The following is a 72,089-nucleotide window of genomic DNA, read 5'->3' on the forward strand; positions in this document are numbered from 1 at the left end:
TCACATATATCGTTAGAAAAAATTGTATTTCATTTGGACGGCTTAAAGCAAAAACACTACGTGCTTCTGATATAATATAAAAACTAAAGCTGCACACATTGAGCAAACTTCATACGAATCGTATAATAAATATCGTACATTTGGAGTTATTCACATTACGCCGTGAACAACGTACACTCGATTTACGTAGTGGTTAAGTTATTCTTTTTTTACGATAATCACACTAAGCACACAAATGGTCATGTGTGATTTGTGGTCGATTATTTATTTCCTTATACAATAAAATTGAGATTTTTGCCTTTCGAAAGTATAATACATTTACGTTGTGATGTGTACGGTTTCTGGTAACTTATTAATATTAGGAGGGCTTTATAATTAAGTTTATTGATCTATTTATCTTCATTTTAGGCCACAGACGGCCCTTGCTGGTATTAGCCCTCCCCCAAGCCTCGCCACAACGATCGATCCTGCACTGCTTGCTCTATCTAAGGCAATAAAAATTATGCAGTTCTCTATCAATTAACAAGAAGTTGCGTTATCAGATTAGTTTAAAACCACACAATGTGATTTAAAAAAAATCACAAATTGAATCAAATATATTTTTTTAATTTCTTTTGTTTAATTACCTTTACAAACGAGCAAGAGAAACGCCATTTAATCTATTTTTATCCAAAAATAACTGTGTCCTCTTCGCGTCATTGTGTCCTGCAAAAATCATTACGAACACAGATACAGAATTTTTATCAGCTATCGTGCTTATGTTTATGTTGCAATTATATGCAATCTACCGCAGTACGGTCGGATTTTATTAGCATGTAAATTTGATCATCAATTAAGTGAACGTATTCCCCGTGTTTCGCGTACATTTCATACGTATTTGCATAATGAAATTGGGCTCATGGCTGTGGTACGCCACGATGTGATCATGCGTTTCGGAATTATGTGACGTATAAGTGGTTAGTCGAGGATTCGCTTTGGTACTCGGTTGACTTTTATTACGTCGCTTTAACGAAAACAAGACTAGACTAGTACGAACCTGATTAGTATGTTTCTTCATGATCAATGATAGTTATTGTTATCTGAAAAATTGATCTGAAGCGACCGTGGTAGTTTTGTTTGATATTTTCGATTCTAAGCCAAACATATTTTTATTGCTTAAATCGTTGGAGGAGTTCATGGCCTACTTGATTTTAAGTGGTTATCGGAGCCCATAGACATACCTATATGACATAAATGCCACCGTCTTTCTTGAAACATTCTAAAGTCTCAATTTTATATTTTAACGGATAACCTTTATAATAACCTTTATTAACCCTTAATCTTAACATCTTAACCTTTCAAATCGAAACGCATTGCTGCTTCCTGACAGAAATAGGCAGGGCGGTGTTACCTACCCGTGCGGGCTCACAAGACTTCTTATCACTTGTAAAACATTGTGTATTTTATCTACATGTAGCAGTTAAAATAGTTAACTATACAGTAGAACGAATAAAATTTAATAAATTTGCACACAACACCGCCGCTACCCGGCCGCCTGTTTTAAATTCACTCGAATTTATAGCTTACTGGCATAGCTTTTTATATAAGTATCTACACGCTTTCATAAAGGAAACAAAGATAAACGCCCGGGATTAAAATTAAATGCAGCTACGGAAATAAAAGGGGTGTTATAAAATAGAGCTTAAACCTTCCGATGGCCGGCAGGGGAGTAACTAAGGGGATCTTTAGAGCCATTGATGGTGAATCCTCAAGGGGAGAACTCAGATTTTAGAGGCATTTACCCCCCTTTGAGTGCGAAGTAGTAAGCGGATTGGCCATTGTTGGGGAGGTACTTTGTGTAACTGAAAAGAAATTCCAAGGTTGTGGAATCCTCGAAATCTTTGTGATTTTCATAGGATTTTTTCATTTATTATATAATCCAATTATTCGAAGTTTTTAATTAGATTTTATAGAATACGCAGGAAGCTCTAACTTTGCTTCGAGGTATGGTATTACAAACTGTTTAACTTCCACTTCATGTTTGAAGACGAAGGCGGGGCGGCATCAAAGTTCCGAGCTGTGTGAGCTTCGCATCTCTAGTAATAAAAATAGGTACGCACAATTTAATAGGAAGGGTTTAAGAACTACATAAGTTAGTGTAGTGATATTAATAATTCTATATTTATTTTATTCGAATTAAAATTAATAGTAGTATACTATCAGATCGAAATTGCCCCCGTTGAGAAGATCTGGCGTGAAACTCAGTAGGTTGATGCTATGGGCTAGGTTTCACGAGTACAGTTTCCAGGATTCCTATGGCTGATCCTAGTATTAGAGATGCAAACCTCTAACAAGTTACTAAATTGGATGGATGGTAAGATTCAGGAGGAAAAGGAAGTTTTTCTGTTGTTGATGTCTATGGGCTCCAGTAACCTTTTGACATCAGTGAACATCATCATCACATAAAACATGTTAATGCCAATGCGACAGTGGATACTCTTATTGTAATGCTTATTCAAGTAGAATGTATTTATTACCTGAAGCTTGTTTAAAGTTAGCGTTTGTATTATGTATTTTATGATTAACTAAAATTCAATAATGATAATGATTACGATCCAAGTCGTTTAACCTTTTTTTCAGCAGTCTAAAAATCCTTTCAATTTCAGTAAAAAAATACTGAGTAAATTTTTGAAATAAGAGCGTCCGTAAGGGAATCCGACCTTTTTAATAGCTGAAATGAAAATTTTCATTTGAGGCAATAAATTCGTATCATTTCGATATAGTTCCATTTCCCATATTTCTTACGAAATTAATTACATTTGAATAAATTTGGTATCGGCTATATTATCGACGATATGTTTGGATTGTAGTCCTATTTAATTTTAAGATTATTAAATATTCATTTGGAGTGTTGCGATAAGTTTCGGTTTGAAGGGTGGGGCAGCCGTTGTAACTATACTTGAGACCTTATATCTCAAGGTGGGTGGCGCATTTACGTTGTGGATGTCTATGGGCTCCAGTAACCACTTAACACCAGGTGGGCTGTGAGATCGTCCACCCACCTAAGTAATAAAAAAAAATTGAGATAGACTTATCGGCTATCTGATTCAAAACCTGTCTTAGCAATCTAAGGCTCACCGTCCCTAAAAAGTGAAAAAAAAATCACGGATTCCGTGACTCCAAGCTCCAAGGTCTTTTTAGTGTGCTTATGACCCCCGGAAACACATGGACGAGACTAGAAGAATTACACTCAAATAAATTCTGTAGCATTTCTGTGTCAAGAAACTGTAACACAACTGAGTCAAAAAATTGTAACTGTAAAGCAGACACTGACTCCGACTACTAAGCTGCAGTAGAATAAAAGTTAAATCAAACAACATCCATATTATGCAATACAAATCCCAACTAGTGGGAGACAGTCGTCAAGAACAGAATGTTGTATTATCTTATCAGCAGCTGTAAGACATTATATTCTGAGTGTAACGCCTATTGTTACGTGCTGGGGTTCGGGATAAATAAAATTCCGCCGAATTACAAGTTCACACTGTATTAGCACTCGGAACACTTAAAACACTTCACAAACACTTTAATATTTTCAATTCTCCTCTTCCGCTTCGCTTCAGGTGATCCGTTCGCCGTTTCGCTTCGAGTAGTTCCGATTACTAACTGACTGCGTGCGATCTCTTCAACGCTTCTATAGTCAAGACGAAATCCCTAGATTCATCGAGAATATTCCACAAAAGTCTAGTATTGTGTGTTTCCGCTAACTGACAATAGATGGCGTTGTACTTCTCGAGCGTTCTAGATGCTACTAGCTCTTTCGTTATTCGTTCGACTATTTGGCGATAGATAGCGTTACTCTTACCGGCGTAACAATATATTAAATTAAATGCTCGATGTCCCCCACCCCCGATCGCACTTTTTGGCCAACCAATGCTCTAGGCCGCGAAGATCAAATACCTAGGAGTCACTTGATAGACGCATGACATGCCGTCCCCACATAGCATCAGTCCGCTTCCGAGTCGATAGACCCTAAATTGATGATCTGCAAGTGAAGTAAATTGTTCTTTCGTTATAAAGAGACACTCTTGGACTTATGAATGGAATACTTGGAATATTGGACGCGTACGGCCATGACTCATGCAAGTGTAGTGTTCGTTCATGCGGTTCGCACCCATATTAACGACTCACAAGTTTTACAATCCTGTCTTTACAGGATAGCCATCGGAGCGCCATGGTATGTAAGGAACGTAGATCTTTATCCCCGACCCAGACGATGGAATAACGAACAACCACGATCGCCCGGGACATTTCCTTTCCGATCCTTTAAGTATAGCTTAGAAATGTTTTAATGTAATATTATAATTTAGGGGAGGGTGTCGTTTAGCTCTACAAGGCTAATAAATTAAATAACGGAACAGCATGTACACATACATATAGCAAAGCAGTATTATTTTCAAATCCCTCCAATTTTTGTTAGGAAATAAAGAACATTTTCGTGGGAACAGGCCTAACGAACAAAAAAGTTCTGAGGATTTTCATGAAAAGGAATTGTATACTTTTTTTCAAACCCTTAATTTACATCGTTATTTTGTTTAAGGGTACGACAATCGACCTTCCCTTTTATTCCGCGATATTATTTCAAAACCCCAAAGTCACAAATTAACGTATAATATTTAATAAATTGCATAATAAATTCAACGGTACTTGTGTGTGAAGGTTTTTGTAATCCTGTAATTGTTATAAAATTATTATCAAGTTCATGTACCTTCGTTGAATTTCATGATTTTACAACGATATACTTAGATTGTCGTGAATTATTTTTTTTGCCAGCAGGACAGCTGGGCAAGGAAGGGCTCAGCCAGGAGGGGTGGGATTTGCAAACAGTTACCCGAGCGCCTTTAAAGGAGACCTAACAACTCAAGAGTAGCTGCTTTGCGAATGAATCTACTACCGGATCGGAATCGCGACCCGCTGAGAAGATCCGGCGAGAAATTCAGCGGGCTGATGTTAGGTTGCACGTCGAACTCTAAGTCGGGTACGACGAATACGGTTTCCCAAATTTATTGACATATTTCATTGAACAACTCCAACACCGTTTACGGATTAAGTTGAGAAATACTTCTTGTCGTTGACACTTTAAGAGACGACTTTTGTCAGAGCTCTACCAACGAACAATGGGTGGTACTCAAGTTATTTTATACAATACGTCTATACATATTCGTATATTAAGCGATAACTGCAGAGAACTTTGATTGGTATTGATTGGCAAATATAAATTTGATACCCATTTTGGTCTCAGGTTAAGTTTTCTATTGGAAAGAAAACTACAGTTACTTTGATACTTGAGTAATGTCGTTGTTTGAAACCAATCTGTGGGTATTTCAGTTTTTACCACGGCAACGCGGGTCGCGATTTGTCGGTGCCTTCGCGACTTGACATCTGTCACTTCGGCTTGCTTCTCGAATGGGACGGTACCCTCATGTGTGACGGTCTACGCTTCGGTTTTCCATTATCACTTTTTCCTTATCCATTCCCGACCTAAAGCCTTCTCCCTGAGTAATACGGCGTGGGTCGACCAGGTCATCGGCTCCGGTGATTAGACAATATTTTGTTAAAAAAGTGCATAAGGCGCCACGGATCGCGGTACGTGTTCGACGGGCAAGTCGTGCTGGTCTCTGGAGCCCTAGGCTGCCACGAGGGCGTTGGGTTCGGATCGAACAGTCGTTATCTGAATGCTCTGAAATTTTTGGTCAGATTTTTAAATGTTATCCGTTGTTCTCGAATACTTCGAAATAATAATTGATAACACTTACGTATAAGCCTCGCTCAGAGTTGTTAGATACTAATATGAACGAATAAATTACTTTTTGATAAGTACCAAATGTGATGCTCAAACAAAAATTCCGGCCATGTAAAACAATCTCATTTTCCCGTCTTGTTACAAATAAGGATAATGAAAATGGCCTGACGCACGAAAATACCCCAATGCGACCTCTGTTTGTGGGATGTTGTTTACTCTTCCATCCTTTCATTCTTTACTGTTAACGTTTTTTTTCCACCTCGTCTAACCGCAACTGTCGTGCAATTTTACTAAGCGAAAACACGCAGTTGCAGCGAGAAATCTGCCGTAATTTAATGTAATAAGGGTTATTGTGGATCGCGCGACGGCGCCTTAGACTCGCATTTAATTGAATTGATCAGTAACTCGCTATTGCGTAACGATAAGATAGAAATATTAAAAAAATATGTCTTTACGTCACTTCCTTGCGACCGTTCTAGATTTATCCACTCATTTAGGTTTTCCAACTAAAAAAAGGATGCTTTCATTTTTATGTACTCTTTCAATTACAGGAAAACAGTTTTTCATAGAAATAAAACCATGCTAATAAATCTATGATATTCATAATAAACAGCTCTATGTAATATTATATACTGTACGTAAATCAGTTTTCATTTAAATTTAACATCACTTTAGACTATGAAGAGCGAAAATTGATATTAATTAGAGAAAGTTAAAACAAAACCCTGACAATTCTGGATGCTTTTGAACCTTTACCATTCATTCTTGTCTTCATCTTCGTAATCAATAAAATAAAAAAAAGCTTTGCCCGACACAATCATTTTAATTCATTCTTGTAAACTCCATGCTATTTGTACTTATGATTCACAAATTTAAAGTTGATTTTCGGTCATATAATAAACGTTCTCCAATGAGTAAGTTATGATACGATTTTTTTATTTTTTTTTATTGCCTAGACGTGTCGACGAGCTCACAGCCCACCTGGTGTTAAGTGGTTACTGGAACCCATAGACATCTACAACGTAAATGCGCCACACACCTTGAGATATAAGTTCTAAGGTCTCAGTATAGTTACAACGGCTGCCCCACCCTTCAAGCCGAAACGCATTACTGCTTCACGACAGAAATAGGCGGGGCGGTGGTACCTACCCGTGCGGACTCACAAGAGGTCCTACCACCAGTAATTACGCAAATTATAATTTTGCGGGTTTCATTTTTATTACACGATGTTATTCCTTCACCGTGGAAGTCAATCGTGAACAATTGATAAGTACGTATTTCATTACAAAAATTTGTACCCGCCTGCGGGATTCGAACACCGTTGCATCGCATATATACGAATGCACCGGACGTCTTATCCTCTAGGCCACGACGACTTCATATACGACGACGACCCAATATAAAAGTAATATAATTGTAGGTATTATTAGATCAGTATAGTGTTAATTCGATCATTTTCAAAGGTAACATTAATTTGAAAATAATAATAATTGTAAAAGTGAAGATTTGAATAGAAGATACTAAAAAACATATTTCTTCGTTTGGATTCCCATGAGTTGAAGATAAAGATGAAAGGAAAAAATGGATAATTTTAGATAAACACAGCAATTACGAAATTCACGTTGTGAGTTCCGATAATCGCTTAAAGGCAGTTAAGCCGTGAGCTAGAGATAAAATTATGCTGATCAAAAAAGTATGCGGTTGTAATTAAATCTATACTATTTCAGTTTAATTATTTAGTACTATTCTTGGAGATCGGTAAAGAATAGACTGATTTATTCGAAGATTGCTAATCAAATAACGCCTTCAGCTTTCACTACGTTTGAATACATCCTATCTGATTTTCTAGTGAGCTACAAAACGATCGAACTACACAGTTTCTGGAGATGGACAGAATGTTGTCTTTTCATCAGTGCATTGCCATTCAAACGTCCTAAGTAAACCATGATGGTCAGCCGATGTTGACTCTATAAGTCTTCTCAATTGACAGTGTGTTTTAACTTTATTATATTACATAATTGGTTTCTCGAAAGAGTTTATATTGGGTACCTCGTCTATCTTTAGATAATAATATAACTAACTATTAATTTTAGACTCAAAATTATAAGGCTTAAAGCCACGTAAAGCTCCTAATTCTAAGATTAAGTTTTTAGCCTCGACGTTTATTTATGTAGTGGCAAGGCTCTTTCCAACTTTGACCGTTGGTTTTTGGGCGCTGAGACTTCTGGCGACCTTTGTATAAATCTGTAGCCAAAAACTTTACAGTTCTCTCTTAATAATTAAATTTTCTCAGTAACAAGTTACCAATCAACAAATATTAGACTACTGTTGAATTTCGAAAGGAGATCTGAACTTTGATTGGTTCTTAATTAAAAGTTTTTCGATCAATTTCGTTGATTGGAAAATACCAATGAACTCTGTTTTAGCAATGAAGTTCTCTCGGTAACCCATAAAACAACGCGTTGGAGATGAGATGCACAGATAATCCTAGTAGTAAAATTCTAGCAATTTTATGAAGAACTCATTCATGTCTTTTGAACAACATTGTTTGATTTAGTATGGTTAAATTTGTTATGAAAATGTCAAATCTGAAATGAAATCTACAGTGAGATACAGCCGGGTATGTAAAAAATATAACTTCAGATAATAAGGGTTCACCGAACTTCATGTTTGTAAAAACATGTATTGTTTAAATCATATTTTGCAAATGTTGATATAAGTAACGTTGCCGTCTAATTGTTAGAATGTTTTGATTAATGTTTGTAATTTAATGTGGTATATAGATGACGGAGAACATTAATATGTGCCTTAAGTTTTGTTTGCTTTAAATAATGCCTTGAACGAATCGCAGAAGATAGTTTTAAAATTTGTGATGCGGCTGTATGAGATTTTTAAGATATTGCATAGCTTCTATCGCAGGCCTTGAGCGCGGCAACCGAATCATGAAATTACGTAACGAAAAAAACCTAACACTCCTCACTCCGCCTACCATGTAGCTCGCGTTCAACACATTCACACGTTGCGCTTTTGTGTGTAGTGTTTGTGAATAAGCGCGTGGCGTGACGTCACACTGCATGCGCATCATGAAAAGTCTGCCCATCTCTCTCTCGCGCGGTCTAGCTTATGAGTGTGAAGGGGACAGTTAATGTTTTGCTTTTATTAATGTTTAATATAGCGTGGTCTTGTTTTATTATCGTTTTAATATTAAATTATCATTGTCTAATTATAATTGCATAAGTTGATAAAAAATGCTATGCAATAGCTTTACCGCGGCAGTTCCCGAGTGCCACACGTGTTTTTTTTAAGTAATAGAATCCTATTATTTACTAATTATTTAATGAATGAAGTGGGTAATTGGTCCTTAGAACATAACTACCGGTCCTTAAGCATAGTTTTTAAAGGGGATGGCCCATTTTAGGCCCAAAGCGGACAATAGATTATAGAAAAAATACTTAGTGCATTAAATTTGTCATAAATAAATATGCATTTACTTTCTTGCAAATAAGCGCCACTACAGTTTACAATAAGTAGTTTAAAAAAAGTAACTCTATTGAAAAAACAAGGATTTTTATTTTTGCGGGAAAAATATTGCCAGCTTCAAATCCTTCTACGTATGAAGTAAATATTTTGAGTATATAAATAAAACATATAAATAAATCACTTTAAGTATTATCATTAATCAATTGATTTTAATGGATTTTATGCACATAAAATAACATCGAAGACATACCCATTGGACTTTAACTTGTAACTTGTATACTTGAGACCTTAGAACTTATATCTCAAGGTGGGTGGCGCATTTACGACGTTGTAGATGTATGTGGGCTCGAGTAACCACTTAGCAACACCAGGGTGGCTGTGAGCTCGTCCACCCATCTAAGCAATAAAAAAAACTTTACTAGTATTGTTATTTAAATATGTACAACTAAAACAAAAACATAAAAAATAATGTGTACTCGTAAAAAAAACATTAAGATATAAATCAATTACCGGTTATTTAAAAAAATAATCGATATATGAATTTCATGTAATTATTTTTCTTTATACTGACAACACTGAATTTAATCTGACTGACTGACACTTCGCTTGCTGCTTGTGGTGTTGTGCTTGTGTACAAAATGGATGTGTTTTGATTTTTCTTCGATTTATTTTACTTTTATCAATAACGTTTCATACTACGACTAAAAAACATTGTCTGAATTGTGGTTTTACCCTGACCGAGATTTAAAACCGTGTATATGCTCTCCTTTGCTATTTTTAGATGATACTAATTGTGTATGAAGATGAAGAAAATATAGATATTTAAAGAATTAAGTGTGTGTTTTTATACCCTATTGGATAAAAATACATTAGGAACATCTTAAACACTAAGAAAAGAAAAGTTCTTGAAGTATCTCACAATCCGACACTTATTTATATAGAAAATTAACCTCAAAACGAGTTTTTATTTTTATTATATTTTTTATAATAGTGGCGTCAATTTCAATATTATTTTTAGATATCCAATACATTTAAGAATTTGAATCAGTACATTTTTATAGTAATATTTGATGTCCATCTTGGGCCTAGCACACTATGGAGAGTGGGCAATCCCCTTTCGTTGGGAGCATAATATTGGAGTTGCGATCTCTTGTATATATAAATGAGATCTTTGTTCTGACCATACTTAGATACAAACATAATGTTGCAAAACTATATTCATTTCCAGTAAACGATAGCACCTCATATATTAGCGTTGATGGATGTAATTCTTTTAGCGCGTATGACATTCCGTGAGACCGATACGGGCGTTTATCATTTGCATAAAACTCACATCAATTCTCCGCGGGCTCTGAGAAAAACTGCCACCGACTTCCGTTAATAAATCATTTTATCTCACCCAAAGAATGACTAATGAAGACGGAAAGAATTCTGAAAATAAAAGATTAAAAGTTGAATTCGTTTGAAGAGAAATTAATGCGACCAAATGAGATTCCTGCAGATAATTACATTTAGTTTCGACTGTTTCGTTATAATTTTTACGCTGTGTTTTTGATGATAGCTAATTATGAATTTTTTTCATTATATTGTAGAACTGGGCTAATTAATTAAAAACCTGCTTTCTAATTTGCACGCATTGTTTGAGGAAATTATTATTGTGGATTAGTGGCATATTATTTTATGTCCAGATTTTTTGTATGGCAGAAAATTAGATTCCTCATAATATAGTGTTTTAGTTGTGAAGAGTACCTAAGTAAAACAAAAATGGCCGGTAAGGCGATATGTAAGTTTTGTAGGAAGGAAGAAGGGGAATTTGTGGATCACGTTATTTGTGTATCCGATGGCTTACTAAAAACTGGATAAAAGGGTTTTTATTTTTTATTGCTTAGGTGTGTGGACAAGCTCACAGCCCACCTGGTGTTAAGTAGTTACTGGACATCTACAACGTAAATACGCCACACACCTTGAGATATAAGTTCTAAGGTCTCAGTATAGTTGCAACGGCTGCCCCACCCTTCAAACCGATACGCATTACTGCTTCACGGCAGAAATAGGCGGGGCGGTGGTACCTACCCGTGCGGACACACAAGAGGTCCTACCACCAGTAAAAAATCATCACGGGCTGTTATCTCCAAAACCAATGTGAAAGATAATTCGAGTAGTGTTTGAAGTTGAAGAGTAGACTGCTGTTCTATACACTTAAATGACACAAAATATGTTCCAAAGATCGCCATGTCTTGCGCAAATATCTTTTTAGTTCGTCAAACAATAAGATAAAGATCTTTAATCTCCGATACTTATTTTTTTTCGTAGAAATAGGTATTGTCTTGTATATAATTATGTCTACAATAGAGCTTAATGCTTACCACTGTTTACCACAAATTCGTTGAAAGAATTTGTATTTCGCACTTGAATGATTATTTTAATTTCATGTACAAAAAACAAACGTGTTTGTATGGATACAAATACGTTTTACTAGAAATTTCTAGTTCAAAATAGTTAACCAACAACTTGTTTGTACACTTTGGAATTGAATAAACTAGGTCATAAAAAACATTTTTAATAAATGAAAAGAAGATGATATTCTGAGATTCTACTTATATATATGTCGTGGATAACGACTTTTAGTAAAAGACGGTGGTTTTGATTATTATTTTAAATGATGAGATGTTGTTTTGATAAATATCACAAAATGAAGGGTAGACTACGTAACGCCACAGTATAAAATGGCGGTACGTGGACAGAGTCGTGGCATTCCGTGTTAGACAGTTATTCTGTCCGTCTCAGTCAGTGAGTCTCAGTCAGTCAGTCAGTCGGTCAGTCGGTCTGTCGGTATGTGCAACGAAACTGTCGGTTTATCCTGTCATTCTGAAAGTTGTGTGTGTTGAGTTTCAATAATTATTATTCGAAAGGTTTTATTGACTTTTTATAAACTGAGTTCAACCAAATACGAGTGATGACGGAACCTACCGCTCAGCCATCCCTGGCGTGCTGACATCAGAAGTGAGATCAGGACTCTACTCTCACTGGCGTGACGTGTTTGAACATGTTCGAAGTACAGCAAAAAAAAACATGATGCAGACCAGAATATTAGTAGTGGTACGCCACAAGAGCGTGAATGCAGCATACGTAAGTCGTGTAATAACGTCTCTGTTACCTCGATGGAAGATCTGAGCCACGAAGAAATCGTCACATCTTACGTTCTGGCTCATGTTGCCCAGTTTGACTGTCGACTTCATCATATGGCATTTACTAGCGGAAATACAACACGTAACAAGCTATTGCAAGAAATTAAGGCAAGTGCAAATCTCAAGTGAAACTTCGATCGCAATAATGGATCTGTCATGACGAGTGGGTAGTTCCGACAAGAATTATTTTAAGCGGCTGACTTCTGCTAGAGTTACATGGCACTAGTGCAGTAAAACCAGGACATGAGACTGTGAATTGTCGCTGAAATTTTAGAATCTACTAGATTCAATACCAATAACATTACACGTTCGATGACTTCGGGCTCCAGCAAGCAAGCAAACAAGAAAGCAAGCAAGTTTCCGTGGGGAAGAAAAATTGACACATCTGAAGTCGTTGTGACCTGTAAGATAAGACGTCCGGTGCGTTCGTGTCTGGCGATGCGGCGGTGTTCGGGTTCCGCTGGCGGATGCAGGTTTTTCCGGTGAAGTGCGTGCTTGTGCGTGCTTGACAAGTGTTCGCGGTTGGCTTCCTCAGTGTGGGAGTAACATCGTGTAGGAGAGGTGGAACCCGTAAAATTGTAGTTTGCGTGGTGGCTGGTAAGATTTGTTGCGGTAAGAAGTTTGCATGGTAGTAAAATGTCTTGTGAGTCTGCACAGGTAGCCGGAGGTGAGACTTCCGCAGTCGCGGCCCACCCAGTCCGCGAGAACCGGGCAGATCGCCTCGACGGTACGGAGGCCGGCCGACGGGTCCGCCAAACGACGAGACCACGCCTCCAGCACGGACTGCCGAGATTGGAGCCCCCGCGCTCCGGCTGCACTTGCGCTAGGGCGCGCCGCCTCGTAGGAGACTGTGAGGTATCCTTGAATAACTATGACTGCGATCGCGCGCTGCCGGCGTCACAGCGCGGCGACGTTCTCGTGGGTAAGGACGTGGCACCAGACGGGTGCTCCGTATAGTGCCTGCGACCGCACGGGTACTATCACCCTGCCTGTTTCTGCCGTGAAGCAGTGGTGTATTTCGGTTTGAAGGGTGGGGCAGCGGTTGTAACTATACTGAGACCTTACAAGTTCTATCTCAAGGTGTGGTGCGTTTACGCTGTGGATGTCTATGGGTTCCAGTAACCACTTAACACAAGGTGGGCTGTGAGCTCGTCCACACATTAAAACGAAAAGCGTAATCAAACGAAATTAGATCCGAAGTTTAAAGGGCCGTTTAAAGTAGTTGAAGTATTGGATGGTGACCGTTACACATGGAAAGCTTTAAATTCAAAACTTACTTACAAATACCCACACGATAGGCTAAGAAAAATGCCAGCAGGTCACATACCAGTCGAGGTTGATGTAAATGATGATGATGAAGAAAGAGCAAGCTTAAATTGTGGTGAAAACTCGAGTAAGGATAGTCTATCGGCCGTATTGTGTTCGACCGTACCAGTAGCTATTACGTAGTCGTAGCCCGGTAGAAATCGGTGTCTCTTGAGGCAACTCAAGTAGTCCGTGGGTGCGCGGTGCGCGTTTGGCTCTGGCGGAGGTCGGGGTCTGTAAAGACCATCGTGTGTAGTCAGCGGGTGATGCACACGGGCGATCCACGCGGTGGATGCGCATCATGAGGGCAATTGCGATTGCTGGTCGGCTGGAGAGCCGTGGCGTTAGATAATTTTACTCGGAAGTTTTGTTTGATCTGAGTTCCTGTAAGCTATGCCTGATTTGTACAGAGTAAATTTGAAGTTTGATGAACGACTGTGGTACGTGCTCTGGCTGCTGAATAGTGAGCTTTGTATACCCTATTGTTTGATTTGGTTAAAATGGTATTAAAACAGTTTAAAGCTTTGATGACTTTAAAGTTTCCGATAAGTCGTAAAGTGTAGTCAGGAGTGATCGAGCGGAACAAGTGTTCTCGTGGATGTTTTTGATTGTAGGTTAACCATCACACGAGGACATGTACAATCAGGAAGACCATGTCGCAATCAACACGTGATTGCTGCAGCCAATACGAGATATGGGACGCAAGCACAGTCTGTCGGCGCTCGATGGGTCAACTATTCACCGGCCGAGCGGAGCAACGTGCCGGTAGCTGCGTAACATCGGGCAATTTTGGTAAATAAGAACAATCTGGTGAGTCGTATTATTTTTATTTGGATTCGGGTGCCAAATGCTCTCTTGTCAAGAAATCTATTAGTAGTAGCTTCATAACTCATCAATTTTATACGATGGTTCTCATAAAAGGTTTCAGTTGTTTTGACTCAAAACTGTACGGAACAAATCCTATGCGATGGTTTATTGCTTACCTATTGTATGTCATGTACTACCTGATAGTTGTTTTAATCGGTTCCGTGAGATTGAGCATTCAGCGAAATGGAACACTTAAATCTAGTGTCCTTATTCGAAGCCCAGACTTGCGTTATTGATGACCAAGCTCGCGGTGAGCTCATGGAATTGTTCTTGACAAGAAGTGCTAGAAGCCGTACATCTATTTTAAATTGTTCTACCATAAGAATAACAAAAGTGAGCCCCTTCAAATTCTTAATAGTTCGCGTGCCATATCCCTAAAGGTTTTTACTTAAAATGATACTGAAAGTAAGAGATTAACTTTGACGAGCCCAGAACATTGGAAAGTTAGTAAAATTTGATGTTGAATTTTGTGGCTTTAACTGGTAATAGAACCTATGATTACATAAGGTTGCCTCTAAGTAGTGCTACTGACGAGACTGATCAGTGAGGTGAGAGCATCTCCATCGTTTGGTACAGCGGAGACCTGGGTCTCAATGGAGACTATTGTTGTGTTGGTCTACTAATGACCTTGACTCTATATTGTGAAGTGATGTGTATTGGTTTTATCATTTGTTTTAATGATAATGTGGGTGGCAATGTCACTAGCTGCGCCGGCAGCCAGGCCAGGAGCGTTCTATACGATTTTGTTGAAACTAGTGATGTAGAAGATGTAGGATCAAATGACCACGATACAACTGACTGATTAAAGTAAGGATTTTGTTGTCCTATTTTATCTGGTAATTGAACACATCGCTCGATTTAGGTGATGTGTTCGTTTTATTGCCGGATGGAGGCATTGTGATGTGTTTTATGGTTGAAGTGGGTACTGGATGGAAGTTCCACTTGCGTGCCGGATGGAGGCATTAGTGTTTTGTGTTGAAGTTGGGTACCGGATGGAGGTCCCACTTATTTGCCGGATGGAGGCAATAAGTAGTCAAGAGCTACTTGATGGAGGTGGCACTTGAATTGGTTTATCGTCACTCGATATAGGTGGCATGAGTTACTCTCACTAGATGGAAGTAATTGTAACGATAGTTTGTGGTTGATACAGAATACTGATGAAATACTGCTCAGATTGAGTTGTTTTGTAATAACTCGGGTTTCTAATGCTTATTGAGCATTAATGAAATTTTTCAGTTGTATAGTGTATCACTAATAATTGGGTAATTAAGTTATCTACTCACACAGGTTAACATGGTCTGTTAAAGATCTTGTTGAGAGCTAACGTTATGGTTTGTAATGAAAGGAATCCCAATCCTCAATCGTGAATGTATCAGGATTGGCCGAGACGAAACCTGTTTGATATTGCAAAAGGTTGTTTTTCTTGCAGGAGCGTCACACAGGGACGTGTGACATGTGAGAATGGCCGTGTCGTGGATAACGACTTTTAGTAAAAGACGGTGGTTTTGATTATTATTTTAAATGATGAGATGTTGTTTTGATAAATATCACAAAATGAAGGGTAGACTACGTAACGCCACAGTATAAAATGGCGGTACGTGGACAGAGTCGTGGCATTCCGTGTTAGACAGTTATTCTGTCCGTCTCAGTCAGTGAGTCTCAGTCAGTCAGTCAGTCGGTCAGTCGGTCTGTCGGTATGTGCAACGAAACAATCGGTTTATCCTGTCATTGTGAAAGTTGTGTGTGTTGAGTTTCAATAATTATTATTCGAAAGGTTTTATTGACTTTTTATAAACTGAGTTCAACCAAATACGAGTGATGACGGAACCTACCGCTCAGCCATCCCTGGCGTGCTGACATATATATTAAAATAACGCGCACAAAGGCGTCATGAATATTCTTCTAGCTAAACACAACTAGACCGAAATACTCCACTGACACTGACATCTTGTTCGTTTCTGTGGCAGAACAATCATGCGGTCCGCTTTGAAGGATACAATATCGAATGCAATCAAGTCTCGATCTCTGAAGGTAGGTAGAATTCATTATTCAAGTATTCATGCGTCGTTGTCGAAAAATTAATTTGGTTAACTTACTACTTAACTGCTCATTTACTTTTATTATATAACTAGCGGTACCCGTCCGCTTCGCTGGCCATTTCAAATTAACATTATTATTCTTCACCCAGATAAAGATTTTCATCATTAACGCCCCCGCAACTGGCGTAGGGAGTCCAACACTCATATAAATATTAGCCTATCCATTAAGTACATGTATTTTCTATATGGATACCAAGTTTCAAGTCAATCGGATGCATGGTTCAGTAGTTATAACGGAACATCCATAAAAACCACTGTAGGTTTATATATTAGTATAGATTCGAAGGATATACGAGTATCAGCGCTTGAAGTGTAGCCGGTAGCTATCATAGAACACAAGATTTTTGACAGATGTCTGAATTTCGCTTATGACTAGCGAAGCTATAAATAAAACTTAATTGTATTATTAGTAGCTAGACCATGCCTCCGTATCATTCTGCTTTAAATTTGATGGAAAAAATTTTTTTTGCAGAGTAACCTAACTAACATAACCTTGATTTGTTTCTCTGATTAGTAACGAATGTATGTCTATGACGAAAATACATCGGTTATTTATTATTAAATCGGCAACCTTAAAAATATCCACTGAAAATACCTAAATTTTTTCTACCTATGCTGAAAGCCTTGAGAGGCTATTTCAGCTTCTCCTTGACGTATAGGTGAGCTCACGGGGCTCAACCGGAGTGTTGCTAATACTGGTCCTAGCAAGGGCAGTGCTTCGCAGAATCTACCACCGGATCGGAAACGCGACGCACTGAGAAGATCCGGCGAGAAATTCAGTGGGCTGTGTCTATGAGTTAATTTACTCGTCGAGCCCTTCGTCGTAAGCGACGGGTTCGGCGAGGACGGTGACCGGTTATAATACCACATAGTCCTTTTAACAGCGTGAATTGCGTATTGTCTAATTTGTTGTGTTTTATATGATATTTGAATTACATTACGAACTCACAATGTAATGCAAAGGTGGGTGACATACTCTTCGCGCGTTCTTTCAAGGCCATATATTCCGCGCTTCAGCTGAATTGTAACTGCTTTTCATTGCGTGCAAGAAATCTGTGAAATGCAAATTTCGAATTTCGAGTTAGAAATTATAAGATCTACTTTCTGTTTGTTTTTAAGATAGTTTACAGACCATTCTTTATTATCATTTAAAACGTGGACTTATTGACAATGATGAACAGGAATTTTTGACCTTTCCAAATTATTCAATGTCATTTCTTAGTGATTAGCAGATTCTCAACGACCGATAAAAATACTACTGATCTAAAAAAATTAAGGTCATAATCAATCATATTTCTTAAAACCATATTATTTATAATAAATGTATTGAATAGTTGTTTTACTATATTTGTATCGAGGTGCCTACTAAGCTTATTTAATTGTATTTAGTTCACGAATCCCGATTCTAATTTGAATTACTACATCATAAGGATTAGACCACGTTGCGCCCGCATAAAGCAGCAAATATTCATAAGTCTATTCAAAATATTACGGGTAGTTTCCAAGGTTTCGCGATGAGGGCTTAGCCGGCAAAGTTTTATGGCATTTATTCGGTTAGAACGACCGCCAGATGGCGCCCGGAGCAACGTCGCCACTGCACGGCCAAGTAATAACAGAGAACTGTAACCATGAACAAAAACTTTAGAGATTTGATTCGAATGGCTTTCAGATAGAGGAACTATTGTCTTATTGCAGCGGCGCGGCGGTCGTGATATTTCCCGTGATTAAAGTTCGTTTTATGGATGAAGGGGATTTATTTAAGTATAAGCGTTTTGATTTAGACGAAGACAACTATTATTTATTTATTTATTTATAACTTTATATACTTTTTTTATTACTTAGATCGGTGGACGAGCTCACAGCTCACCTGGTTTTAAGTGGTTACTTGAGCCTATGGACGTCCACAACGCAAATGCGCCACCCACCTTGAGATATAAGTTCTAAGGTCTCAAGTATAGTTACAACGGCTGCCCCACCCTTCAAACCGAAACGCATTATTGCTTCACGGCAGAAATAGGCAGGGTGGTGGTACCCACCGGCGCGGACTTACAAGAGGTTCTACCACCAGTAAAGACAGCATAAAGGCGGACTTAATGCCATAGGCATTCTCTGACAGTCTACCTTAGGGGGGTGCAGAGATTAACCTTGGTAGGTTTAGTATGAAGGTGATATTACTTAAACATATCTGTATATATAACATAAAAATACTCGTATTTAAATAAATACATATACATAAATATATACATATAAAAATATATATTAATAAATGTTATCAATTATTACTTTTTTAAGAAGGAATAACCTGATTTATAAATGGAAAATCGGAATGAAGGAAATGTTTTCACCATAAAAAAATCACCTACGTAAATCTTCTAACGGGGAACTTAATCTTCTGTTACGTCTTGTAGCAGAAAAATCGAGGTCTCTGAAGTCACGTGTGTGCCATTAATTTGGCGACAGATGCAAGAGGTCCATTACAAGCGGGCCACTACATACATCATGGAGTATGTAAATACAGGACACGACCTCATTATGTATGGGCGTTGTGTATGAGTTATTATCTATGCTAGCTTTGTGCTTAACCGCAGGACCCCGGGAGGGAATATCTGTTTTTGTTGTGGAGTTTAATAGTTTTGTTGTAGGATAAATGTTGCGTATGTTTTTGTTGTTTGGGTTTTTGTTTTAGAATTTACAACATAAATTTTGTATCTAGTATAAATAATACATTAATTTAGTATGGTAGACATGATTCATTAACAGATATAAATAATGAAATTGAAATATATTTTGTTATTTTGAAATAAGGTATATTTTAGTTTAAATTAGCATAATAACAAATCCAAACATATCGTTTTTTGTCTGTTCTGTGCTAATCTCAAACTCGGACGAATCGGCTTTTGGTGCTAGTTTTGGTTATTATCTATATATTAATACGTGAAGCAAAAACTTTGTATCCCTTTTTACGAAAATTGCGCGGACGGAGGATTATGAAATTTTCCACACTTATAGAGAATATAGAGAAGAAGTGCACAATGCTAATATGTTTTTAAAATAATGCATAAAAGATACATTAAATCAATAAAGAAAACATTACACATACTACATACCATGTGTTTGACGCACACACGTATGCATACTATTTATTGTCAAACTTTTATTCTTGACGTCTGTTGTCAAATTGAGAATAGATTAAATATTGTTTGTCTTTGTTAATATTTTTTATAGTGTAGTCTTGGCGAAATTTGTGATTATAGAAGTATAAAATACAATCATAATAGTGTACAAACTTACAATTCCAATTAATTATAGTCGAATTTCGACTACTGCGGTACCTCTAGTAAGGTATAATAAGGCGTAAGTCTTAAAAAAGCTATTCAATATACTTATAGAAGGCCTATAGGCTTCGCTTGTAAAATAAAGAATGTTTTATTGTTCATATACGTTAGGTATATTATCAGATTGTAACGAAACTCGGTCATTTATTGTGCGCACGTTCGCAGAGGTTTCTGGAAGATCACAACCATGTAATGTAGGCAGCATGCGAGTCGCCTTTAAAATGTGTACATAATTTATGACAGTGTTCCTCTTCGTTGTCACCACATTCATGGCAGAGCGATTGTGGCAGTCATGTTTTCAGTAAAAAGATTCAGTAAGCGAACGAGGCCACGTAGGTTCCCTACCCAATCACGATAAACAGTTAAATAAAGATGATGTTGTATTTATATTAACTTTAAAGTAAGCTTTACTGGTGGTAGGACCTCTCGTGAGTCCACACGGGTAGGTACCACCACCTCGCCTATTTCTGCCGTGAAGCAGTAATGCGTTTCGGTTTGAAGGGTGGGGCAGCCGTTGTAACTATACTTGAGACCCTAGAACTTGTATCTCAAGGTGGGTGGCGCATTTACGTCGTAGATGTCTATGGGCTCCAATAATCACATAGCATCAGGTGGACTGTGAGCTCGTCCACTCATCTAAGCAATAGAAAAAGCTAGTTTCTCGTACTTAATCTCCTAAAATGAACTATTTAGGTGTTTAACAGTTTACCTAAGTCACACACCATCTTCCCGCGATTCAACCGGCTTTAATAAATCATTTTCTCCACCATAAAAGAGGAATATTAAATCGAAGGAGGGCTCAGCGAAAATGAGGGCAATGTGAAAAATTGGGTCGTAAAAGGCAATCCCCAATGCGCTGAAACGATGAATGGCTAGATACTTTCAATTACCTCATACGTACTTCTAGAGACCATGTCAGGGAGATTTAGTGTTGTTAATAAATACATGTATATAATGATATTGAGTACTCCAGTTTAAGTAAACAACAAAAGGCTTAATTGCGTTTTCTGATAAATGTATAATGAGAAAACAACATTTAAAGCCCTTAATCTAATAAATTTTATAATTTTTAAACAAACTGAATTTTCTTTTTACTGAATGTCAAACTTCACTGAATGATATCCTTTTTAGAAAACTAAAGAGTTTTAGACTATGAAGGTTTTTCTTTACATGTATTTATAAGTGAACAGGTTACTAGACCTATTTACGTTATGCTTATTTATTAATAGTTACTTTTCAATCGTAAAAGAAAATCTTCGATTTTATTGAGTTAATTATATTGGTGTTCAATGACTATTTTCAATATGACGGTTTCTTTTGGTCGATCTCTCACATGGCTCACACAATCGACGCTGTTGACTTTATGGGTTCAAACATTATTCTGCCACCAGCAAAATTTGTCAAAGTAGTAACATAAAATTTTAATTAACTTTCTCTAGTTGATGGACCATTTATACAGTTGAAACTATGCTAACTATGATTCTAATTAGCCCGGTCCTTTAGAACTTGTCTGAACAACTTTGTAATATTATGAAGAGCAGTAGTACCGAGGATGACTTACAAAGATTTGCGAATAGCTTCATCGAAACGGAGTGAGGAACAGGAATTTTGCTTCGCAATTTCAAAAGATCAGTCTCAAGCTTAAATCCATTTGAGAATAAACTTCTTAGAGAATAAAATCAGGGGAGCGTACATTTAAATTTCTTGTTCCGGTTCCAGTTGGCGTAAGATGTTTTATTTTTGAAATGTGCTCATTCACATTTGGAACATTTGGATTCTCGATTTACAATAATGAAATATATTTACTAGTTAACGTTAGGGTGTGATTGATTCATACAATACGAATGTAAAGGCATGCAAAATGCTTTTTGACGTGACAACGTCTTATAATTCGATGGAGTCGGCTGCACGCACGAAAAAACATGACTCATTGAGGCGTTCCATTTAAGGCTAGAAGTGCAAGCGAGAGCGCGCAACGAGCGACAAAGAGGCACAATCGCCCTCCGCGTTCGGCAGTGTTCGACATCTGTCTCTCTCCTACTTGAGTGAGCGATGCATCCGCATGGACAGCTGCTATACAACAATACATTTATATGTTTTCGTCAAGTATGAAGTTCAGTGAAAAGTGAATGTGATGTCAATTGTCCACACAAAATGTCTATCAAAAAAATAAAATTAAAATTTTCTTTTGAAAAATTAAACCACTTTATCAGTATTTTATGACGTTGTCACGTTCAACTATCGTCAGTAAACCGACTTTACAGACAACCGATTTTTTCTTGACTTGATTGAGCTCTAATAGTTTTGTTTGAATTTTTCTTCTTGACGACAATTCATTGCTTATAGTCAGTCTGTTGATATTTGCTAAATCAGTTTGAAAATACTTTTGAAATTTAGGATATTTTCAGTCTTCGATGCTAGCTAAAACAGAAACCTCATCTCTAAGGCTAAACCGTTCCGGACGCTGCCTCTAATGCTGTTATGAGATTCCAAATTAAGTAAACATTGTTATTAGCCGAAGGAAATTCATTAAGCAAACTGAGTAGATTTTTGCATAATACTTTCGACAAACTCGTTTTCTCCAAGATAACGTCAGATCCGCTGTTAAAACGCTTTTTTGTCAGAGAAAACAATGCTCGTTGCTTTTAAAAAGAATTTCTTTTTTTATGTCGTAATGTAAAAGTTAAACGTTCAGCTTTCTTGATTGTTCATTGTTTTTTCGATTGAAGGCACCCGAAAGTAATTTTGAAGAGTGATTTTCAGTTGGGTGTTGAAGTATACATTTTGTTGAACTTCTTGTAATTTTTTTAAAGGCGAACATTTTTTTTTTATGATATCATTGATCGGTACTCTGATATTGTAAAATTTTTGAATATAAATATAATTTAAAAACTAAAAAGAATCACTTTTTAATAACAAGTCGAAATAAAAATTTAAATAATCATTGCTTATCTTGGGAGTTGCAGGCCACGGTAATAAGGTTATTGTAAACTAGCGACCCGCTCTCGCTTCGCTTCGGAAACTGTAATTTATTATTGATTTCTTCACTATTTAATGGATGTTATTATTCATACAAACCTTCCTCTTTAATCGCTCTATCTATTAAAAAAACCGCATTAAAATCTGTTGCGTAGTTTTAAAGATTTAAGCATACATAGGGATATAGGGACAGAGAAAGCGACTTTCTATTGTCGTTGGTTTTTTATACGTATGTAAATTTTTAAGTTGATTAACTTAAAACTTATGAAACAAGTCCTCGTTTTTCTCGATCCAGACATTGAGCATTCGCTTTGGGGCTACCGAGGTTGTTTGGTTCCTTGAAAATTATCTTTATCGTTGACTTTTGAGAGCTTTAAATCGCTTTTACTTTTTGTATGTTATTATGTACTTGTTTCTAAATTTTTGTCGTAACTTTTCATAATTCAAATGTACACACAGATAATAGAAGAATACTACATTAGAAGCCATTCTTAAAAATACTTAAACTATAGAAGATTACGTAATTTTTGGCTATTTCCTAAAATGCATTTCATATTCCCACACAGTTCGTCCATCAAATTCTTCAATGGATTCCTGTTTGTTATGCGAATTAAAAAACTTTGTATATCAAATTAAAAAAGTATGATAATTGAAAAAAATGAAGCCGTATCTTTGAAGGCTCATTTTAATTCAAGAGAGGCGAGTAACAAGGAAAGTTTCAATGTTTATGAGAGCCTCCAGTAAACAAAGCGGTGATTGCGTGAGATCCGATCTTCAGTTGTTTGCAGAAACACTCGTATACTGATCTCCACTTGTTATCAAGGCACTCGTTATGGGATCGGAATAAGTTCGGAAAAAGAAAAAGTAGCACGTGGAGTGATGTTTATTTTTATGAAGTTTGTAAAGTGATTGGTATTGTAAAAGAATACGAATCCATTTCCTTAATTTTTAGATTCCCTTCATTATTTGTCTAGATATTTTTATTTAATACTAGCTGACCCGGCAGACTTCGTAGTGCCTCAATCGATAAATAAAATAAAATAAACTTAAAACAAACAAAAGGAATCCGTCCGATGGGGGGGGACATCAAAGGAAAAACAAAATTGTTATTTTTATTTAATTCCGAGCATTTTCATATTTATTTTAAACATTTAAACCTTCTCTGGACTTCCACAAATCATTCAAGATCAAAATTAGCCAAATCGGTGCAGCCGTTCTCGAGTTTTAGCGAGACTAACGAACAGCAATTCATTTTTATATAATATAGAGATTATTTATTATACATAGTATATTTTAAGTTGAGATTATAATGTGGCCATAATAGTAGATATGTTCGAAGCTTAAATCTTTGGGAACGTAACATTGTTTCTAAATATTTAATTTAATATCTTTTATATATGTATATATTTTTTATTTTAATTTTATTACTTTAGGCAATGACGACTTCAAAAGGTTCTCAACATGATGGCAGCATTTATATTGAGATTTTTATGTTTATGTTTTATGCCTAAATTTCTTAGCTTGTTAATTTCCTTTACTTTATAATTTGTGATTTGAAAATTTGACGGAAACCAAGAGCATGGTTAGCGAAAATATATTTTAAAAATTTTTGTTTGTTTATTTGTCTGTCTGTCTGTTTGTTCCGGCTAATATCTGGAACGGCTGGACCGATTTTGATGAGATTTTCACTGATAGGTAGCTGATTATATAAGGAGTAGCTTAGGCTACTTTTTTACTTTAGCTTCGCGCTTCGTGGGACTCAGCTATCAATAACAAAATTTAATGTTTCCGAAGCGAAGCGGGGGCGGGTCGCTAGTAATATAATTTATATATGTAATATAATTTGATATAGATGATATCTAAGTTTAGCTTGAAGAGATTGGTTTCCTTTTTTGTTAAAAATTTTGATTGTATTTTAATGCTAAGAAATGTGTTTTTAAAACTTAATGAGTATTTTTGGTTTAATTTTGATCTCAATTCGTTTCGGTTTACATTCAACGTTTAATTAACATTGTATAATTAAGTGAATAAATAGTATCTTACACAGCGAAACCTTTATAAATAAATTGACCCTTTTCGTGTAAGTTATAAAGTAGCTTATTGCTCGAAAGATTTTCGACAGTAAAGAGGGCTAGTGCGATGAAGTGGTCTCCAGAGAAACCACGTAAATTACTGCTTTTCATACACGTTAGTAATAAAGATAGGGCAGCAGTCGGATACAAAGTTAATAAACATGCCCATAGTTAAATTTGATGTATATGTGATTTTGCACAAAAGTGTTTTTACATTTTTATTAACGGAAAGTGAATCTTATTTCGTGGTGGCAAGGAATCTAGTATTCACATTTTCCGGTGGGGCATCGCTGGGGGCGAGGTCGTCACTCAATTTTTATACTATCTTTCGTACCCTGTTTGTTCGGCCAACTAAATGTTTACAAAACAAACGAGTGTTTTATTTGCATGTTAGAAAGCTGAAGGTTCGTAATGGTCGTACTAATAATTTTTTCATTTGTTTGTTTTAGTAACGCTTCCCAAAGTATTTGCTTAAGGTCTTAATTAGTTATACGTTACATTTATTTTAACTGACTGTTAAGTTTTTGTGTTCTGTCGTTGTTCTTGTACGATTTAAGTTGTATCGCATAAAATTAATGACATTACATTTACTCGTAAGTTGTCACTTAGTCAAAATACACCAACATTTACGGAACAAAAATATTTGAGACCAACTGTTTGACTGAGTCGGTGGTGCAGTAGTTATTATCACTGACTGTTGTGCTGAGGGTCATGGGTTCAGTTCCCACATCGTGCAAACATATTGTGTGAAGAGCAGGTTTGTTTACCCTTTGTGTTTGTAATCTACATATGTATATATTTACACATATATGAGCATGTTTATCTGTCTCTGGTACCCATAACCCAGAAAATCTTAAAATGAGGCCGGATGACCGTGCATGATTTGTGTCCAGTTATTAAAGTTACTAGTGATTCTCCGGTAGTCAACCTTCGACTATAATTAATTGAAATTATAAGTTTGCACACTATTACGGTTCTATTGTCAAAGACTTATGATTATACTTCTATAATCACAAATTGCGCTAAGACTATGTACACAACAATGTTTAGACAACTATTATAAAGACAAATAATACGTTTTTTTTTTTTTTTTATTGCTTAGATGAGTGGACGAGCTCACAGCCCACCTGGTGTTAAGTGGTTACTGGAGCCCATAGACATCTACAACGTAAATGCGCCACCCACCTTGAGATATAAGTTCTAAGGTCTCAATTATAGTTACAACGGCTGCCCCACCCTTCAAACCGAAACGCATTACTGCTTCACGGCAGAAATAGGCAGGGTGGTGGTACCTACCCGTGCGGACTCACAAGAGGTCCTACCACCAGTAATTACGCAAATTATAATTTTGCGGGTTTAATTTTTATTACACGATGTTATTCCTTCACCGTGGAGATCAATCGTGAACATTTGTTGAGTACGTATTTCATTAGAAAAATTGGTACCCGCCTGCGGGATTCGAACACCGGTGCATCGCTCAACACGAATGCACCGGACGTCTTATCCGTTAGGCCACGGCGACTTCAAACGTATTTAATCTATGCTCAATTTGATCACAGACTATAAGCAATAACAAAAGATTGACAATAAACAATTAGTATGCTTGCGTGTGTGTGTCAAATACATGATAGTGTGTTTAATGTTTTCTTTGTTGATTTAATGTATTTTTTACGCTGAACTTAAAAATAAAAATAACATTCTGCACTCCTTTTCTATATTGTCTATAAGTGTGGAAAATTTCATAATCCTCCGTCCGCGCAATTTTTGTGAAAAGGGGTAAAAAGTTTTTGCTGCACGTATTAATATATAGATTATAATAATTTGAAGATTCTACATCCTAATATATTTTAGAATCAGGCGCCTTTATGCTTAAATATATTATTTGCACGACAAAATTCTAACACGTATCTATTTAATGTCTCGTTAACCCATTCGAGGCTTTGAGATAACGAAGTTTCGCAAACTAGCAAGTATTTATATGTAGCTGGTACTTACTGAACTTTGTCCGTGTAATCGCCTCGGCCAATGTCACGGAGAGGGTTTCACACATGGTCATTATACCGTAATTAAGAGTATTGTTTATGGATTAAACGTATGCTAGGCCGTTATAATGTGTTGTAACTTTACAAAATGCTTTAGTGAAAATTAAATATTAGTACGTTTTGAAATCGAAAAACTGGAAAATGCGTTCGAAACTGTATTTCGCATTGCTGTTCGCGTGGCAGAAATAGGATAGTGATTAAAAAATAATTGCTGGTTATGTTTTGTATTCGTTTCTTTTGATGTGAAACATCTACAGACGCACGTAAAACCGATTTCTGGCGTGGCGACGCATGCCGTGGCGACGCGTCGCCATGGGCAATCGACTGTGCGATTCTCTGCCACTCGATCCGGCGATAAGCCATCTCTCTCGCTACACTGAGCTCGGATACCTATAGTGTATACTCCGTAGTGTATACAGTGTTGTTTACTACAGTACACATAACCTGTGTTTTGCTTGAAATCAAATTATTTTTTCGTAATATTTTATTTTATCATTATGACATATTTAGTTCCTATCACAATCTGTTCTTTTCTGCATATTATTTTTACAAAATAATGTCGATGTTTCACATCTGCCAGGCGTCCCGTGACGGCTCATTTTTTTTTTTTTTGGACAAAACGATAGTTGTGGGTGTGTAGGCCTTATCCTTGAATCCTGTCCAGGACGGAAGAGCTTGCCAGAGCCTCAACAGACGAAATCTAGCTGCTCAAGGACAGTTGTATCGCGAATGCGTATCTACATAATGGTGTTCCTTTATGTTAGAAGCCGATGTTTTTATTTATTTATTAGGCACACAATACACATCACAAACTAAAAAGACTCCGACATAAAAAATAACACCAAATAAAAAAAAACAAAATCTGGCTTGCAACATAAGCCATGTGTAGCCAAGCCAATATAATGTTGGTAATTTTTATGTAGTTATTGAAAGAAGAAAAATTCGAATTTGAAGAGCTTTGGTTCGGTAAGATTAGTGTGTTATTCGGGTTTACGGGTTAATCTCACGTTTTTTTTCTGTCATTAAATCATTTTTAATTTTTTATTTTTTTTTATTGCTTAGATGGGTGGACGAGCTCACAGCTCATCTGGTGCTAAGTGGTTACTGGAGCCCATAGACATCTACAACGTAAATGCGCCACCCACCCAAATCTGACATTTCGAGTAATTTGCAGCTTTCGTGGCTTTCGACTACGAGTTTATTAATTCGTGTTGTATGCATGCTCACGTCATATATCCGATTGGGTTATAATATAAACAAATAGACAACTTTCAAATACGCAGAATACGTAGATTTCGATCACGCAGACGCCGGACCGCAAACAGTGCTAGCAAGAAACAAAGCGCACAATGCATTCAGTATTTTTAGAAGAATATACGAATTCCGAATGCACAAATAGACACTCAAAAGCACCTGCAATGTATTCTTTCACGGTACATTCTTCGTTTTCAATTTACACGACAGTAGCGTTTGTAAGCGAGAAACAGCTCAGCGAACGCATCAATTCCGAGCGTACAGGTGTCCCAACGAGTTTTGTTGTTCGACTACTGAAGGATATCGCTTTGTCTGCACTTTTCTTTGTAAACGTCTCGTGGGTCTGCACTGATGGCATCTGGTTCTTGGTTGTTTGTTTTGATTATTTTTGAAGTTATACTTCTTTAGGCGCGTTCTGAAAAAATTATGAGAGTGAAATTTTACGATGCGCGCGCACCGTGACACAAAATTAACAGAATGAAGTTGCCCACTAAATCGCTCATTACAATACGACCGACGTAACTTGGCGAGTCTGAATATAGCCGCAGGTGAACTTTCCGAACCGTACCGAGAATTACCGAATTTATACGATGTCAAGAAAAGGGATGTCCAATATGCGTGTTTGAGGATGTTGTTTAATCGATTTTTTTTCAAATTGATTAAAATTTAAATAAAAAAAAAGAAATTAATTTAATAAAAATAAAGTATAACTTTTTACGCGCGTACATAAGTACACGCACCCTTTTTATCAATACCGACAGCATACTGTATATAGATCCCAGGACAACATTGTGTTCAAGAATGTCTTCGATTGGTTTATAGGCGGCTGGTTCAATCGCCTTCCGAATAATCTACTTTGCAAAAGTTTATTTGTAAATGAGATATGTGTATTACAACTCTACATATAATATAAACGAATATTTAACTAGTTACATTAAAACGGTTAAATAAATGTACAGAGCCGTAATTTAATTTAAATCTTATTCAAACTTGGCGGCATGTGCATTGAATGGGTTATTGCTCAAGTAAAATTATACTGGAGTGTAGCTCTGACATCTGTACCGCTCGTAAAATCTGGCTACCCTCAACGGATCACGGCTTGTTCGTACAGTTATATTTTTCTTAATTCACACATTCATCATGAAAATTTAAGGTATCTTAATCTAATCTAAAATCTAAAATCTTATATTCTTAATATATAATTTTTACTGGTGGTAGGACCTCTTGTGAGTCCGCACGGGTAGGTACCACTGCCCTGCCTATTTCTGCCGTGAAGCAGTAATGCGTTTCGGTTTGAAGGGTAGGGCAGCCGTTGTAACTGTACTTAGATCTTAGAACTTATATCTCAAGGTGGGTGGCGCATTTACGTTGTAAATATTTATGGGCTCCAGTAACCACTCAACACCAGGTGGGCTGTGAGCTCGTCCACCTATCTAAGCAATAAAAAAAAAATTCATTATTCATGATTTTATGCCTCAGAAGACATTAGATCACACTTACTAGAGTACCATTATCGCCACCATGGAAACCGTAGGGCACACCGTTTGGCACCACCGTCGAGTTAGTGAATTTATTTTATTAAAATAGGATGTGCGAGACAGAAATCCGCAGAAGAACTGGTTTGGTTGACATAGCCAAAGTGATTGCTTGGAGAAAGTGGAAGTGGGCCGGCCACATATGTGCTTAAACTGACTATCAGTGGAGCAGAAAAATACTGGAGTGGAGATCTCGTACTGGACGTCGTAACGTGGGCTGTCTGCCCACCAATGAGGTCGACGACCTGGTCAAAATAATTGGTAAGAACTGGATGCGAAAGAGACTGAAAAGAATATAATGCATATGAAGATACTTAAACTCAGCATTGGTTGGACAAAGGTTGAGGAGTCATGCGAGACAGGGATGTGAGTACAGAGATGGCGTATGGGGGATGTATGTAAGGATCGAAATAATTATGGGTACATTCAAACAAATTTAGTTAAAATGCCACGAAAATTTATAAAGGCATTTAAAAAGTTAAAAGTTGAAAACCTTGGGCACGTCTTTGGCATCAGAGCGTGCTGAAAGCGCGCTGTAATATGTGAAATATCGTGGACTCAAGATCATCAGAGAGCGACTCGCGAGGTTAGAGCAGATCTTCCGCTTTGCGACGAATAAATATATTTTTTTAAATATTATCAGCCAATCTCCAGGAAAACGTAAGCATTAGAAGAAGATAAAATTACGCTATTGACTTCGAACAATTCGATTCATTCAGAACTGTCACCGCAAAATGTTATGGCAACGTAGTAAAACGAGAACGGTCAAGCAAGATATTCCTGATGAGTATCCGCAAGAACATCTGCACACGACTTTGAATAACAAAGAGGTCTATTAACATATCTTGATTACCGTGCGCAGTACCCACTTTGCTACTATATCTATATAGAGATGTTTTTTTTTTGTTTCAAATCAAAATGCATTTTGTAACTTTGTTTCCAATAATTTCGTGTGTTCTATTTCAAAGATTGATTTGTTTATGGGTCGGCAAACATTGATCGGTGGTCGGAAATATTGCACCGTATCTTGTATCTGGGTTTGAAGGGTGAGATAACAGCGATATGATGTAATTGACACTTTGACGTAATATACTGAGGTAGGTAATTTAATTCACGTTTTGATTTCCTTGGTTACCCCACTTAGTTCTTGGGTACCAGTCAAGATGCTGTATGGTCTCATCATATGCCCTATACGTAAGTAAATGTAGACAGTCCCAAACTTTGATTACTACTTTCCGATTTAGTAATCAGCTTAGTGCGGTGTACTTTTATAGTGTACTAGCGACCCGCCCTCGCTTCGCTTCGGAAACATTAAAACACACATGAAACCAAAAAAAAAAAAAAAAAAGTAGCCTATGTTCATCAGGGACAATGTCGGCTTCTAATGGAAAAAGAATTTTTCAAATCGGTCCAGTAGTTTCGGAGCCTATTCGAAACAAACAAACAAACAAATCTTTCCTCTTTATAATATTAAGTATAGATGTAAAAATTATAACAGCTCTGTATAATATATTATCGAAACTAAACGCATGAGTAGTTAGCATTGCAAACAAACAAGATATAGATTTCAATCTCTTGATTGCTTCGACCGTTATTCCATTAGCGTTTGTTATGTGTTCATATAATGAAAATGATTTCATTTGATAATTAACATGAAATTAGGTAGGTAATTCGGATTGTTGATAGACTTAACTGTATTTAGCGGGTTGCGTACTATTTAGTGTAAATAGTAGTAGTGAATTTAGAAATTACATAGTTGGGCAATTTGTGTGGTCAGTTTTACGTAAATTAAATTTAAATTTCTTTGTTGAAAATTTATCCATGAAATCATAGCCTCAGATTTGTATGCAGGATAATAGAGGTTTTAGTGTAGTGAGACTCATGTTCTCATGCTTCATGAAAAACTAGAATATTGTTAACGTTTTTTTTGTAGGTACTAAAAGTGATATTCGGTACCATTAATCAATGGGAGCGGTTAATACGGGAAAGCTCCATTATGCAAACAATCTCTGCGGTTTTCAGTTTTATTTTGGTGTACGGAAAACTGATACATTAATAAACATAATTACAAAGTTTAAATTTTAATTCAAATTAAAACTTTTCAGCGCAAAATGTTACCGCAAAATTTTGGTATATCACAAACATATTTAACAATACATTTTATTCTCTCTGCACGACCCCTGTAAAAGGATTCGCTGAAATTGCGCCCAATTATATGCTGAAATAAATACAGGTTTATTTTGGACAGGCAACCGAACCTCCTATAAGGTATTGGCGCCTAGGGAGCATACGCGGTATGTGGGACTTGACGGTCTGCAGATGTCAGGAGCAGATCACGGGTCCGAGGATATTTTTAGAGCTCTACTCCACCAAACGACTCCACCTTGCACTCTCATACCCGATGTCCGATCTCCGCCTGGGGTCAGAATACGGTAAAAGTAGGGGGGCTTCCGCTATCAACACTACAATCAGACTTGCGGCGGTGAGGACGCCCGACCGACGAGTCGTTGAGACGATTGTCGACGCGAAACGACGCCGATCTCCGCGGTACAGTGGCCCGTCACGCTGCTCGAGCAATGCCGCTGGTGTTCCGGGATACTCCGCTGGGTCAGAACCAGCCTGTTGGGTCGGAACGCGATGCACTGCCGACCGGGTTGCTTTTCCACAGTATGTTCGGCGACAACAGCTACGCGGGTCGTAGTAGCCGATGAGTCGTCCCATCCTGCTGGTTCCAGCGCGTTAGAGTGGACGGTAGCGTGCGACGCAGCCTCGACCCCCTCAGGTCTCCCCGTGACTATCACTGGGAGGAGACGGCTTCCTCATAGGGGCCGAAGCTGGACGAACACTCTTTCCCAACCAACGGCTCGGCGTTGATGGCACGGCGCCGAGAGTTAAGAAGAGCACTCCTTCTCCCGCTCCGCCGCCTCCATTTGCGAAATGATGGAATCGCAGAATCCGAATATCGGCGTCAGGCGGCGAGACCATGCCTAGATCACGCCACGCCGAGATTGAAGCTTCCGCGCTCGAATTTCCCCCGCGCCGGGATGCGACTCCCTTCTGGAGTGGAGATCGCACTACCACGCGTAATCTGCGGCGAGAAAGAAATACAGCTGTCTTATCTTTATTAAATAAAGACCTATTTACATTGCCTATCTCAAAGTCTGTTCTAGTTTACGGTGCTAGATCCGAAGATTCAGTTCAGTTCGATCCGCTCTTCTGAATCGTTCTTGTAAATCCAACGTCAATTTACCTATTTATTTGTTCTTTATTGTACACAGGCAAAACACATCATAAAAGGAGAGCGACGAGTTTAACTTAAACATGGCTTGTGCAAGTTAAAAATTATTTTTCTATTGACTAGTACTATAATGTGTAGTAATTTTTATTTCCTGTTACCTCGGGTTCCCAAGTATCCGCTGTTTCTCTTTTACTCCATCCAGAAGAGGGTGGTTCAGATTTCGATTTTCGACGGTTTATACTTGGGCTCTGTACTAGGGTGACGACTCTGTTGAGCGCCTTGTGGTGCAGGGCATGATAGAGGGTACAAGATTGCGCGACAGATCACCGTTGCGATGGATCGACCAAATAAAGACAGCTCTAAATGGTCCCGTCAACGAGTGTACAAGAAAGGCCGCGGTACGCGAGGAATGGCAACGTCTTGTGAAGCGCAACACCACCCGAAATCATGACCACGACCATTCTGCCAAGAGTGCAAACGACTAAGAAGAAGAATTAGTTTTAAAAAACATAGTAAGAGTACGTTCAAGACTAAATGTAACGAGCTCTAAATACCTTTCTGCTATTTCTGTACACAATGTATCTCATTTTAAATTTATTTACAATGAAAAGAGACTGTACTTTCCAAAGCATTTTTTAATGTATACCGTAACCCAAGCTTTGAGTTTTCTAAATTTGGGCCGACGACCTTTTGAATAGTGAAGTGTATTTTATCGTTACGTTATAGCGTTAAGGCAAAGGTAAGTTATGCTAAGAAGTGGTAAACGAAGATTGACATTCATGACAAATTTGCCATTTCATCGTGGACAATTAGTATGAACGTCAAAAAAGGTTCGATCGATTTTTTTGTTACTTTTTATGCAGTGACTGCACTTCGAACTCAAGACCTTTTTTGGGGTTATTGGTTTTTGGAGCCCATAAATATCATAATAGACAAATGTTATCGTAAACCTTCGCTGAAATGACGCTAATCTGATAATTTCGGCCATTAAACCACATGCTGTATGGCGTTAAATTTTTTGTACTTTTAATATAATTATAATGGTTATAGTCGCACAAAGACTCTCAGACACCACGCTTTTTAAATATGCTATATACTTAGTCTTGCCATAAATACTGAGACAAAGGAAAAAAAAATCTATTGCAAATAACATTTATTACTTTTACCGTGTGTTAGTTTAATACATAAATATAAAACAATTTAAAATATAAAGTATAGAAAGCTTATCGTACGGATTGTTTTAGAGACTCCAAATTATCATGGCGTTTAGAGCAAGCCGTACTCTCTAAAACTGACCATAAATCATAATAGACCGACCTTTTTGACCTGGCGCCGAGTCTTGCTCGAAGGACCATTCTTGATTATTGAACATGGTGTTGTTAAGGGGCTTCACTACCTTCTCAAGAATGGTATCTTGATACACTTGTGCCGATGTTTTGATACCTTTTTCACAAAAGTATGGCTCAGTCACTCCTTCATAGCTAATACCCCACCAAACCATCACTGAAGTCGGATAGTGCCCACGTTGCACTCTGTCGACTAATTGGGAAGCTTCCTTAGAGCTTTGAGCATAAATACGGTCTTTTTGTTTGTTAAAATGTTGCTCAATTGTAAAAAAATTCTCATCCGTAAACAAAAAATTTCTATGACCTCCCTTTGCGTACCGCTTCAGTAGTTGTTTCGATTTTACCACCCTATTCTCTTTTAAATTATCAGTTAAGAAATGACCAGTACGTCTCTTATAGGCTGCAAGTCCTAAGTCATCTTTTAAAATCTTCATCTCCTGAGATAAAATCTTTTGCTTTCGGACAGGATTTCTTCGAATTCTTTCCCTTACTGCTTTGACCACCTTTTTCGTACGAACACTACGTGGACGGCCAGATCTTTTACTGTCGCAAACAGAGGAGATCTCATTGCACCTATTAATAGCCCGGTACACAAACATTTTACTAATAGCAAGCGTATGGAGAGTTTTAAAAATTGCATTTGGCTCCATACCTACTTTGTGTAATGCAATCACAGCTATTCGGTTCTCTTTATCACCCCACTCCATTTTAATATCGTAAAATATTGTACAATGTATTGACGCCAAAATGAGAAAACTCAATGAGCAATCATATAAAAATGACAGATTCCAAATTCAAGTGTAATATTTTGTTTATTTTTAATTGTAACAGTATTATTATATAGTTATCATGAGCTTATTCAATGTTTACCACAACAACAATTACGTAATTTAACAAGCCAGATATTATTTTACGATTGAGTAGTTTATTGTGAAATTATTAAACGAATACTTCATAAAAACAGAAATAACGTCCAAATGACAAATTAATTATTTTGAGATAATTATAATTGTAGATCTGAGGCTGTTACGTATTTGCGCACATCAATCCGTTATCATCAGTTTCATTCAGGATATCTTTTTCTATATTTAAAAAGTCTATGTATTTTATATGCTTGTTATAGACTCAGAAATGGCTGTACTGATTATGATAACATTTTGAGAAAAATTACCTAGTGAGTGATCCTGTGGCGATGAAGTTTAGTTGCGATTCGATCAAAATCAAATCATAAATCGGCCAGCAAAGCTAGCCGGGACTGACTAGTTTTCAATAAAAGTAATACTTTTAAACGAAATTAAAATCTTGTTAGAACGACAAATCAAGTATAGATTACGACTTCGGATATTTTGTTATAAATTGAATTCAAAACTTTTGACTATTTATTAATCACTTTCAAGAAATGTACAATCGTTTCGGGAAATTACGTGACATTCGGGCATTTTCGTACATAATTTTTTTACAATTCGCTATTTAGAGCTACGAGTTCTTCTTTCAACTATAAAGCATGCCATACTATAAAGTAAGCAAGAGGGAATAGGTCAACCGAAGAAGAAGAGTGAGTCATGGATGAAGAGTGTGAATGACGATAATAAGAGAGAGAGAGAGGAGTGAGCGTTGAGCTTACCGCTGATAGAAGAAAACGGAAGAGAAAAATTAGCTGTGCCGACCACACGATAAGGTGAAGAAAAAGAAGAAGAGACTATAAAGTAATCTAAGGTTTTCAAACTACTAATGAATTGTAAATACTAATGTATTTAACCAATAAAGCGAAAAGAAGTTGTTAATTAAAAAAATCATGTTTTTTTTTAAATTACTAGAAATATTGCTAAACTTCTACCCGGTATTTAAAAACCAACCCGTATGTAATAATAATATTGATTCAATCTCTTAATTTACGCATTTATATAATTTAACAAATATATAATTCGGTGTACATTAAAATGCCATGCTTAGTGATCATTTTGATTACACGCCCGTGAAAAACGATCTTAAAACTACAAAAAGCCATTACCGTCTACGAACAAAATGTAATGTAAGTTCACCATATAACTTCATTTATTAGTGCCCATGGTATAATTGCGATGACATTAGCTTATTAAACCGAAATCGAGGTCAATGACTGATCGTCTTCTCGCGTGTCAACTGAATGATTATATAATTAGGTAATTGCATGAAGGTATATTTACTGAGCTTTACTTTATATTTATATTCAGGTAAAGAAGATAGTCCAAGACGTTTGAATGAACTACATAGAAATAACAGAGAGAAAGCTTTGAAACAATAATGAAAAAGTACTACTATTGACAGCTCTTTTACTACATTGAGGTATCTTTTTCAGGCAATCTTGTGCGTAAGGGGTTTATTACACACAAAAAGAATGTGGGTTTTTGATCGCGAAAAATCTAAAATGGCTACTGATAATGTACAAAAAAAATATTCAAACAAAATCAAAACCTTGGTTAGACCACAAATTTAGATACAGTACATAATACTAACCGTAATCGGAATACTGGTGTATTGTATTGCGTGATGAAAGATAATACTGATAGCAGTTAGTTAGGCATTAGTAAATACACTTTGACTATATTATTACAATTCAACACTTGTTCAATGTTAGGATTAGAGAAGGTCAAGTGTTCAAATTTGAAGAGCGTAGTCAGTTACATTTCTCTGACAATGGGAACTCCAGCCGCGTTCCAATTCACAAATTACATCAAATAACTGCGGTTGATTGACTTTTGACAAAATTAATTTTCCACTGGATAAGCCGGCTGCCAAAACTGTCAGCTCTCCTTTAGCCCTCCTTATTAATTACGGTGGGGAATTAACTGATTATACTTTGATGGTAACAATTATTTGGTTCAGATGTAAGCGGCTCCGAGTTTATGTAAATTGACGTAGCGTTGATTAAGGTCCGAAACCTCTAGTTTAAACGCTGTATGTTCAGTTAATTAGGATTGTGGATATGATAGTTTCTGCCTCTGACGTCGGTTTGTAGCTCAGCGAGGATTTTATTAGATCCCACTAAGCATAGTTTCATTATCGGGTATTGGTTTTAGGTGATTTTGAGGTCAGCTCGAGGTTTCGTCATCATTTCTCTCAATTTAGCCTAGTCTTCGACTTTTCTTATCCATTCCTTGTCACCCACCCTTCGCCAAACTAGTTTTACCCGAGATTAATTGGTTACTGCCTTCAGCTTTCAGAAGTGTTGCAGTAATGTATATAATGCCTAGCCCACTCTTTAAGCCGTAAGGCATGGCTGGTTTGCGGCCAAATGCACAAACGCGGCAGACGACTGACTGACTTCCACGGTGAAGGAATGACATCGTGTAATAAAAATCAAACCTGAATTTTTTTTTTTTTGCGTAATTACTGGTGGTAGGACCTCTTGTGAGTCCGCACGGGCAGGTACCACCATTCCGCCTATTTCTGCCGTTAAACAGTAATGCGTTTCGGTTTGAAGGGTGGGGTGGCCATTGTAACTATACTGAAACCTTAAAACTTATATCTCAAGGTGGGTGGCGCATTTACGTTGTAGATGTCTATGGGCTCCAGTAACCACTTAACACCAGGTGGGCCGTGATGACATGAACGAATGCTTAATCACATTAATCAGTACATAATCCTGTAATATTTCGGTTCGTTTCCTTTGATATTTAATTCACGGCTGCTCTGCGAAAAATTTAGACGAAAATTTATTCATGAAAAAAAAGTTATTATACATTTTAGATAATGATTAATTTTAATATTTTTTTTCCGCCATAACTACGATTCCTGTGCACCGATGTGAAATGACAAAAGCCTCATAGAACACAATATTTAAATCCGCTTCATTTACAGTATCGAGTAAAAACTGCGAACAGATTGACCGTAATGCCGTTTCAAAAGTTATCGTTTCGCAATGTCGGTTCTGTGTACCGGTTTTGCGAAACCGCAGTTGAATCGGAAAAAGCGATTGACAATTTGCCAGCTCTCGGACGAATGTACACGAATACAGTGTAGCTATCATGGAATGGAATAAAAACCGGCACATACCTAAATATTGCAAACGCTATTTAAGTTCCAGTCAGCACCATTAGGGCTGTTGCTTGTCATTCTACCGAATATAACACTCACTGTTTTTATTTGATAACAGTTGCCCGAGCGCCACAGAAGAAAACCTAACAGCTCAAGGGCATCTACTTTTAACTTTTATATCATCTTTTTTAACTTTTGTAGCAGTAGAAGCAATGATTATTATTTAAAACGCAGTTATTCGGAAGAGCATCTGTGTTTTAATCAAAGCGAAAACGGATAAGTAGATACTTTCAACGAGCAGTTAAAGATTATCGTTAATGCAATGCCACGTTTGCCATTCGACCTAATTGCCAATTAACGCCGTAGACCGATTCGATTTTTAGTTCCCCTTTAGCCTTTCGATGTCCACCCGTTAAAGTCTTACTGACAGAGTTCAAACTATTTACTTTTTTTGTAATGCCACGAAGCAAAAAATACATTTCTTGCTCTATCTACACTAAGTTTCCGTGAATTGAATTTGCTAAAACTAATACGCATTTTCCTGTACCCTTACAGTTTAGATCAATACGTAAGTCTTTTGTATTGATTGCTATTGAATTGGGTTTTTTAACTCTAATTTTAACCTCTATAGTTTAATCCCCATAAAGGGGGTAATGTGTTTGCTGTTCACCGTCATAAAGTATATTATGTCCCTACACAAATAGTACCACTATGGCATTCGTTGTTACCTTTTTTGTTGTTATTGTTATTATTATTATGTGTATTAAACACTGCCACGCCTGGGAAGACGGCAGGACACACTCCGGCGAGGTGGGCAACAATCGGCCGGATTATTATTATTATGTTATTTCTGTTGTAAAGCAGCTATGTGTCTGAGCTCGAAAGAACGAAGCAGTCGAAATAGATTAAAATTGGGACTTCGATTTCATGTCTCAGGGTGTGTAACGCATACACGTTGTGGCGTCTATTATATTGGCACCGATAAAAATTTGACACCGTGTCCATTGAAAGTTGTGAAAAATTTAAAGAGATTAATTCGAAGTCTTGGTGTCACTAGATATCGGAGGATCCCATTCATAACATCAGTACATGCGATTGTGCCACTATTCGTGTGTGCTCACGTCATGCCGTCCAAATATTGTAGGTGTAACTCAGGTGGAGAAGTAAAATTAGATAAGGTAAACGGGCGAAAACGAATGGAGAGATTGAGGAAGCTGTAGCAGAAGAAGAAGAAGTAGGTGTGGCTCGAGATCTTTTATGATAATATCTATACTAATATTATAAAGAGGAAAGATTTGTTTGTTTGTTTGTTTCGAATAGGCTCCGAAACTACTGGACCGATTTGAAAAATTCTTTTTCCATTAGAAGCCGACATTGTCCCTGATGAACATAGGCTACTTTTTTAAAATTTTTTTTTTTTTTTTTGGTTTCATGTGTGTTTTAATGTTTCCGAAGCGGAGCGAGGGCGGGTCGCTAGTATATAATAGTTAGCAATCCGTGAATTTATAATTTAAAGGCCATTATATTTATGCATTAACAGTACATAGATTACAAACAATAGTTAGTTTCGGTTTGAATGAGCCAATCGGTCTACCATAAAAACTATGACTTAGAACTCAAGGTGGATGGCGGCATCAACGTGGTCTTTGTCTATAGGCTCCGGTGACTGCTTAGCACCAGGTGGGCCGTGAGCTTTTTTATTTTTATTTTGGTGGTGGTGGTGGAGCCCGTAGACAACTACAACGTAAATGCCGTCACTTGCCTTGAGACAAGAGTTCTAAAGGTCTCAGTTCTACCAATACAACGGCTGCCCCACTCTTAAAACCGAAACGTATTACTGCTTCATGGCAGAAATAGACAGGGCGGTGGAATCAACTAAGATGTCCTACAACCATTAATTGGAGGTGCAGCGCCGTGTCCTTGTCGCAAAGATAGGACCAGACTTGTCGCTGCCTGGCGTCGTGGCGTCGATGCTTGGCGGCGACGAGTCTTGGAAGGCTATGCTCGACTTCTGCGAGTGCACCATCTCGCAGAAGGAGGCGGCGGGGCGAGTGAGGCAAAGCTCTCCTCACTACGCAGAAACCCGCCGCCGCCGAGCAGGGGGTCGGGACCGGGGTCCCGTCCGTAACCCAGCCCCCTAAGAGCTTCGGGCTCCACCCGCTTTGTGCGGGGAGGAGCTTAGGCGTGGGGCAGCGTGGTAGGTCGCGTTCCCCCGACCGCTCCGGGGGAAGGTGTAGCGCGGCGCTATCAATCGGGCTCTTGGCCCGTCGACCGAGGGAACCGGCGGTTATGTTACTGGCGGCCGCCGGTCCGGCGTCTGGGGGACGGCGGGATGGATGTAATGTGCTCTGCGTAAACCCTGTCCCGCCGTCTCAATAACTCCGACTGGGTTCCCACCCGGTCCGGGGTAGGGCGCCGGCTGTGAGCGGCAAGAGTTTTTAGTGAGGTTCGACTCCCACATACCCCACCTGCCGTGCGGGTGGGGATCCGGCGATTCTCTCCTGTGGAAAAAAAAAAAACAACCATTAATTACGGAAATTAATAATTTTGCGGGTATAATTTTTATTGCACGATGATATTTCTTCACCGTGGAAGTCAATCGTGAACATTTGATAAGTATTCGTCGTGGCCTAAAGGATAAGACGTTCGGTGCATTCGTATGTAGCGATGCACTGATGTTCGAATCCCGCAGGCGGGTACCAATTTTTCCAATGAAATACGTACTCAACAAATGTTCACGATTGACTTCCACGGTGAAGGAATAATAACATCGTGTAATAAAAACCAAACACGAAAAATTATAATTTGCGTAATCACTGGTGGTAGGACCTCTTGGGAGTCCGCACGGGTAGGTACCACCACCCCGCCTATTTCCGCCGTGAAACAGTAATGCGTTTCAGTTCGAAGGGTGGGGTAGCCGTTGTAACTATACTGAGACCTTAGGACTTATATCTCGAGGTGGGAGGCGCATTTACGTTGTAGATGTCTATGGGCTCCAGTAACTTAACACCAGGTGGGCTGTGAGCTCGTCCATCCATCTAAGCAATAAATAAAAAAAATCATTATGTTATGTTTAAACCATTGCTTTCGGAGTCACAAGAAAAACTTCTGTGACGAATAAAACACCTATGTATTTAACAATTTACATACGCAAGACATAATCTTTTCTAGCCGTTCAGAATAGCGATGCGTATTCAGATCACGTATTTTTACATTTGGCTTTCCATATATAACATGGAAATGAATCCGCCCGTGGAAACTAGAGCTCAACGTTTCTGTTTTACTGTTTACTTTGCAATTTTTATTTGTACTGAACTGCTACATCAGTTTTCAATACCAAAGTTTCGATACTCGGAGTTTGCTAAATAACTTTTCTCTGCGCTCTTTTCTTTTTGATTTTATTTCGAAATGTAAAATAGTTGCTTTAGTAGCTTTTTATTAGAATCAAGGTATGTTTGTTATGTAAATAAACTCTGTGTTGGCATTTAAAATTTGTTTGATTTTTCATTTGAAGTAACTTGTAATTAAAGGGTTTTTCATTGAGAGTGCTCGAACTTAAAAATAAAATTAAAAAACCTGTTTAATGGTTATTGCCACAATTTTTATTTTATTTTAAAGGGTATTCAATGATATTATGTATGTTAAATAATTTTAGCCAAATGACAGCCGCGCCTCCGCTGTAGTTGATGCATCCTGGTGGACTAATTTTGTATGACATCTTCGCAATAATGGGATTCTATTTCACGCAGAGCCCGAGTTGTGTTGGCCTTCAGGGCGGCTATAGACTGTGGTTTGTCTACATAGACTAGAGATTTCACGTAGCCCCATAGAAAGTAGAGCGGTGTTAAATCACACGATCTCACGCGCCTTCGAATTTCTCATATCGGATGTGGTAATAAAAAATTATAAAAAATAATAATAATAATAAAAATAATCATGCTTCCCGTTTTGTGTGGCAAGTGGCGCGGTCATGTTGGAACCACATGCTTGTGAAATCCATACCATCTATCCGAGGCCAAATTAACTTTGTGTCGCCCGATATCGGTCGCCATTGATAGTGAGCGCGGCTTCTTGCGTATCTTCGAAGAAGTAAGGGCCGATGATTCCGGCGGACAAGCGTCTAGCGTTTCATGGTGAAATATCACGACTAAGTATGTGTTCGTGCGAAATTTGACAGCTTAACCAATATGGCCACTATGAGCTGTCAAAGTTCCCTAGCTTCCCTATTGAAAAACCCTATAGGTTCAGATTGACATTTTTGACATTTGATTGATTTTAATATTGTTGCTATATGTCGACATGGAAAATAATACCATTTGACTCCATACAGAGGAGGGCCGTTCGGATTGTCGATAATCCCATTCTCACGGATCGTTTGGAGCCTCTGGGTCTGCGGAGGGACTTCGGTTCCCTCTGCATTTTGTACCGTATGTTCCATGGGGAGTGCTCTGAGGAATTGTTCGAGATGATACCGGCATCTCGTTTTTACCATCGCACCGCCCGCCACCGGAGTAGAGTTCATCCATACTACCTGGAGCCACTGCGGTCATCCACAGTGCGTTTCCAGAGGTCTTTTTTGCCACGTACCATCCGGCTATGGAATGAGCTCCCCTCCACGGTGTTTCCCGAGCGCTATGACATGTCCTTCTTCAAACGAGGCTTGTGGAGAGTATTAAACGGTAGGCAGCGGCTTGGCTCTGCCCCTGGCATTGCTGAAGTCCATGGGCGACGGTAACCACTCACCATCAGGTGGGCCGTATGCTCGTCTGCCTACAAGGGCAATAAAAAAAAAAAAAAAAAAAAAATTATTTCTAAATATTGTGTTCTCTCAAAATAACTAAAATCGTCCACTGTTATCCTTAATTTGGAATATAGGAACAACGATGTTTCCAAAATCTAACGGACCTTTTAATATTTCAAAAGACATCGACAATAGTTGAAAATACAATTCAATAGAAAGATTTCAACAATAGAGATAGTATTTCCGATATGACGACCGCTCACGACGGTAGCGGATTTCATTATTCTCATAATAATATGTATTTCATACACATGAAGGGATCTTTTAGGTGGACACAGGTAAATATCAGCGTTACGGTGAACTAGGCAGTAAATCGACTCGCTTGGCCTCCAGTTCGGGACCCCAATAACGGCCTGTTCGTACAAAATGCGGCTTCAGAATGTACCAATTTACCCTTTCGCTAGCCTCAGGGAGGATCTTCGAGTAAAAGAGCCCGTTCAATCTCCAGTTTACCGGAATGGTACCGTTATTTTTTAAGCGAAATTCTCGGATGACGTCCACGTTTCTGCAGGTACTGTATCTCCGTGAACGTCATAAGATTTCATAAAGCGGTAACGTTTTATTATGAAAATGGCTGGCATTGAGCGAAATTTTCTTTGAAAATTTTTGCACGTGAAGTTAAAGGATTATACATGATAGTCGTATTGGCTGGCATTAACCGAAATTTTCTTTGAAAATTCTTGCAGGTGAGGCTAAGGGATCATGCATGATAATCGTATGTCCTGCTATTACGATCTCCACAATAGCTTGAGTTTTTAGAAGCTATTTTGGATGTTCTCCGTGTTCTTCGCTTGAAATAAGACGATTAAGATGATTCTTCTGTATTCCCGGTATTGTAGTGGCTCGTGAGTCCACGTTTGCGTATTATCATCGTATCAGAGAGTTCTTTACATTTTTGTCCCAAGTCAAGTGTTCTCGTTTGAAGGATGGAAGATAATTCGTATTTCCTTTGTAATAGAAACTCGGATTTTATTTCTAAAGGATGACGCCCGCGCTCAGTTCTGTGAGATACAGAAACCGTTGGACACCAGATTTAATTGTCTTTGGTTATTAATGAAAAATTTGGGTCTACTAATGAAAAATTGATCAAACCACGTTTTCGTTTAGCGTTAGAAATTGTTACTCACATGATTTCTTCAATAAACTGTTAAAATCAAATTAGTAGATCCAAGGATTATTTTAACATATTATATTGAAATATTCGGGCTGATCCAGGTTCGCTCGGGACTTTAACAAAAATGTTAGGTAATTTTTTTACACCTTGGGTTATATTATTGGAGTTTTAGTAAGGATTCCTAATTTTTGTTAAAAAATAATATAGCCTATGTCACTCGGGGATGGTGTAGCTTCCAAGCAGTGAAAGAATTTTTCAAATCGGTTCAGTAGCTTCGGAGCCTATTCAATACAAACAAACAAATCTTTGTTCTTTATAATATTAGTATAAAAGTATAGATACATTTAACGTGAAAAGGACGTTAGCCGAATAGCGCAATTTAATAGCATCACACGAAATCATTTTCGTAGAATTAATTTCGGGATTGCTTAGATATGAATGTGATGAGTTCGGAGCGTGGAACCCGCCGGCTGCTGCTAAAAGCCTGTCAGCGTCGTTTTACCTTTGTACACAAACATAGTACCTACATGGGTAAATAATCTAATAAATTTCTTATTAAACTTGTTCACTAAGAACTGGTGGTAAGACCTCTTGTGAGTCCGCGTGGCTAGGTACAACCGCCCTGCTTATTTCTGTCGTGAAGCAGTAATGCGTTTCGGTTTAAAGGGAGGGGCAGCCGTTGTAACTATACTTGAGAGCTTACAACTTATATCTCAAGGTGGGTGGCGCATTTACGCGGTAGATGTCTATGGGCTCCACCTATCCAAGCAATAAAAAAGAACCACCAGATGTTAAATGATTACGTGAAGGTTGATACATGACGACGGTGAATATTGCCATTCACAAATGAGATGTGAGTTTTCAATCGTATTGTATAATGGTATCCTTCCTTTACAACTTAATTATTCGATATTAGTATGATTGCCTCGTGGCAGAACTATTTAGGGAGGGTGTTAAAAATCACCCGTTCGAATTCATAATACGTCCTAAGACTAAAACTAAGGTAAGGCTAAACTGGAAATCCTACTTAAAAAACACTGCTCTTACTCGGAATAACTTTAAAAAAAAAATGCTATTAACTTTTTAAGACCTAGTTTTTACTAGCATTTTAACTTATATTCTGTATTTTACGCACGAATTTAAAGACTTATAAAATAAAATTTGTTGTTTCCGATTTTAGAACAAACAAAGCACAATAAGCGCGTATGGAAATAATAATAATAATAATAATAAAAACATATTTACAGCCATTGGCTGAACAAGAAATACGGATGAAATTGATGAAGATGTATTTTTCTTGAAAATTTTCCTTGTTTGGTTTCTCTTTTAGCTTTCTGAATACTTTTGATCAAGAAAGGTTTGATTTATATTCGAATAGATTCATTCCAGTTATGAGCTCATTCCTTAAAGAAGCTATGTGAAGAATTGAGATATTTTTGGAAACATTATATGCATTATTAATGCTTGCGGTTATGACAACGGATGATTTTTTTGTAACATTAGGTGTTAAAGTATGAAACTGCCGATTTGTACTGAAAAAATGAAATTTGTTTTTTTTCATTTAACATATTTATTTAATCAAAATATCTATCATTATTATCTATACATTGCTGCCATCTAATAGAAAGGTCATTAATGCCCTTGCGATAAAACTCTGGTGATCTAGATTCTACAAACTATGTGAAAGCAATTTGTACTGCCTCCGAGGAAGAAAACTTTTTATCACGTAGAAAATTGTCCAAATCACGAAAAAAATGCTACTCCACTGAAGCAAGGTCTAGCGAATACGGAGGGTGACGAATGGTATCTAATTGCAGTTCCTGTAGAGTTAAAACGGTTTCTGGTGCTGTAAGAGGTCTCGCGTTATAATGGAGCAATAATGGTGAAGATCGATTCATGAGTCGGGGCTGTTTTAATGCAAGTTTTGCTATCATTGTTCGGAGTTTAGCACAGTAGACATCTGTCGTTATTGCTTGACCAGATCGGAGAAAGCTATAACGAATAACACCATGCTGAGACCACCAAACAGTTACAATTACCTTTTTATTGGTAAGCTTTGCTTTAGGACATTATTGTGGCTGCTATATTAAACAGAAGGGATATTATATAAGAAACAAGCACAGTAGAAGTATTGAAAGCGGAAAACACAAAGCTATAGCACAAAAGCATAAGCAGGCGTTACGTTTTGCGGGTAGGCTCTAATTAATGTCAGGTCGGTGCACTGACGGCTATGCGCGGGCGATGACTTATCACCCTGACGTCACAACAAACCGGTTGTAGTGTGTCCGTTGCGGTCGGTAGTGTGCATTGACACGGCGGAAATTTATGTCGGAATTAAATGTTAATTTGTGGCGTATTGAAAAGTGTATCATTTGTGCATAAGTATATATGTTGGAGTAGCAACAAACCCGAAACATCAGAAGTCTAGACACATCAATAACAATCACTTTAAATATAAATAGTAAATAAAGAAATATTATTCCAGTTCACATTATAATTAATTAATTTGCCTATACGGAACAGCTAGAGAGCTTCTTCAGAGTTTGAATGAAAAGTAATGTTCAAAGTTCCAAAACATAAGCGTAGCAGTAAAAGTATTGGTGAAACATATAAATATTCACTTTTAGTTTAAATTCATTTTAGTGGTCTTAATATACTTAGTTACTGTGAGGTCCTTTTAGTGGTCTTAATATAGTTACTGTGTGGTCTTTTTGCGGTCTTTTTTATAATTTTTATCACTTAGATTTAAGAGCTCACGACTCGCATAGTGGTACCATCAGGTGATTTGACTCTTGTTAAACTAGGCCGCGATTTACAGCGGCTTGACTATGGCCGTGGCATTGTTGATGTTGATGAGCAACTAGCACTCACCATCAATATTTTCTGCCTTCGAAGAAAACGAAAAAGATTTCCTTATTAGTAAGTAAGACGATAAAAGTATTTTTTCTTAATTTTCTATTTGTACCTTGCATTTTACAAAACATCTTGCTGCGATGCTTCTTAGTCATCTTAACATTGATATTTAACCACATATATTATTCTATTATTCCAGACATTACGATAACAAACAAAATTTAGAATTTAGAATGATACTATAAATAATGAAAATTACTTTTACGGTTCAGTCTCACGATTTTCATTGAGCTTGGTCAAGGACGACAAAAATGTACGCAAAGTATTAGAAAAATCGGTAATGTTATAACAACAATAAAAATTGCGATATTAAACCTTAAAGTAGTTTTAATTTTATTTAAGACTCCCGACAACCGAAGAAAATACTATGATCTTTGTTACTTATATTAAATGAAATAAGTGAATGACACATACGCTTATCTCATAACACAATCTAGCATCGTAAATTAGGTAATAAATGTTGCAGGCAAGAGCGATGTAGAGTAACGAAGTTGCCTCTACGAGCAGCTAAAAAAATCGAGGAGAAAGACAGCAAAAAACTAACTTGTTTAGCCAGACTGTAATTGCGACGAGGGCTTACCAAGATAAGCTCGTTTTTTTTAATTTTCCTTTTAGAAATTACTTGAATTCCCCCGTTTAATGAATCACGATTGTGCCTCACATACCTACACACTCTTGGGTATGTTTTGTTTTATCTTAAAGAAGATTCCCACTTGCGAAATTTTTGGAGTCTGTTTAATTGGTTACGTCATTACGTTATTCCAATAAAATGACTTTTTGGCGGGAACGCGAGGAGTGAAGTTGTGTTATTTGTTTTAATTTGTCTATTTAGTGTTTCTTCAGGTTTAAATATGTGATAACGGTGGTTTATTAATTGTTTACTATATGTGAAAGTGCACAAATGTAGGAAAATGAAATAAAGCCGCTGAACGTAACTTCTCGGGATCCTCCAAAAAGTCCACCGAAAAAGTCTCAGTAGATGACCACCATTTTACTGAGATTATATTTCATCCCATATCATCTCATCTTATCTCATTTCATTTCATGCCATGTTTTATATTAATCAACTTCATTTCATTTCATAATATCATTTTTCTTACAAAAAGCTTTCGTTAAATTTATAGATAGATTGATAGACCAGGTCATAAAATATATTCCAATAAATGTACAAAATGTCTTAGGTAATCCGTACGTACAGCTTTATAATTATATAATAGTTGTGGGCTCAGTTCCAAATTCTATATATACAAAACGGTATTCTAAGAAGCTAAAAGAGCAGAATTTATGCCAAATAAAGTTAAAATTGTTGAAACCCCAATCAGCATTATCCGGTGGCTGTATAAATTTGATATGCCATTGTGAAAGTCAAAGCTGGCATGTTAGTGTTCCTGATTGAATGGGAGAACAATTTTCGTTCGCCAACTGTCCGAATACAGAGTGTTAAACAAAAAAGTTTTCAACTTCTGCGTTAATTGGTATAACTGAACACTGGAATTCGACGTTATCCGTTTGCCATTTTTGGTTCATCCATTTCGAATTTGATTTATTGTTTTAATGGATTTCCAGACGCGAACAACTCGCTTCTAAACTGACTAATGTTTTGAAAGTCTTATAGGAATTGAGTCATCTATTATGATGGAAAAGTATTCAAGGTTTTTACTAGTGGTAGGACCTCTTGTGGGTCCGCACGGGTAGGTTCGCCTGTTTTTCGTGCGGGCGTGCGTGCGTGCGTGCTAATAAATAATAAATGGTTTGATACATCGAAGGTCAAATAAGATTTTTTTACCTTTTTTTATATTTATTTTTATTGCCTAGATTGGTGAACGGATTTGATACTGGAGCTCACAGACATCTACAACTTAAATGCCACCCACCTTAAGATATAAGTTTTCAGGTCTCAGTAAAGTTACAACCGCTGCCCTACCCTTCAAACCGAAACGCATTACTGTTTCTTGGGCGGTGTTGCCTACCCGTGCGGACTCACAAGAGGTCCTACCACCAGTATGTACCCGTTAATATATTTTTTAGTTAAATTAAGCATAGGTCAATCTTATTTACGTTACTCGAATTCGATATAAAATTTTGTACAATTTAATTAAATTAAATTATAATTTAGGAAGGACGTGCAATGAACAACAGCAAAGTCAATTTGTATTCTTTTAGCGTGATTCGAAGAGAACGGCACGTTAAGCCGGGCTTTGAATTATTCAATATATGTACATTTGTATGTAAATACGTGACTGCAAACCCGAATTTTAGATACATAAGTCAAAGTTGGAAGACTGCGTGTAGTATTCCTAGTTTTGTCTAATTGCTTTAAATTTGTATAAAGACGATGATTGATTTCTATATAAAAGCCCGAGGGATGATATTATCGGTTCGGATAATGACAAGAAGCTCCTGGTAAAACTGGAAAGGCCTCCGGAACACACACACTCAAACATAAAAAAAACAAAAAGCTATTTGAAAGAAAGTATTTAAGTATATAATTGCTTTAGGTATGCGTTCTGTTTTGAAATATAGCATAACTGAGTCGCCTCTTTGTACTATTTTTTATCTTTTACATCAAAGTTTGAATTTGTTCTGGAATACGAGTAGCTAAAAAACATGATTATCGGATATGGTCGTAGGTTGAATCCCTTGTCATTGCGTTAGTAGTTGCAAGAAGCTAGCGGATTTTAAAACTATGCTCATGTTATAAGCAGAGAGATATCGTGATCTACTAAATCAGCTAATCGTTCATATTAATCATAAGAGCAATGAAAGAGCGTTGTTCACTACTCTATTATGTGAACGTTGGCTTCAAAGTCAATGATAAAGAAAAAATACAAAGTATCTTCCAACATCTATATATATAAAAATGACTTGCTGTTCGTTAGTCTCGCTAAAACCTGAGAACGGCTGGACCAATTTGGCTAATTTTGGTCTTGGATTATTTGTAGCCCAAAGAAGATTTAAAAGGTTTTTTCCTTTGATGTGTCCCCCGTCGGACGGCTTCCTTTTGTTTGTTTTAAGTTTATTTAATACAAAAGTTTAGGTCTTTTATTTATCGATTGAGGCACTACAAAGTCTGCCGGGTCAGCTAGTTACTTAATATTAAATTAATCGCGAATTAAATTTCTTACTGAACGGTGAATGCCCGCGTCTATGGCGCGTTGTGTCTTGTTCAGACTGTATACAATTCTTTTAAAATTTATAAAATATGTTCAGCCTCTGCTATCTTTCTCGATCGATTCTTTTAAAGTTCCAATTTAAAAACCATAATTAAATTCCGGCCACGTTTTAAAACTCTTACTTTTAGTTTAGCAAACTCAATTATGTCCAGAACAGACCAAACAAACAACTAATTTACATCTCATCTCGTTTTGTCTCATAATAAAAATGTCAATTACCTATTCAGTAAGTTTTAAATGGGCAAAGTTTTACTTGCGTTGCGAAGATGTCACGAACTCAGTGCGGTGTACTCGTTGCCAGGAGTAAAAAAAAAAAAAGTTTTGATGAGTTTCTTTAGCTCGTTGTGCTGGTACCTCGGAGTGTAACGAGGGAAACGTGGTCATGGTAATGTTAATAAATGTACTCGAAGAGAGGACTCGGCTGCTTCTAAGCGAGACTATGTTGCTGAACCTAAACAGATAAAAGCAATAGTTAATCCACCTCTAATAGTAGGACATTTTTTTTCTTTATTGCTTCGATGTGTGGCGAGCTCACAGCCCACCTGATGATAAGTGGTTACTGGAGCCCATAGGCATCTACAACGTAAATGCACCACCCACCTTGAGATATGAGTTCTAAGGTCTCAGTATAGTTACAACGGCTGCCCTACCTTTCAAACCGAAACGCATTAGTGCTTCATGGCAGAAATAGGCGGGGTGGTGGTACCTACCCGTGTGGACTCACAAGAGGTCCTACCACCAGTAATTACGCAAATTATAATTTTGCGGGTTTGATTTTTATTACACGATGTTATTCCTTCACCGTGGAAGTCTACCGTGAACATTTATTAAGTAAATATTTCATTTGAAAAATTGGTACCCGCCTGCGGGATTCGTACACCGGTGCATCGCTAGATACGAATTTACCGGACGCCTTATCCTTTAGGCCACGACGACTTCGAACTCGCATATCCATATCCATGTTCTATTACCTTTTTGTCTATCGTAAAGCAGTCGTCAGTTCTGGTTTGACGTAGCAGCTTTTACGGAAAACGATTCAAAGTTCAACCTCACACGTCGAGGTGATCATTTAATATCTGCAGTGAGCTTGTGTATGGTGCAATCAAGTAATAATTTATTTCGACACAAGCAAGAAGAGAAGACCGGCTTAAATTCACGGATTCTAATTGAGATTCCACGTTCAAATGCGTTTACTATTAGGAAAATCAACGGATAACAATGACCGTTAAGATATTTGCGGAGACTGCTTCAACTTTGCATTAAAAGGTCGCCTATTAAATATTTCCCCGCTAAAACTTCCCCAGAGAGCCCTTGTTGGCTTTTCGTAAATAAAAACGCAAATTGAACCTCAGCTAAATGCCAATTTTGATTTAGTTTCCAGATTGAGTTTACTATCACTTTCTAGACCTTTTGATTTGTTTATGATTTTACAATTTCGACAATTTATAATGTAAATCAATCTATACTAATATAATAAAGCTGAAGAGTTTGTTTGTTTGAACGCGCTAACCTCAGGAACTACTGGTCCGATTTGAAAAATTCTTTCAGTGTCTTACGACAATTATTTAAACTTCTTCGCCCACCCTGAGATTCGAAATTGAAGTCCTAATTTTTAAGAAATAATATATGTCTTTTCCCTTGAATGAAAATTAAGAAATATTGTTGCGGCAGATTGAAAGGTAAAAATAAATAATAATGATATAAATCGGTACGGGTTCAAAATTAAAACGACTTTCAATAATAACACAGATTCAAATTCAATTAATCGATTTGAATATTTATTAACTTAAACAAAGTTTTGTCTGGCAACTTATTTACCTTAAATGAGTGCGTATACTATATTCTGCTATATTATAAGGACGCATAGTTCAACATTCCAAACATATTTGCATAAATGGGCATTCAATTTGATTGTTCGATTGAGGCTTTCAATGTTCACTGTGCAGAGGTATGAGTTTGGATTGAATTGCGATAATTCAGAACTTAAATGAATTAAAATCACACATGAAATTGTTTAAATAATGAAAACACTGTTTCTTTGATTCCAATTACATTCATACTTGCAAGATGAAGATCGAATAATAAAAGATAAAGATCGCATAGTAAAAATATATGACGGTACTATGGATGGCTGAGCAGCAGCGTCATCATTCGTATTCTGTGACACTCAGTTTATTGCAATAAAAGTCAATAAAACCTTTTGAATAATACTTAATGTAACTTAATAAATAATTGTCACAATGATAGGGTAAACTGACAGTTTTGTTCTGACTGACCCGACCACGTACCGCTTTTTTTAAGCTCTGGCATTACGGTGGCGTCTGGCCTACATTTTTTGACATTAATCAAAACAACACCTTATCATTTAAATGACAATTAGAACAATGTCTTAATATTACTTAATTCGTTGCTCACGACATTTAGTTCGAAAATTAAAACCACGTCATAATAAAAAGTTAAACTAAAGAAGTATATCGTATTTTGTTTACCTCCTGGTCACGGTAAAAAGATGCCCAAGTAGAAACTAGTTATCGGTCAAGTCATCGGTCCTTGATACTTGTGCAAATTTCAATAATCTTGAAGTTGCAAATCTTCTTGCAAATGCAGATTGATAAGTCATCGATCGATAGGTCATGTTAATGATCCTGTTAAAAATGTTAGAAAATATGTAAAATACCGGAGAACTGTATTTGTGAAACTTAGCTCAGCTGTAAGTGTTGCTTGAAAGATTTAACAACCACTTTATAATAAAGTTAATATGGTTGATGATTGATTTTATGTCTTAGGGTGAGTAGGGGTGGTCACGGTGTGATGTTTTGGGGACTGTTGACTTAGCCGCTACTTTGGGACAGCGCAACAGCTGTCCTATTCTTCAAACAATGTATTACTTCTTCTCGGCAGAAATATGCAGTGTGGTACGAGCACAGAAGATACCCTACCACAAGTGATTACGGAAGACATTATTTTTTACTGATTTTATTTTTACTACAAGATGTAAATCCTTAATCGCGGAAGTCGTTCATGATCAGGTGTGAAATAAATATTTTATTAGAAAATTTGGTATCTGCCTTCGGGATTCAAACACTATCATCATATTTGCGTCGCTCACTACAACTTCACACTCTATAATACAACTGAAGTGGTTCTTATATGTATATCTAATAACTTCCGGTAGAACCTTCAAAGTATTGCGCAACTTTTTATTTTTTTAATTACGTTGAAACATTTTTTATCTTAAATTAAGTAACCGTTTCTGGACGAGACAAATAAACTCTTTGTTCAAAAAAATTTTAAGAATTTAGACCGCCTCCTTTATTTCATTTTCAAATGAATGGAAATTTAAATACAACACTTTTCTGAGTGTTGCTTTTGTCTGTCTTTAATCAAGACTAATGTTTACACGATGTTAGACTTTCTTATTTATCAAACGGAAATATTAAATAATGTTTTAAAACAATTTGCTCTGATCTCGATATATTATATGATAGGAAAATTTCAAACACCGTTAGCTTCACGTTAACTCTTACATCTTTCCTTAGGACCGTAGCTAGTTACTGAATTCTTAGTTAACAGCCCGTCATCGCATCTCCCTTACTACAAAAGAAATATTGAAGTGAAGAAGAAAAATTCCAGCTACATAATAGGAAATTAACTGCGTCTGTAGCTTGATGACTTTTTACTATAATATTAATATTACATAATTATAGCATCTCTTCAGTGAAATCTGTCTTGCTGTAATGGTGCGAAACATGAAAGAAAATTATAAAGATCTCCAATCGGCCAATTCAGGCGTACATCAACCACTGCTTGCAGCAAATAATTACCATTTTATGGCCCGAGAAAATCTCCAAAGAACGTCTGTGAGAGGCGTGTCGCGAAATCCTAATTGACAAGCAGATCATGCGTCAGAATTGGACATGGAGTGAGGAGAGAGCCCACACAGATCCCGAGGCAAGTGTTGGAGTGGACGCCTCCAGATGAAGCGTAAAGTAAGTCGTCTCAAGCAGACTTGGGAGCGCACTGTAACAGCGAAGATGAAGACAATCAGGCTAGCCCGGTCCGAATAAAGCGTGTAGCCCAATACTGATCGCGATGGCGAAATACTGTTAAATCCTTCTGCCTTACCTTGGGACCACCAGGTCTTAGGAACTTAAACAACAAAACAAAAACAATAGCATTTCTTAAGAAAATGTATCATCATATTTTACCAGATAAATTACTATGACTACCAGATGAACTAGTCTACCAAAATTAAAAAAACAAACTTTCGACAAAGCTCTCATACTTTTTATTGATGTTTCGAATTCTTTAAAGTTTACGATGAAAATGGCCAGGTCAATGAATCTTAAAAACCTTACTTCAATTGAGTAGGGGTTTGGTGTTTATCTCACACCTGAGACCCTATTGTCGTGAAGATGAAACCTCAAATCAAGCAAACTGTCATACTGTAAGATGCTGCTAGCTCATTCTGTGCGCAACGAAATCTTATTAAATAATTTTTCGTAAAATATTAGACGGTATTAAGCATACTCTCGTACTCAAATTTCAACGAATAACACTATGATCGTTGATGGCCGTGAAACTGTAAATACACAATTCGAAACATTGAAAAAACGTGATAATTGACCAAAAAAGTCTTTGCTTATTCATGAAGGGGTATTTAGAATTTGACGTGTCTGTTTTCGAAGTCCATAAATATGTATAAAGGCGGGAATGTCGTCCTTTAGATAAATTAAAAAAAAAATCTATATCATTGGAATAACGTATATACATGTATCCTTTGAATAAAAATGTCTGTAGACGCGAGATAAGCAAACTACGAAAATATTTGAAATTTGGTCGTTGCAAATGAAGGACACAGACTGCGGGAAGAAACGATAAGAAGCGGCAGTTCTGCGTTAAAGGAAGGATGCACAATACCTTTATGTAGTCCTTACTGCAGACTCGTACCACTTCGCGATGAGAAACACCAACGATTTCACTTATTTACGTATTTAACATAACAAAGACACGAAGCGCGCGCGCGGTTGTTCAGCCATATTTTTTCGTCTCGATGTCACCACACGATCTCGCTCGCACGCGTCCGTAGGTAAAGTGCCGGAGAGGGATGGGACAGGATTTGCAAAACCAAATTAAAATGTTGCTATTTTTCGAAACCTAAAACTAACTAAGTTTTAAACCAGCGCAACCAATGTCCTTTGCTTTACGTCAGAAATAGTTACTATCAATATAACTTATTAGCTTTTATAGGTGGATACATAAAATATCATATTGATATTATATAGGTATAATATCCAACCTCGATGTTCTACATTCGGCATTACAATAGGACGAATTTTGGTACAAAAACCCTTGCGGTCGATAGCCCTGCGTCAGCACCGTTATTTACTTTATTCCGCCCTTTCAGTATTTCTTGGATTTTTATGTCCTTCATCTTCTGTCTGTTTTGTTCCGTTCTCTTTAGGGATGATAAGGTGATTTAATTTAACCAAAACCAAAAAAATTTAATAAGGCAACATATTTCTCAAATAATTTGTCTTTTAAAAAGACTAATAATATAAGTAAGCCTTACTTTATTTTTCTACACGCTTTTATTAGTTTGGTATATTTGTTTGTAGGTAATAGAATCTTTAAACATAAAGAACCGATGACAATTTAATAGTTTTATAACCTCGCTTTAATATCCAGAGTAATATCAACAGAATAAAAAACCAATTTTAATAGCTAGTTCGATTTGCTATTTAAACGTGTTTTTTATAATAGTTTTTATATTATACTTACTTAGTTATAGGGCCTGACGTGCATCGAATGTGTTATTTTATTCGATTATGGACTTTCTTAGCCATTTAAAACTATAAGAACAAATAATAAAATAGTTAATTTCTCATTTACGCTCTTAGTTATTTTTAACTAGCGGCCCGCCCTCGCTTCGCTTCGGAAACATTAAATTTTATTATTGATAGCTGAGTCCTGCGATGTTACTCGCGGTTATTGTCGTGCCGCAGGTGACGCTGCGGGGCGTCTAAAAAATCTAAAATCTAAATCTAGTCTAAAAAAAGTAGCCTAAGCTACTCCTTATATCATCAGATACCTATCAGTGAAAGTCTCGTCAAAATCGGTCCAGCCGTTCCAGAGATTAACCGGACCAAACAAACAGACAGACAAACATAAAAAATAAAAATTGACATATGTACTGTGGTATACATACTTACGCATTTAGTTAAAAGTGGTTATTTTATTATTACAAACAGACACTCCAATTTTATTTATTTGTATAGATGTAGGAGGAATCCTCTGAAAATTGTGTTAAAGTTCAAAAAATACTACTGACTGTTTCAGTAGAGCAGTAATTAGCGCAGCTGACTGTGCGCCGAGGGTCGCGGGTTCTACATATTTCCATACCCGGTAAACATTCGTGTGATGTTTAAACGTATATAAGTATGTATGTCAATCACGGGTACCCGTAAGGCAGGGAATATCAATTTGGGGCTGGATGGCCGTGCGTAATTTGTTACTAGATATTTATTATTATTATTATACTACTACGTACAGCTCAAATGGAGCTTTTTAGAATACTAAATTTAAGAGCATGCTTAAATTATATATATATATATATATATATATTTTATTGCTTAGATGGATGGACGAGCTCACAGCCCACCTGTGTTAAGTGGTTACTGGAACCCATAGACATCTACAACGTAAATGCGCCACCCACCTTGAGATATAAGTTCCAGATCTCAGTATAGTTACAACGGCTGCCCTACCCTTCAGACCGAAACGCATTACTGCTTCACGGCAGGAATAGGCAGGGTGGTGGTACCTACCCGCGCGGACTCACAAGAGGTCCTACCACCAGTACATGTATATTTCGAAGATTTTCAGTATCAAACCGTGCTCTGACTCAATTATCAGACTCATGGCAGAAACTAATGTCGGTAATCTTGTGGGATATATATTTATAATTTATCAATTTATCCTACTTCTTTGCAAGGTTCTCGTCATAAGAAATGATGCTATCAATCAACATTATATGTGGACGGCGACATCTCAGATAAATGTCGACCGTTGCATTCATTAGGATATACTTTTACTTCTCATCAGGAGATAGAGGAACTGATCTCCTGATGATTGCTTCATATCCACCTCCCAGTATTCGAAGCTTCCAACATTCTCAGGTGTTTTTAATACTCCGATTCACAAAGAGATTTACGGATCACAATCTAGTCAAGTGGTAAAGATGCTGGGATCAACCCTAAATTGAATTCCGATAGCTTTAATAGAACTGTTTGTTATTTTGAGTTATGCCATAAGGTATCGCTTCTTCGAAGTAAATACCCGTCATCATCCCCGTCGAACCCGTCGCTTGCGACGAAGGGCTCGACGAATAAATTAACCCACAGACACAGCCCACTGAGCTTCTCGCCGGATCGTCTCAGTGGGTCGCGTTTCCGATCCGGTGGTAGATTCTGCAAAGCACGGCTCTTGCTAGGGTTCGTTTTAGCAACGTCGTCAGGTTTGAGCCCCATGAGCTCACCTACTAGTTAAAGTTACGTTGATATGGTCTCTAAACCATCAGTTTAGGTAAGAAAAAAAAAAGTAAATAATTTGAGGTCCTCCATGGACAAGAGATGTGGTATAGACTCAGTCCCTGTCAAGTCACTAGCTTAACGTTAAATCTTTAAGTAAGATACTTAAAAGATTAAGCGTTAAATAAAACCTCGAGGGATTCAGACTGTCGTCCTAGAAGATACCCCGTCTAACCCTTATAAAATTAATTATTACTATACTTAGCGTTTTCATTATACCATTTATTATCATTAATTCGGTCCTAATTTTACATACAAAGAAAATCAGACGAAGCTATATCATACAAATAAAAGAGATATAATTTAATTCAGTAATTTAATTTAATTCACTAAGTATGTCCGAGCTGGTAAGTAGTCGAGAAAAAAAAATGAGGAATAAATGGATGCGGTAGCCACTGTAAGTGGATATCATTGTATCGCTGAGTGGTATTATTTAGGTCACAACGATGTTTTATCAGGAACCACAATATATTGAGGCTTTATGTATTATATAACGAAATAGTAGTACTTGAATTGTTAGTTCTTATAATTAAGTATGTAAAGACGTATATTTGCTCGTTTTTAATAATTTAAATACGGATAGCCGGTGACGTGTTTCTTTCAACATAAATTTCAAAATCTAGTTTTCTCTTTTCTCATTTGTCTCATGTCTTCGATATCAGTCACAAAAATGTTTTATAAATTGTTTCATAAATTATATAGACGCTATTCTGTTCGTTAATAATATGTATTTTGATATTCACAAAAAAAAAAAACATGTTTTTGGCTTAATATGACTTGAAACTCGGCACAGTTGTTTGAAATTTGCATTGTCTAGCAAAACAATGTACGTTGTGGATATGTATTATATTTTGTAATTGTCAGAGAGAAGTGTGATCTGATTTCAATACTACTGAATGATATTAATAAGCAAAACAAATAAAGTTCTATGTTCTTCTGTTTCGATATTTTATTGCTTAAGTGGGTGAACGATTAGTCAGCTGAGGTGATTATCGGATCTTATAGATATATTCAATAGATATATCCTATAGATCGTCCACCTTGAGTTTTGAGTGTAAGTCTTATATAGCAATATATAGCTTATATAGCAATAACCTTCAAACCACAACGTATCGATTTGTGCCAGAAATAGGTAGAGCGGTGGTAACCACACGTTCGGGCTCACAATTTAACCTACCACCAGTTAAACCAGTTAAGTAATGTCTGCGGGATTTAAAGTCGCAAAGCTTGATACGAGTATCCAGAGCGTCTTAACTTTTAGGCCACGAGGTATTAACAGTTATGCGTATTTTAAATAAAATTGCAAGCTCTATGGCGCTCAGTGGCTTTTAAGCTCGCTGTACGGGAAATTGTTAAAATTTGATAATTTTTGGAAGAGATATAGGTTTTTTTTTCGAGACAAGGGTACTATTGATATTAGAAACAAAGGATTTCTTTGGTATTTCTAAGTAGATATGACTAAAAGCCAATAAAACGGTTAAAAAATAAATGTTAGTATGTTTGTTCTTAATGCGTTTTTAAAACAATAAGCCTATCTGATGAAACTTGGTAAAGCTAATTGTTGGCAATTCACGGAAGGTTTCTGTCATACTATCATCTGCGTGCAATAGATGGCGTGCTAGTAGTTTCTATTGATGTTTAAAATACATCATCATCATCATCATCATCATCATCAGCCTTTATCTGCCCACTGCTGGACATAGGCCTTTCCCAATGCCTTCCACATAATGCGGTCCTCCGCCTTCCGCATCCAACGACTTCCCGCCGTGCGCACTAAGTCGTCAGTCCACCTGGTTGGAGGACGCCCCACGCTCCTTGTACCCATCCGTGGCCTCCATTCGAGGACTTTCCTCCCCCACCTGGTGTCGCTGGCTCGACAGATGTGACCGGCCCATTGCCACTTCAGCCTGCTAGCTTTGAGAGCTATGTCGTCGACTTTGGTTCTCCGTCGAATTTCTTCGTTCCGGATTTTGTCCCTTAGAGAAATGCCTAGCATAGCTCTCTCCATCGCCCGCTGTGCGACTCTTAACTTATGGGCCAGCCCTGCCGTCAGTGTCCAGGTTTTCGCGCCGTAGGTCATAGCGGGGAGACTGCACTGGTTAAAGACTTTTGTCTTCAGGCATTGAGGAATTTGCGAGGTGAGGATTGCACGGAATTTCCCAAATGCCGACCAACCCAGTCGTATGCGTCTCTCAATCTCTGTATTGAAGTTACCCCGGCCAAGCTGGATAGCCTGACCGAGGTAGACAAAGTCTTTTACCTCTTCAATGACTGCATTCGAGATGGTAACTTGGCCCGGGACGATTTTATCATTGAACATGACTTTCGTCTTGTCAAGGTTCATCCGCAGTCCCACGCATCGGGAAGCAGCATTGAGATCGTTGAGCATACGACTGAGGTCCTCCAGCGATTCCGACATTAAGACTATGTCATCGGCAAATCGAAGGTGTGATATGTACTCTCCGTTGACGTTGATTCCACATATTTTCCAGTCCAGCGTCTTGAAGACATCTTCAAGTGCAGCGGTGAACAGTTTCGGAGATATAACATCTCCCTGTCGGACACCCCGCTGCAGCTTGATAGGTCTAGACTGGCAATCCTGGATTTGTACGGTCATCGTCGCGGCTTCGTATAGACTTTTCAACACCTCGATATAGCGATAGTCTATCTGGCATCGCTGTAAGGATTCCAGAACTGACCAGGTCTCGATATACAGATATCGGAGAATGATAAAGTTTCAATAGTGCTCAATAAAACATTGTCATTTTGAAAATTTCACGTGATTATTTAAAAATATTTGCTTATTGCACTAGACGGTACGGTTTTTAAGGGAACCGTCATTAGGGTCCTTGTTGACTGTTATGGAGGGTCAAACAGGCCTACAAATTGTACGGAACACCGTTCCTCTTGATTAACTTTCAGTGAGAGGCACTCCGGACACTAATAAAATGAAATTGGCTTTCTATTGAAACAATGTTTTCAGTGAAAGAAGGACGAGCCTTTGTAATATGGACTATTACTTCTAAATAGTAGTAATTACAAGGAAAAGAAAGATAATTAAGTAGTAAGATTTCATTTAGTTTGAACAGGTTACTTTTTGCTGAAAACAAATTTAAAGATCCAATTTTTCAAAACTAATGAAGTACCTATAGTGTAATAAAAATGAAACCCGCAAAATTATAATTTGCGTAATTACTGGTGGTAGGACCTCTTGTGAGTTCGCGCGGGTGGGTACCACCACCCTGCCTATTTCTCCCGTGAAGCAGTAATGCGTTTCGGTTTGAAGGGTGGGGCAGCCGTTGTAACTATACGTGAGACCTTAGAACTTATATCTCAAGGTGGGTGGCGCATTTACGTTGTGGATGTCTATGGGCTCCAGTAACCACTTCACACCAGGTGGGCTGTGAGCACGTCCACCCATCTAAGCAATAAAAAAAAAAAAGCCTACCTCAAATGACAACTGAACCTTTTTAATTCGCATTGGAGACACTCAAAATGGTTAATATACGTATCTTCTAAGATAGTGACAAGAAATCGTCGAAGAATATGGAGGTCATTGTTGAAATGGCATCAAGGGAAAATTATCTGCTTAATCATTCATCAGTTTAATAAAACTTCGGGCTGGTTCAAATTGTCATGTTTAATTAGATTTTGCATTTTGCTTTGTTGACTTATCATTGGACAATATCATAGATTTTGAGCTCATCCACCCACATAAGCACAAAAAAAAAAGAAAATCCACCTAATGTAAAAATACTATGAAACAGAAAACACTGGTTTTCACACTGGTGTACTGACAGCACCACAGAGTGAGCTTCCTAATATCATAGATCGATCATTGTTGTTAAACTCTTTGATAGGAAACCAGAAACCTAGGAACTCGTAAATGTTCCGTGGTACCGCATTTTTTTTTTTTTGGTCAGGTGGAAATCGCCGGACTCCCACCTTCCACTGGGGATGGAGGGCGGGGCATGTCGGAGTCGAACCGACTAAAACCTCCTGTCGCTCAACAACCCACGTCCGAGCCTCGCATGAGACAGAGCTCATGAAAAGGCAAGGGGAGGAGAGTGAAGCGTTTAGTGCGGAGCACATCTCTCCCATCACCCTCCCCCTCGGGACGCCGGGCCAGCGATCGTCGGCGATATATCGTAGACTTAGATTTGTTATATACGTCTAAACGTATTTATCTATTATAAATGTTTCAATATTGAAAATTTCGTAATTTTTTAACAGACACGAATGCGTAATAATTGAACAAATGTATGTACAAAGTATTAATTAGTCTTGAGCGTGAAAAGATAGGCGTTGGCGTCAGAATCAAGAAATTAATAAAATGTGTTGTAATTTGTGGTCACCTCAAGTAATTACTTATATTGTTTAAAATATTAAAAAAACCAAAAAAATTATAACTTTTCTTTTATTGATTCTTAAACTCAATTACGATACTTATAAAAAACCTTTTTCTTTAGTGGGCCTAATTTGATTACATGATCTTATTAGTTCATCTTGGAAGTCATACACGAATGCAATGACGTAATATTATAGTATTAAAAAAAAAGTCTAAATAAAGCTTCTGTTACAAATCGAAAGTTTATTTCAACCATATGATAAAAGATTTTCAATGGAAATGAGTACATTTGAATTCTAGGGCTACAAGTACCATTCTCACTTACAATGTGCATAATAAAACTCAGAAATGCGGTGAGCTATTTGGCTTTACAATTTTGCTAGTACTCAAACATATTCTCACATATTCCTTAATTGGCAATCAGCGCGTCGAAGCTTTCGGTTGTGAAGCCATTGTCTGAATCGTGATTGGATTAAGAACGCTTCGGAAAACATACGTAGCTCGTTGTCGAATGTGACGTGTTGATTTTCCTTTACAGTTAAGAGCTATTTGAAAACATATAAAAGTAGTCGTGGCCTAATACCGTTTATATACGTGAAGCAAAAAATTTGGTACCCTTTTTTACTAAAATTACGCGGTCGGAGGTGTATGTAATTTTCCACACTTATAGTGAATATATACACATACATATAAATAGGGGTATTCTTTGTTTATTGTCAACTAGCGACCCACCCTCGCTCCGCTTCGGAAACATTAAATTTTATTATTGATAGCTGAGGCCCGCGATGTTACCCGCGGTTATTGTAGTACCGCAGGTGATACTGCGGGGCAAAGCTAGTGTAAAAGTAGCCTAAGTTACTCCTTATATCATCAGCTACCTGTCAGTGAAAGTATCGTCAAAATCGGTCCAGCCGTTCCAGAGATTAGCCGGAACAAACAGACAGACAAACAAAAATTGTAAAAAATGTTATTTTGGTGTATGTACCGTATATACATCATATGCATGTAGTAAAGCATGTAGTAAAGTGGTTATTTCAATATTACAAACAGACACTCCAATTTTATTTATATGTATAGATGTATAGATTGTCAAAATGTTGTTACTGTTTAAAGTCTGTGGTCAAATTGAGAATGGATTTGTGATTTTGTTGCAGTGAAATGATACCACCAATTAACTACAATTTTATGTTTATTTAAAGAGCGATCAAAAACAGATGATAATAGCGGAGCACCCAGCATATGTCGGTCTCGAACTCAACCGAATGAAAGCATTTTGCAAGTACCGTCGAATATTATAGTGCGATGCTCCAGCGCAGAGCCGTACTCATCGCAGGACCAAACTCGGGCATGCCACAGATTAATATTGTTTGTCTTTTTTTTAAGGGATTTTATGACCTGGTAACTGAGACCTTTAAGTCATGTCTTATTTTAATTTATATTCTTATTGAAATGAAATGAAGATGATTAATTTGAGACATTAATCAACTGGGATGAAATTAAATGAAATGAGATGATATGGGATGAAATATAATCTCAGTAAAATGGTGGTCATTTACTAAAAAAATTTCAGTGGACTTTTTGGAGGATCCCGAGAAGTTACGTCCAGCGGCTTTGTTTCATTTTCCCACATTTGTGCACTTTCACAGATATTAAACAGTTAATAAACCACCATTGTTACACATTGAAACCCGAAGAGACACTAAATAAACAAAATAAAACAAATCACACAACTTCACTCCTCGCGTTCCCGCTAAAAAGTCATTGTTTGTCTTTAATATTATTTATCTATAGAGTAGCTTTGGTGAAATCTAAGAGTTTATTACAGAAGTATAATAGTGTTTGGCAATAGAACTATAATAATTTTAAACGTAAAATTTTAATTAATCATAGTCGAATTTCGACTACTGCGGGACCACTGGTCTGTATTAATAAGCAACACGTCGTAATATCTATTGGATCCGGTTAAAAGAGCTCTAAGTGCTATTTATAACATGCACTCAAGGGAATCCCTGAGGGAAAAATTTTAATTTCCCTGAGGGAAAAAAAATTAAGTTCTCGCTATGCCATTCCAGTAAATTTTTGAAAATTTGATGTATGTTCGTAAGCATATTGAGTAGTTTCCTAAAAAGTCGAAACGTACATAATAGAAATACTAGGAACAAACACAAGCTTGTTGTGCCGATGAGTAGGTTACATAAGATACGAAATTCATTCGGTTGTTTGTCTGTGCGCCTGTACAACAAAATCCCACAAGATGTTCAGAACCTACATATTATACACAGGATTAAGAAAACTATTAAAGATCATCTGTGCAATAAAGCTTACTATAAAGTCAAAGATTATCTAGAAGACTGCACAAAGTGGGAATGAGTTGCTCGCTCCGGGCATTTCAATATTGCAATAATTGTCACTTCATAATAGGTACTCATTGTAAAAATGAATATTTAATAAAAACAAATATTTAAAAAAAAAACTAATGTTTAAAAAAAAAGACGTGCCCGCTGAGTTTCTTGTATTAGTTCTTCTCAGGACGGAGGCTAGTTTTTGTGAATTGGCGGTAGATTTTTTTTTGACGTTCAACAAGTATGTACTTTCATTTATGTTGAATACATTTTTTTTTGATTTGATTTGATAATCAGACTTCGATCTGTTTCAAGGTGTGAAGCCACATGTTCATAGTGGTCTCCTATTCTCCAGTAACCTCTTGATACCTCTTTGATCAGCCCTGAAATATTAATTCCGTTTACGGGGGTAAAAACATTAATAAAATAAATATCTTTGCAAAAATCCATAATTCAAAACTACCCTGCTTTTAAAATGTAAAACTATTCTACACTAAATTTCATGACAGTATTATGCTTGAGAAATCTAAATCTAACTATGCGGGAACAAGCGTGAGCGGACGCGGCGACATGTCCCAAGCTGGCGGATTGCAATGAAATATGCAAACCGGGGCGGTTGCGATATAAAATCCATGCGGATGTCTCTACAAGTCCACCCGCGACTAACCACCGTGAAATGAGATAAAACCGCATTTATATTGAAGTTGCGTTTTTAAATTATAAAATGACAATTTCGGGAAGAAAGTAACAATGATTGCATCGACGAAACTCGAATGCTCATATGGTTATATTATTGGTGGTAGGTAGGACCTCTTGTGAGCCCGAACGAGTAGGTACCACCACCCTGCCTATTTCTGCCGTGAAGCAGTAATGCGTTTCGGTTTGAAGGGTGGGGCAGCCGTTGTAACTATACTTGAGTACCTTAGAACTTATATACTTCAAGGTGGGTGGCGCATTTACTTTGTAGATGTCTATGGGCTCCAGTAACCGCTTAAAAAGAGGTGGGCTGCGAGCTCGTCCACTCATCTAAGCAATAAAAAAATAGGTCGACTATGTATTTCTATATTTAACCCGGAGAGGTGGGTACCACTATCAAGCTTATTTCTGTCACAAAGCGGTCATGCGTGCCAACTTGAAGGGCGCGTTAGCTGTCATACACTACCATTGGAACGTGGAAATGTTTTCTCAAGGTGGATGGCATAAGTAATTCACTTTGTGATGTATCAGTGTCGAAATACTAAAAAGGAATATATATCGTTAGTCGTGTAATCCCGGTTTCTTTTTTTCAGCCTAATCACCAGTGAGTGACCTTGAGAGGCTATTCCAACTTCATACCGGTAAGTGAGCTCTCAGGGTTCGGCCTAAAAGTTTTTATCCAACATTTGTTCTAGCAAGCAGCAGTGCTTCGTTGAATCTACCACCAGATCGGTCCACCACCGGATCGATCACTTTGAAGATCGTATCAGTCGTTATATATATAATACTAGTCATATATCAAAGCGAGTGGTGACTACAGACTTATTTTAATACACTAGGGAGTAGACGACCTCAAAACGCACCCGGTGTTATTTGGTTACCGGAGTACATATACACACTACATAGGGTGAATGTCCTCTCAATAAGACTGTTTACATCTGAATATTTTACTTTTTTTTGGTTATGATCAAGAAAATTGCAAAATATTGTAATTGTCAGATTTTATACCGAAAAGTCTTATTAAGAATTTAACTTAAAATGATCTGTAGCTAATATTTCTGTTACATTTCAATTTGTTAAAGCGTAGAAGCTACAGAGATTGTTTCAAGTTCAATACAAAAAGTTTTTGGAGCAATTTGTGTCTTCACACACTTTCCGAACAGTACGAAAACTTTTTTGATTCAGTAATACGAGACCTATTTAGTCTATGGACTTGGCTAATTTGGAAAATCTTTTCAGAGTAACAAACTAGATAAGCTAGCAAACTGGATAAGCATTTTTTTAAATTTTTAATAATAATTATTATATTACATTGTGTATTAATTGTATGTATATTTACTCGTAATGAGGACTCCGTTGAGCGGTTGGTGGTACAAGGGAAAGTCGAGGGCAAAAGATCTTGTGGACGATCTCCAACACGATGGACCGACCTCATAAAATCTGTGACTCACTCCAACATAAATGATTGCTCTCACTCTGCGAAACATCGTGCCACATGGCGTCGCATCGCGAGAGCATCGATATCGCAGGATCCGACTGATGCATGACCACGACCACTCTGTCAAGAGTGTACTGTTACGGGGTGGGATGATGGAGACTTTTTAAAAAAAAACACTTTTTACAGAAACTGGAAAAAAGTAATTTTATTATAAGAAAGTACAAGTTTGTCACGTTTTAGATAAGTGTCCACAACGAGGCTTAAAATCGATCTGGCTTTCTGTGGTAACGGAAATGCTGACGAAACTTTTGATTTGCGTCATTACTTAGAAACGAAGTAAACAACTGAGGCTAGGTCAGCAGTTTACTTTATATTGACCATGTTGTAATCGGATATTATAACAGTACGAATAGGAAGGAATATTTACGAATATATGTATGTACCTATGTTTGTGTGTATGTGTGTATAATATGTATGTGTACATATATATATTTCACTGGATTGGTACACCGCACGTAATTCGTTTCCATATGATTCTTGTCCACCTGATGGTTTTCTGGAAGAGATCGCTCTTAGCGATAAGACCGCCAATTGTATACTTTTTTGTATTTAATATGTCGCGCTGTTTATTTGTTTTTTGGTGTACAATAAAGAATACTCTCTCTCTCTCTTTCTAAGCTGCGTTGTTGGATAGAAAAACGAATCTTTTATTCTTTAATTTCCATTCACATTGCGAAAGCAAGCTTAGCCACATTTAAGCAGCGCAGTGAGAACGTGTGTAGATTACTTCATGTCCTATTTTTATTCAAATCGCATAGAGAATATGAATTCGATTTAGGAATACGCTTGCAGTATTTGCCACAACTCCGCAGAATTTTTATCCTTTTCGTAGGTAACGTTACGACAGAAAAATTCAAACTTAGCCTTTGTTCACTCGAAAATAGATCCGAAATTTCAATTACGGAACGAAAGCAGGTAATACAACAATAAATTAAAAAATTACCGTAGTATGAAACATAATTTTAATTTTGACATACTCATTACCGATACACGCACGACAACGGTAATTCGTATTCCGCTCAGAGCAATGCGTTTGCCGATATTACTCGAGCGAATGAATTTGGAGCAATACATTTGCAAATTGGGCTCGCTCGATTGCCGGAAGGTATGCGCGCAGTACAAAGGGCATTTGTCCAATACCAGAATGAACCAACTACCACGGTTTTCACTAATTAAAGTAAACGATTGACGCTTATGAAGAAATGCTCGTTTATTTACATTGAACAAATTAAATAACTTAAATCTGTTGACATACATAGTAATTAAATGGTTGACGTTTATGAATAAAAGCTTGTTTTAATTACATTGAACAAATTAATTAACTTAAAATTAGTTGACATACATAGAAAAATATAAGCAAACGATAAACATTATTACTATCTATTTCAAAGTAGTAGTAGGCAGCGGCTTGGCTCTGCCCCTGGCATTGCTGAAGTCCATGGGCGACGGTAACCACTCACCATCAGGTGGGCCGTATGCCCGTCTGCCTAGAAAGGCAATAAAAAAAAAAAAAAAAAAAAAGTAGATTTTGAACTTTTGGTTTATATTTACAAGTTTAGAAAATTGCATTTTTGTTCTTATTCTAAAACTAGCTGACCCGGCAGACTTCGTAGTGCCTCAACCGATAAATAAAAGACCTAACCTTGGGTATAAAATAAACTTAAAACGAACAAAACGAATCCGTCCGCCGGGGGGGGGGGGGGGGGGGGGGGCACATCAAAGGAAAAACAAAATTGTTATTTTTATTTAATTCCAAGCATTTTCATATTTATCTACCTTTTAAACCTTCTCTGGACTTCCACAAATAATTCAACACCAATATTAGCCAAATCGGTCCAGCCGTTCTCGAGTTTTAGCAAGACTAACGAACAGCAATTCATTTTTATATATAATATAGATAGATAGATAGATAACAAATATTCGAGATTGGCAGATTGTTCTGAACAATGGGGAAGATGATTAATTTAGGTGACAAGTGATGTGCCTACTGTATATGGAATGTAGGTCAATATTTTTTACGATTGACGAGTTTCGGATAAAATGATTGAAACAATTCATTTGGCTTCTGTATTGCACTTGTCCTCAAGTAGTTCATAAATGAAAATAATATATGTAATAAATAAAAAGGCCGATAAAATGACTTTATGGTAACCTACACCGATTTACTAGTGGGAGCCCGCACACTTTATCACTCCTTTTTATCTATTTCTGCTGTTATTGCTGCTATATTAGTGATAACTGAGTTAATGTTAATACCAACAAAAACATTGCGATTTAAAAAATAAGGATTGTACGCTGTCAAGTTCCCTAAACGTTGAGATAATGTCAATAGATAACGTCATGACATAATGTGTTTATCCACGTTAAACTACCATAAAACAGGACGATGGTTCTTCATTTAAACTTGAACATAAACGTCTTAATACAAAAAAGAAAACATGCACTCCCCACACTCGTTTTCCCGTATTCATATTCTCATTTAAAAAATTACAGGACGTAGTCATGTCCGCAACCGGTCCATAATGGAAAACGTCTCGCATGAATTGTTCTCTTTGTACGAATGTGTCGTGAAATTTCCTGCTGCATTGTTGTGGATGCCGTACGCGAGTTTAAAAAAATATTCATGAAGCGTTGCGCAGTTTAAAAACGGACATGAAGAACATAATATACTTTTCGTATTAATTGGTTGCTGGACGTAACTACGCGGGATCCTCCAAAAAGTTCACTAAAAACAAATTCAGTAAATGACAACAATTTTATTGAGATTATGTTTCATCCGATGTCATCTCATCTCATTTCATTTAATTTCATCCCGGTTGATTAATGTCTCAAATTAATTATCTTCATTTCATTTCACCCCATTACCATTTTTCATAAAAATAAGATTAAAAATAAAAATAAAACATGACTTAAAGGTCTTAGTTACCAGGTCATAAAATCCCTTAGATAAGTACTAATTGGTCGTGATTTAAAAATAAGTTTTTTTTTTTTTTTTTTTTCCCTACCTATGCTGATAGCCTTGAGAGGCTATTTCAGCTTCGCCCTAACGTTAGTAGGTGAGCTCGCGGGGCTCAACCGGAGAGTTGCTAACACTGACCCTAGCAGTGAGCACTGCAGTGCTTCGCAGAATCTACCACCGGATCGGAAACGCGACCCACTGAGAAGATCCGGCGAGAAACTCAGTGGGCTGTGTCTATGGGTTAGTTCGCTCGTCGAGCCCTTCGTCGCAAGCGACGGGTTCGACGAGGACGGTGACCGGTGCTTGTGGTGCCTAAAAGCACCGTTAATGGATCAGGAGGATCCGTAATGACGTGCTTTGGGCGACGTCGACGGTTTACCATTCGGTCTACTGGGTCGGGTATGTAATTTCCAGCGGCTACGATGAGAGGGTTCTCATGTCGTGCCGCCTTCTCAAAATGGCGCAGCGATGCCGACTGTAGATACTTACTAAGAGAGTCGAGCTCCAGGTCATCGTGGAGATCCACATTCCTAAGGAACCATGGCGCTCCGACGGCTATCCTGCAGAATCGTGATTGAATAACCTGAAGGGATTTCAAGTGGGTGCGGGCTGAGTGAGCGAACACTACGCTTGCATACGTCATGACGGGGCGTATACAAGTTTTGTAGAGAGTTACCTTATTGCGGAGGGACAGTTTGCTTCGACTACAAAGCATTGGATAGAGTCGTCCTAGAATAAACGCGGTGCGGTCGCGTACCGTTTTTATATGGGGACGGAATGTCATCCCTCTGTCGAGGGTGACGCCTAGATATTTGACCTTCGAGACCCACGGTATGGGCTGGCCAAAGAGAGTGATGGGACTAACGGCGGAGGTGTTTGCGCGCCTACTACGGAGTGGGATGCTCGAAGTGATGTTCGGAGGGCGACCCCTTTTGAAGAGCACCGCTGCGCTTTTCGTGGGGTTGATGTCTATTCGCCACTTCCGGAACCACTGTCCCATGGTGGCTACTGCGATCTGGAGTCGCCGATGAAGCAGCGACATCTTCCTACACGAGTAGTAGGTAGCCGTGTCATCGGCGAAGAGCGCTAGATGGGTCTCCGGAGACCGGGGTATATCATTGATATACAAACTAAATAATAACGGGGAGAGCGCGGAGCCTTGCGGGACTCCGGCAGTCAGTTGACGGGGATGAGAACGAGTTCCCTCTACTCGATATCGAAACGAACGGTTCGACAAGAAGTCTCGTATGATGAGCACGAGTCTGTCTGGCACTCCCATGTTGTACAGTTTGTAAATTAAACCGTTGTGCCAGACTTTGTCGAACGCCTTCGCGATGTCGAAGAAGAGGGCGCCGGTTGGGATTTGTTTACGCCTATTTAGTCCTATCAGAATGTGCTCCGTGAGGCGGTGCACTTGTTGTACGCACGAGTGTTTTGAGCGGAATCCGAACTGTTCGTCTATGAGAATTTTGTTCGCGGTAACAAAATCCCAGAGGCGTTTCCTAAGGAGACGTTCGTAAATTTTTCCTATCGTCGAGAGGAGACTAATCGGACGGTAACTAGAAGTTTCGTTTCTCGGTTTGCCCGGCTTATGTATACCGATAACGTCCGCTTCTTTCCACACCGCGGGAAAGATGCAGTGCGTCATAGCGGCATTTAAAATTGTAGCCAACATTGCTATCAGTTGGACTGGCAAAAATTTTAGCGCGCGGTTGTGGATGCCGTCGGAGCCTGGTGCCTTCCTAGGTTGGAAGGTTGTGGATCGCGTCTCTAACTTCGTCAGTGGTAATGGGGGGTAACGCGTCCGAGGGCGGCAGGGAAGCTCTGCGCTCGACCTCCCTGTCGACTAACTCGGTGTGTTCGGGGTCCGCGTGTTGAGTGCTGGTGGTGCACTGCTCTTGCAGTGCATCGGCCAGCAGCTCAGCCTTGTCATCGTCATCGAATGCCGGTGGTTGGCCTGAAGGGCGTAAGAGGGGGGGCATAGTAGCGGTAGTTTCGGATTTGAGAGTCCTAGCTAGTCGCCAGTATGCTTGGTGGGAGGGCGCGAGTTGTTCTAAATAACTATGCCAATTATCGTTACGCGCGTCGCTTAAGCGGGAGTGGACTTCGCGTTGTAG

General features: G+C 37.6%; 2 long non-coding RNA genes across 3 annotated transcripts; both read right to left on the reverse strand.

The window, feature by feature from the left end:
- Positions 1-585: 585 nt before the first annotated feature.
- On the reverse strand, positions 586-1,176 carry LOC134199013 (uncharacterized). The gene is made up of 2 exons (XR_009973328.1): positions 1,037-1,176; positions 586-705 (listed from the first exon to the last, which is right to left on the reverse strand). It is a non-coding gene; the product is annotated as an uncharacterized LOC134199013 (long non-coding RNA).
- Positions 1,177-32,003: 30,827 nt separating this feature from the next.
- LOC134198997 (uncharacterized) lies at positions 32,004-55,724 on the reverse strand. Of its 2 annotated transcripts, none has more exons than XR_009973311.1 (4): positions 55,461-55,724; positions 53,030-53,185; positions 50,794-50,991; positions 32,004-33,026 (listed from the first exon to the last, which is right to left on the reverse strand). It is a non-coding gene; the product is annotated as an uncharacterized LOC134198997 (long non-coding RNA). The 2 variants fall into 2 exon arrangements; XR_009973310.1 differs by lacking the exon at positions 32,004-33,026 and adding an exon at positions 40,671-41,040.
- Positions 55,725-72,089: the final 16,365 nt, after the last annotated feature.

The sequence above is a fragment of the Bombyx mori genome, chromosome 6, assembly GCF_030269925.1.
Source record: "Bombyx mori chromosome 6, ASM3026992v2".
NCBI lineage: Eukaryota > Metazoa > Arthropoda > Insecta > Lepidoptera > Bombycidae > Bombyx > Bombyx mori.